The 72,089-nt window shown below is 41.2% G+C and overlaps 2 protein-coding genes across 6 annotated transcripts; both read left to right on the forward strand.

The window, feature by feature from the left end:
* Positions 1-15,539: 15,539 nt before the first annotated feature.
* Positions 15,540-35,285, forward strand: LOC131243773 (pumilio homolog 2-like). Of its 4 annotated transcripts, none has more exons than XM_058243340.1 (10): positions 15,540-15,671; positions 16,638-17,335; positions 20,862-22,405; positions 22,483-22,624; positions 22,717-22,824; positions 23,616-23,828; positions 23,945-24,055; positions 26,801-26,995; positions 31,474-31,729; positions 34,742-35,285. In XM_058243340.1, the coding sequence occupies exons 2-10, from the start codon at positions 16,670-16,672 to the stop codon at positions 34,777-34,779; spliced, it is 3,273 nt and encodes a 1,090-aa protein (XP_058099323.1). In that variant the 5' UTR covers positions 15,540-15,671; positions 16,638-16,669; the 3' UTR covers positions 34,780-35,285. The 4 variants fall into 4 exon arrangements, 3 of the variants coding, with proteins under 3 accessions (XP_058099323.1, XP_058099324.1, XP_058099325.1); XM_058243341.1 differs by having other exon boundaries at positions 16,661-17,335; XR_009170189.1 differs by lacking the exon at positions 15,540-15,671 and having other exon boundaries at positions 15,838-17,335; positions 34,742-34,882; positions 34,964-35,285.
* A 3,091-nt stretch (positions 35,286-38,376) lies between these two features.
* On the forward strand, positions 38,377-49,073 carry LOC131243774 (hsp70 nucleotide exchange factor fes1-like). 2 transcript variants are annotated; one of them, XM_058243344.1, is made up of 6 exons: positions 38,377-38,694; positions 45,311-45,453; positions 45,849-45,899; positions 46,706-46,927; positions 47,790-47,892; positions 48,289-49,073. In XM_058243344.1, the coding sequence occupies exons 1-6, from the start codon at positions 38,609-38,611 to the stop codon at positions 48,833-48,835; spliced, it is 1,152 nt and encodes a 383-aa protein (XP_058099327.1). In that variant the 5' UTR covers positions 38,377-38,608; the 3' UTR covers positions 48,836-49,073. The 2 variants fall into 2 exon arrangements, with proteins under 2 accessions (XP_058099327.1, XP_058099328.1); XM_058243345.1 differs by lacking the exon at positions 45,849-45,899.
* The last annotated feature ends 23,016 nt before the right edge of the window (positions 49,074-72,089 follow it).

Consider the following 72,089-nt stretch of genomic DNA (forward strand, 5'->3'; position numbering starts at 1 on the left):
CAACTTAAAAACTTACGCCACAAAAGTTATGAATCAAGCTGATGTTTGTGTTTTCCCTTCACGAAGATCTATGCGACATTATCATCAGTTTAGATGGCAAATAAATACTACGATGGGCTCACGAAGTTTTTAATAGCAGGTGTTCAATGACCACTGTTCCTGTGGTGTGGTCCAATTGAGATTTGGATCTACTTTATTTTTGGAATCATGCAATGAGCTGGAAAAACTGATGGATGGTGTGGATATAAAACAGATACAGCAAGGTCAGCCCCACGGTCAGGAAAACACGCATTGGGGACGCCTCTCCCGTTAAGTTCCTGTGCTTTAAACCTGGGTGGGGGCACACCGTGATGTTTGTGAGAAATCAACTTTGTCCATCCGTTTTGTGAGCTCATTTTAGAACTTGATACCAAAAGTGAAAAGGAGACAGACTCAAGTGGGCTGCACTAAAAGAAAAGGTGAGTAGGGAAATTTCTACCGTTGAAACTTCCCTTGGTCGAAAGTGATGTTTACATGCCATCCATACTGTTCATAATGTCATTCATCCTGGGATGAACTGAAAACACAAATATTATCCTGATTCAAAACTCCTCTGGCCCCATGAATTTTTCAACCGTGGACGTTCAATCCTCACTTTTTCAGCCCACTTGAGTATTGGATCAGGCTCATGTTTTACTTTAAGTGCTAAAATTAGCTCACAAAGCAGACGGAAGGAGTAGATTTCTCACAAATATCACGGTGGGCCCCACCTAAGTTCCCTGGCAGGAACTTCCCGGAGGACATCCGCGTCCGTACGTGGTGCTTCTCATTAGCGCGTGCTCGATCTAATCTGCGATTCCATAAATAGAGAGCTGCATGTGCTTTCAATAACCCAGAAAAATCTCACCCAACTAGGCGTAGGTATGCAGAGCACATGCCTGTTGGGTTTCGATGTACGTATTGGAGGATGGCTTATAAAACAAACGGCAGTGTGACTTTTCAATGATGTGGACGGGACAGCTTCTTATGGATGAGATGCACATCATTCATCAGGTGGACTACCTGATGTTAGGCCTTGATCCCCAAAATAACGATGATCCTAAACTTTGGTGGGCCTCTACATGGAATTGGTGTAAAATCAAGTGGTGCGGCCCACTTGATATTCAGAATGCATGATCTTGGAGATTACCTTTAGAGCTGTGAGAAGAGATGCGAATGAATTGGGTCCTTACTCTTGCTCCGGTGGTAGACTCTAATGAGTTTCAACATCTGGTGAAGGGTTCGAGTACCCATCAGTGGTGTAATCCCAGTACGGTGTGAGTGTGTGTGGGTATGTAAAATAAAAAATAAAAAAAGATACGAATGAATTAGATTAGATAGCATATAATTACCACAGTGGACCATACAAAACTAACGGTGAGTGTTTCATTTCAACTCTTTCTCTTGGTGTGGCCTACTTGAGTTTTGAATTAACCCAATTTCTCTCTTCCAATCTGAAGAACATAGAACCAATTGGATGCAGCCCGGTCTCATCTAGGTTGGTGCAGCCTTTATTGTGGGGCCTACCTTGATTTATTTATTTTATATCCACACTATCCATCTATTGTTTCATACCATTCGAGGACATGAGCTCAAAAATGAATAAGATTCACCTTCGAGGTTGACCATACTATATATAGGAAACATGGTGATTAGATGCTCTACTACTAAAAACTTCCTAAGTCCCAATGTGATGTTTTGGTAGTGTTTATTTGCCATCTAACTTTTTGATAAGGTCACATAAACATTAATGAAGGAATATATATATATATTATAACATAATCCAAAATTTTTGTGGCCCCTTAATGATTAATCATCACCGTTTCTTAAAAATGATCTAACAAAACGGATGAACGGTATGGACATGGAATATACACATCACTGTGGACCTCAATGTAAGGGTTGCGGAGCCTTTGGCGAGGCCAGGTTTTTCTTTTTTTTTGGTTAGCTTGTTAGTACAAATTCCATTGTCCCCACAAGCTTCAGTGTTAGCCACCCCCACTAGGGAATTAATACCAAGACTATAGCGTTGAAACGAGGTATCTTCATTCAGCCTACTATTTTGAGCTATGGATCAAGGTGTAAGAGTGAAGCCAGGCTGCCTGCACTCTTGAAAAACATAAACTAGCACAAATGATGGACGGCATGAATCTGATTCACAATCTCACCAATTGGAGCTCTGTAATTGGTAAGACTAGGGCTACGCGCCCGTATGGTTCTTCCGATGATGACCTTCCACTGACAATAACACCTAGGGAATTTAACAAAAAATTATAATATTGAATTTACATGGTGGTACCTTTTCAAAAAGCTATTTTATTATTTCACATAATTATGATTCCACTGCAATCCATTACATTTTTTTAATTGTTGGTTGGGTTGCTGTGTAAGCAAATGAGTCGGCCGCTTGGGTGACCCCATTATGATGTTTAAGTAAAATCCAGCCTGACCACCAGGTCTAACACCTCATGTTAGACCAAAGGCTAAAAAATCAGTCGCATTAGTGATTAAAGTAGACCACATGATTTGAAATAGTGTACAAGGATACGATGGCCTTTTAAATTATTTCCCTTGATACGGCGTACCTGAGTCATAGGTGGGCCTTAGTTTTAGGACAACCTAAAATTTGGTGTGGTGTCTAATAGTTAGAGTCTATTTCATATAATTATCACGATTTTTTGTGCAAAAATCAAGTATGCATGTCTCTCTCCCAACTGCTCTATTTAATGTGGCCCACTTCAATTGTAAGTCAACCTGATTTTTTGGCGATGAGCCTAAACTTGGATTGCCCTTCTAATGTTTGGAGTTGATTTCACATGCAAATCAAAGTGAGCCCCGCAAAAAATTAAGTCCACCATTCTTTGCAATTATATATATATATATATATATATATATATATATATATATATATATATATATATATATATATATATATATATATATATATATATATATATATGTAAGATCCGCCCTTACCATTAGATATTTTGCTCCACATTAGGCCTGCATATTAACCCCCCCAAAAAAAAAAGGGTTGACTTGTAATTGTAGCGGTCCACATCAAATGAGGCAGTTGAGAGAGACATCTACCTTAATTTTTGTAAGGCCAACTGTGTAAATTATATGAAATCCACTCTAGCCATTAGATTCCACACGAAAATTCTAACCCATGAACCGAATATTATACCCATTTGTGATTTATGTGGGCTAAACTAACAAAAATAATTTGGAGGGTGAGTGTTGCCCTGCACACCTGTTTTCAATCATGTGATCTACTTGAATCCCAGATGGAGATGTTGTTTGGGACCTTGGCCTAACATGTGCTGAGGCACTTGGTGGTAGGAGTGGATTTTAAATGCCAAGCTAATGACACATTTGCTTACACGCCATCCAAGTGTTTGAAGGCAATGGAATGATAATTATGTTCATTAATGAGGGACCAGGACGGATTAGGTGAGACCCAGCGTCACCAAAGATGGTGCAACCCTTATTATAGGGCCCACCTTGATGTATGTATTTTTAACCTATGTTGTCCAACCATTCTCCAAGATCATTTTAGGGCATTATCCTAAAAATGAAGCATATCCAATTATCCCGTGGATCACACCATAGGAAACAATGGTCATTGAACGCCCTACTATTAAAAACTCCTTAGGGTGCACCTTAATGTTTCCACGGTATTTATTTACCATCAATACCTTGATAAGGTCATATGAACCAAACAAAGTGAAAAACAAATATCTACTTGATCCAAAACTTGCATGTCCTATTAATAGTCTATCACCATTGTTTCCTATGCTATGGTCCTCCTTATAATTGGACCTGCCTTTTTTTTGAATAATTCCTTAAAAGTATCTAGAAAAATGGATGAACAGCGTCGACCAATATCTAGATGCCGGAGTGGATCCGAGATACCACTTCCTTATGAATTTATCTTGAATTGGGGTCTTTTGGCCCGACGCAATCACATACTTAACAAGCAATGCATTTATTAAATTCAAAGTAGATTCAACTACAGAAATGCTCTGATATGATCAATTTTTCATCCTTGATCTATGCCCCATGGTAAGGGCAACACTATCTTGGATGAACCCAGGCTCTCACATCATCTGCTCTCATTTATTAGGTAGCTTTTTGAAAACCTTTAAAAAAAAAATACTATAAATTTTATATTACTGTATAGTTTTTTTTTTTTTAACATTTCCTGCCATCTACAAGTGTTATGCCAGGGAATTACATGACATATTGACAATACACATGGATTTCCATTTCTTTTGTGTGAAGCCCATAGTTTTGTAATCCAGACCATTGGTCTATTAAGTCCCACTGTGGATTGACTCATGAACAGAAAATCTTCTAAACTGTAAAATTACAAAAACCAATTATTAGGGCATTTTCGAGTTGAATGTGGACAATTGCTGTTTTTCTCTTCATAACTATGGTCGAAAGGTTGAGATTGTTTTATCCAGAATATTATCTAGACATAATCCGTCCATGGTCGGACACAACATAGTAATGGTTTAGATCCCCAAACCATGTGTGGCATACCTTGCAAAAGTATCTGGTGCAAAGAATAACGAGTCATGATCCAACGAGCCAAGTGCATTGAAACCTTACCATGCATACAGTTGCATTTGGACTTCTTGGCATTCACATCACATATCTGGACTATTTCATTATGTCCAACACCCTCTACTTCCACTAATTTTCAAATGCCACAGCAATGGGGTAACCCTATGCATACACGACTGTCCTATCTTCCAAAAACAATCTCATACATTCATTTTTACATGTTGCTGATTGATTGGATGGTTTTGATGACAGTCGTAATGATTTCTTCGAGACAGCCTAAGGAAGAGTGAACTAGAACTATTGAACGGTCCAGGTAAGTGATGCGGATACCAAGACGTCTAACCATATTTTAATACACAATAAGCTTTGAGGTGAATTTAGAGCCGTACACGAATTGAACCGAGTCAATCTGGGCACAGCTCAGCTATTAGCCTAACTGGCCAGCTTAGCTTGGTTCAGCCAGCAGCTCTGTCAAATTCAAGCTGATTTCAAGCCGGCATTTTTTCAAATATATGTGGGGGCATTTTCAAATTTTCATAGAATGCAAAACATTAGTAACAACGTACGAGAATTTCATCAAACACTAGGCAAGAAAGATCAAAATCAAGATTTAAGGACAATTTTATAATGTGAAGTTTGTTTTTAATAATAATTTATTTTATATCCATTTCTTCCTCGCTACCAGCTAATCTTACGAAAAATGTATATACACCAAACAACACGTCATTGGGTCACTTCATAAAACACTTGGCAAGCAACAACAATATCAAAGTAACTAACTCATCAAGTCAATTCAAGTTGAGGTCCAATTCAAGTCAAGTCTAGCTCAAGCAAGCTCAAACTCAATTTAATTTTTTGGAGCTCAAAATATCCGAGTCAAGTTAGCTAAACGACATAATTCAGTTCTTCTACAGTTCTAAGTGACTTGTAATGTTATATAGACCACCGTTTAGACATGTAAGCCTTTGATCGACGGATGAAAAGAATGGCTAGTGTTCAAATAAAAGAAGAATCAGCTAGCAGTCAAATAAAGAAATTGAAGGTTAATAAATCAAGCTTAGGTTTGTTTTCCTTTCATCCAAGTCTGTTTAACCTTATTAACAGCTAAATAAATATTATGATGGATTGTAGAAAGTTTTTAATGGTGAGCTTTCAACGACCACTGTTTCATGTGGTGTGGTCCATCTGAAACTTGTATCCGAATCATTTCTAGATATTGACTTAAAAATTAGCTCGAAAAACAGATGGATAGCGTGGATATGAAATACATACATCGAGGTGGGCCACACGTTCTGGGGTCACAGCCAAGTCTCGCTCGTTTAAGTTAGGATATATTTAAATAGAACGTAATAGGAGACCTCATGTTCTTTATTCCGGCCAAGGATCAAACAGCTAGCAGCCATGATTCCTTGCTTTTCTAGACACGGCTTACACACGAGGTGGCCCACCCCAAAAACAATTCTCATCACCATACACGTTTACCATGTGATGACGTGCACGTTAGCAACATCCTATGTAGCGTTTGATCCTTGACCTCTACACCGTCCACGCGCTGGATTAGACCTAATCGTCCACGTTCCTCGAGAATACAGAAAAGTGTAAATACGCATCAACGAAATCAAACATTTTCCAGTGGACCAAGCACGATGGACCGCGTTTCCAAAAAAAAGGACTGTTAGTAGATATCAACCGTTTGATTAATTGCTTGCAAAGGTTAAAAATCAATGGTCCATATTCAACCGTCCCAGACGGTCACGATGATTCGATATTTTAATATCGCTTTCATTGTAAATTCGATGAGATTTTTCCCACTATGGATCGGCCACTTTAGATCTCACCCGATGAACTGTATGGATATCTCATCCATCTATTTAGGTATATGAATGGCTGACACTAAGTTCGGCACTCGTGATGGACAACTGAAGATAAATGTCTAGATGTTATATAAGAGAAAATCCTTGGAGTGTGCTAATTGGTACGCACGCACTAAGACTTTGGACTTGGAGCATACAAGCGACTCAAATTGGACCGTCCAAACGTAAGACAACCATTTTTTTTAATTTTTTTAAAAGGATAACTGGAAACATGTTAAAGAGAAAAACATACAAAAAGAAAGAAGGCTACTACTGAGATAGCAGAGGACCAAGCAACCTAAAAATGACAGATCATAACCATTGAGAATATTTACAAACCTTGCCCATTCAAAAATTGGCATTTTAGCTCTAGAGCTAACCGTTTGAGGCGAAGCAGAAATGTTGTTGAAGCATTTATTGTTTCTTTCTTCCTAGACTGCCCACCAAATCGTAAGAATAGACAATCTTGCTTGCCTATATTTCACTCTATGCCGCCCATTAGAAAATTAATTAAAGAATTATGATTGCACCAATTGACTTTAAATCGATAGCAAAAATTTGCCCAAATGTAGGATACAAAGGGGCAGTGAATTAAGAGATGGTCCACAGATTCCTCATCATTCATGCAACAAAGACAACCACTTTAGATGGATAAAAAATTAAAATCTACAGTAATTTGGTTACTTAACTAGCAGATCGGTGGACATTTATTGGACGGTAGATCAAGGAAGTAGTCGATGGTCTGGATTAAGAAAAACAAGTGTCTGCCGAACGGATTTTGGATAATGATCTATCTACGGTGGGTCCCAAAATACAGGAAAGTTGAAATCGAGATAGTGCATTGCACGTGTAGAAGAGTGGCTGCTATCAACTATCGTACTCTATCGGTATATATATCAAATAATTCTACATCGAACACGTGGCCCGGCATGTAAGTGCAATGTCCTAGATTTTCACTGTTTTGGATTTTCAAAAATCCTTGATTTAAAAAAAAAATGTAATTAACTTATATTATTACTACTTACTGACCATTAATACTCAATGTTAGTTTATATATGGGTGATACCAGTAAAGAACCGCACAAGTTTAATTGATCAACCGTAGGAAGCCAACGAATCCGCCTGATCACTTAAACACCGAATTTAGCCACATGATTTGCTCACACAAAGCCTAAATCTAACCGACCTACCACTGATTAATTAAGATAATCATAACTAAATTAAATGATTTACTCGAAACCGAGTTAGATAAAATCTTGATTAATAAACCAAATTAACCCCATTACTCTTTTAGCCTAAAACCAACGGTTTAGAGTAATGATGATCAAATCTTCACTTTCACTAATTATAAATAAGTCATACTATGAACATAGTTAATTCAAACCCTAATCATTACTCACGAGAAATCTCAATAAATAATTCATTTTAGAAATGTCTCGATTTTCCGAACAAGCTCTACACCACTCGTTAGTGGGTCACTAGTTCCGAAATTATAGAATAATATCCGTCTCACTAGGCTCGATGTCCATCGCGGGAGTCGGACCTGGGTAGTGTCCAAAATAGCTCAACTTGGGCCGAAAGCTAAGTGCTTACAACGCGTGAATCCCCCAAGCCGAAATCTGAAACTTAAGTAAAATAGACATTCTGATATTTCATGAAGTTATGGCTTTCGGACCGTCAATCCACAACCAAAATTGGAGTACTGATTAATGATATTTTTCTACTCATATCCGTATAGCTGCGGCCCCGATCGACCATCGGTGACTGTTAAACAGACTTCTATTCATATCTGTTGATTGATACATCCAAATGGCGGGCCGATCATATCCATACGTAGATCATCATTAGGGATAACTATCTTACGGTGTATATCAACTTGTACACCCCATAATGGGCCCTAAAGGTTAGAAAAACCCTCCCACATGGCTAGTATAGTAAAAACCCAACCATTAAGGCCATTTACATCAAATCTGACACTATATAAGGGCTTCATCTGGGCACCCCATCTTCCCATACGAATTTGCATTTTCAAATGAGAGAAAGAGAGAAAGAAGAAGAGAAGAGAGAATAGGGTGGGGAAGCTTCAGTGCTTCCCTTCATCGGTTTCCTTTAATTAAAGCCCTAGCATCGATCACTTTCCTCCGCCGAATCCACCCCATTTGCGATTTGGAGGTAAGAAACAAAACCTACTTCTCAACCTAGATTTTTCTAGAATGAATTGTATGAATCTTACCTAATTACTTTGAAATTAGTATAGAAATCATTTTCCCCAATTTTTTAACCCAAGGAGCACCATGAGTTGGGCGAAACGTCACAAGGTGCGGACCATTATCCCTAGGTGGCCAAGTACCAATTTTGAATGCTAGAGTGATGTGCATGAATGATTTGAGGAAAAACCTAGCTAGAAACCTACATATTAGGTCCACCAACATTCATACAACTATAAATTGCTATTTGTTTGGTTTTTAACATGTTTGAGCATGAAATTGGAGTTGCATAATCATCTCATATTTGATTCTTGCATGATTTTTCTTATAACATGTATGATTGTATTATTTCTTGTTGTATTATTGTACTATGAGTGATGTGTTGTCCTTGGTCTCTTCAGTAATCCAACACCACACGCACACACGTCTACTCATGCTATTAAGAGTAGTTGCATTTATATTAACAACCTGAAACTTCATGCTCGATGTATTGTGTGCATGATTTCACTTGTGCTAGAAGATAAACTCTTAATTGTTGAAGTGATATTAAATACAACCCATTTTTTAGGTTAGTTAGGAACTGAGAATTGTGAGGGTGGACCCGTTGGTTGGATCGCCCTGTGACCAGACTGATTAATTTGGGCGGATACGAATGGGCGATAGTAGTGAGACTACATGGGTTGCTTACACTCGATGTTGTGCATTACGTGCTCGCCTAAACTTAAACAGTCTAGTCCACCGACCATGCTTGTTAACTATGTTCGCTCACGCCTGTCTGGAACCTTGAACACCCCTCGCCCATTGACACCCACTGACAACAACTACAAACTGATCTACAGTCTCGTGAGCAGGGCATGGTGGAATGAGACACTATGTCCGAGCTGTTGGCCTATGCTGGGGTGACGAGCCTCCCCGTAGTGACCGCGAGAGATCCCGCTTCCCAGCATTCCTCACGTGCTTGCAATTAGGGGTGGGGACTCCGATGAGGTCAAGGATCACGGGGTCTTGGCCTCGCACGTTGAGGGGTCTTAGCCTCGCAAAATGGATAAGGGCATTGATATCATCGGGGTGTACCAATTTTCCTAACCTGCTGGATGAACGGAATTAACTAAATACTCGGTTAACATTATTCATGCATCGCATTAGATAAGATTTGACGACTTGGCAATTGAGGTCGTAATGAGGGAGTGTTAGTCATGTACAATCGTTAGACAAAGTCGCTCGAGTGAGTGTTGTGGGTGAGGTCATGCATCATACATAACTCATGCATACGCATTAACAAAGACTAGTTAGTGATTTATGAATTTATGTTTTTCATTAAATTTATCATGGAATTGTTATTTCATGTAACTTATGACTAATGACACCCACTGAGTTAGCTACTCACTCCCGCTATAGGATGGTGTTTTAAAACACCAACCAGACCCTTTACTAGACGCAGGTGAGGCGGAGCTTGACGAGCTGAGCGAGGCGAGCATAGATGAGGAAGATGAGCTTCCCTACTTTCAGACTTTCGGTGAATCCTTTTAGTCTGAGTTCGGGTTATTGCGGGGTATGGGCCAAGGCTCTAGTCACTTTAGGGCATGTATGGGTGGGACTAGTTCCCTATTTAGATGATCTGAGATTTGTGGTTTGGATATTTTTATATTTAGTGACACTTTGATACTTCTTTATGACTTATTTATACTTCATGCCTTACTAAACTCTCCATTGTTTATGAGATCATCTAAATGTAATTAAAATTTGAAACCCATTAGGGTACCCATGACACCTGGGAATTCAGGAGCCGAGTTCCTACACGGCTCCTGAAAACTCGGGATGTTACAGTAAAAGATCTGTATTCTTCTTCTTCATCTATTAGACCACGGTATCAGGTGGCCCATACCTCTAAAATCACAGTGGTCAAATTTTTGTCCATTTGAATGTTAGTAGTCGGTCTGCCAATTTTCTGAATGTCCATCTCTAATCTAATCAATGGCTAGGATCCTTCAATCGTCTTTTTTGGATCCAACAGACGTGGGAGCGGATTAGGTGAGGCATGGCCAACGCCATAGTGGGTGAGGTTCTAACCGTTGGGCCCATCGAGTTATATATCTGTGCCATTCATCCGTTTTGCCAAATCATTTTAGGTATGATTTTAAAAATGAAGCAGATCCAAGCCTCGTTAAAAATTTATTGAGGCCACAAAAGTTTTGAATTAAGCTGCTATTTTTGTATTTCCTTCATTTAGGTTTGTGTGACCTTATTAATACGGTGGATGGCAAATAAATATTACAGTGGGCCATAGTAAGATTTTTAATGATGGGCGTTCAATTGCTTTTCTTTTCCTAAGTGTGGTCCACTTGAGATTTGGATTTGCGTCATTTTTGGGATCATGGCCTGAAATGAAATGTAAAAATGGATGAACAGTGTGGATAAACAACGTGTAGATCTAGGTGGGCCCCACGGTCAGGATCTTACCCCCCTATGTCATCCCTGCATCACCTAATTCGCATGCCAACAGACGCATGGGGGCAGCATACAATGGGGACACGGATTGTGCAGAGCAGAACGCCGCACCTTGTGCGTGTATGATTGGAAAGGCTATGTGGCCCCACTATGGTGTCTATATTCTATCCACTTAGCCCATTCATTTTTACAAATCATTTTAGGAAATGAGTTCAAAATGAGGTATATCCAAAGCTCAATTGTACCACATCATAGGAAGCAGTGAGGATAGAGATGCCCACCGTTGAAACCTTCCCGGGCCACTCCAATGTTTATTTGTTATCCAATTTATTCATAAGCTCACATAGACCTAGATGGGTGGAAAAAATAAATAAAAAAATCCAAAGGGTTGTGGCTCCAAGATTTTTCAATGGTATCCCTACTATTTCTTGTGGCGTGGTCCATTTGAGCTTTAGACGTATGTCATTTTTGGGCTCACAAATACACTACATAAATAAAACACATACAACATGATGAGACCCATGAGAAAAAAATATAAAACACATACATCATGATGGGACCCACGAAACTTTTCTCTGTAGACATAGTACTAACATTGGTGTTGTTTTCTACCCTAGGCAATTCAAGTATGCATCGAGGGACATGAATTGTGCATCAAGTTAACTTACTGAGCTTGATTGTGCAATGAGTAACTCATCACGTGAGTAAACTCTATGGGGCCATCGTGATGTATGGATTTTATAAGATTGTCTATCAATTTTTTCTAGCTCATTTTAAGGTATGGATCCAAAATTAAATTATATCCAAAGCTCAAGTGGACCACACCATAGGAATCAATGGAAATAATGACATCCACTATTAAAACCTCCTTAAGATACAACGTAATGTTTATTTGTCATTCAACCTGTTGATGAGGTCATTTGTCATTTAACTTATTCACATGAGCCCATGGATGTGAGGAAAACACGAATATCAACTTCATCCAAAACTTCTGTAGCCACCCAAGAAGTTTGCAACAGTGGATATCATTAACCCCACTTTATTCCATGGTGTGGTCCACCTGAGCTTTAGATATACTTCAAATTTGGGGTCGTGCCTTAAATGAGATGGGAAAACTTGCAGGTGGCATGAATAATGACACATATATTATAGTGGACTCAATATAGTTTACTCACCACAATGAGTTACTACACAATCTAGGAAAATCCTGCTGTCGGAAGTTACAAGGGGGCCCATCAAGATGTCTATGAAAAATCCATTGTACCATCACTTGGGCCTATGCTAGGACATGATCTTAAGAATTATCTCAATCTAAAACTCAAGACAGATTAAGATTTGATCTACGAAGATCAACGATCTATCCAACCATCGAATACAAGAAATTAGGTGATTTGCGAAGGGGATGGTTAATCTTTTAGTTAAAGGTTTTTTTTTATTTTTAGGAAGGACTTTTTATTATGGAGGTGATGGCTTGTATCGTTTAACAACAATGCAATATACTCGAACACAAAAAAATAAAAATAAAGCTAGGTGCCAATTTTATTGAATTAATTAATAATTTAGTACAATCGGCAAGTAAATAAATAAAAAAGCAGAGAATAAAGGTTACTAATGGTAGTCATTGGCCAAGGAAACTGTTGATGATTGACAATCTATGAACCTTGGCCATCATGAGATGGTCACAATTTTACCAATTAGTCGTGGCCTAATTAAATTGCTAAAAGTAAAAACTTAGGGTGAGTTAGAACACGAGATTAAATGCTATGGAATTGCATTGGGTCAAATGAACCTCATTATTGCCCGATGATTATATATTTGAAAATTCTATGGCATTTTGACTATCCAATCCTACATTTGGAATCAAAATATTCCTTCAGAAAAACATTGTAGTATAAAAGACCTACATTTGGTGAACTATGGAATTGTAATCAATAGACCAAATTTCACAACTGAATTTATCACCCATATGCATATGCAACTTGATTTGTCATTTGTAGAGGGTGCACATTAATGGACTGTGTATAAAACACAGGCATCAACATGGCACCCATGATCCCGTCGTAACTCTTGTTGGGATTAGACATGATATGTGGATTAGTCTAATCATTTATATCGTTTATAGATGGCGGATGAAATATACATTGGACCAAATGCAATTTCATACCACCCCATCCCACCTAATCCTACATTACAAGCATGGTCATAGGAATTTAATATTCAATAAGGGGGCCGAGGACGAGTTAAACTATATAAAAGAAGTGGATGGAAACTAAACTATGCCGAGACATTGCTAATCAATCTAAACTTGTTGTAGCATTGTAATTGAGAGAAGTAGATATGCTAAACTAAACTAAAGTAAATTAAGATAAACATATGTAAGGTTAAAAAGATAGGTGTATTTAAATTACTAAGGACTTGAAGCTTTTCATCCGGAGCTATTTTTATAGAATTGAATATGTGATAGTTTTGTGTCTAATCTTCTTAACTCATAGAATTAATCGACCTAAGCAACTAGTAGCATTGGTCCATTGTGAATTTAATTCGGGATCAAGCTTAAGACCTTTAAAAAAATAGGCTAACTTCTACATAACGGGGCCAATTATATTCTTGATTCAAAAGATTATTTATTTTCTTTGAATGAGCACAACTAATTAGATCGCATCTGTTAATATAATTCACCACCCTACTATTCAGCTTATTCGTGCATCTTTACTAAAAGTTTTATATACGGTATATTCAGGCATTCTCCTCTAGTCTTGTATCAGTGGCAGAATAATCATTTCGACGCTTTTGGTTGTGCATATGTTAGACTCATGTGACACGTGTCATTGATGAAGACGACTCTTAATCCTTATGATCTCCTTCTGCCAATCTATGAATATCTCATTCTAATCTTATAAATGATGGTCCAAACATATGGAGGCTTCTCATCCGTTGGATCTGGCTATTATAGACGAGGTGTAAATAAAAAGAATAATGGTCCATCTGGATTAGGTCCAAAATTCGGACGGTGTAATTTAAGTTCAGATGTTGCAGCGTCACGCTCTACCCAAGCATAACGTAACTCGCGGCTTTTTCTTCCAATTTTAAGGCATTAACTCATCAACAATGGTCATTTTCGTCATTTTAATTACATTAAACTGCCTTACTTCCTAACCATACATTCAAGACACGTGGCAGACGCACAAACAAATCTAAACTGCCTAGGTGTCGGCCTCCAATAGCGACATGAGAGCACGAGCAAAAACATCATAATCGGATCGAAATCCTCCACACAGAAACGGATTGGCTACTCCCCCTGCCACCAGCCAGGTGGCTGGTGGTCGGTGTTTTGTGGGCACCACCATGATGTTTGTGTTTCATCGATTCCGTTCATCCATTTTCACCGATCATCTTATGGCTTGATTCCAAAAATGAGAGGGATACAAATCTAAGGTGAACCACACTACAGGAAAACAATACTGATTGGATATCCACCATTAAAATCCTCCTAAGGTCCACTGTAATGTTTCTTTGACATCCAATCCGTTGATTAGGTCACACAGTCCCATATGAAGGAAACAAAAAAAATATCAGATTGATCTAAAACTTTTATGGCCTCCGAAATTTTTTTTAATGGTCAACGTTTATTCAACATTTTTTTCCTGTCATGTGGTCCACTTGAGATTTTAATATATCTAACTTTTGGTCTCATAGCAGAAAATGATCCAGAAAAATAGATGAACGGAATGGATGAAACGTATATATCATGGTGGGGCCCACAGAGCACCGATGGCAGGGGGAGTAGCCAATCCGTTTCCCCTCCACACTGCCTCTCTGGGACCCACCGTACTGCAAATGTAAAAAAGCATCTGTCCATCAGGTGCGCTGCTCAATGCTAGCCCTGATGCCTAAACATTCATCTTAATCCACAAATCATGTGGGCCACGCCACAGGGAAAAATGGTGATACGTGAACCATTGGTTCGTGTGTGGGGCCACCATTGCCTGTATATCACATCAAACCGGTTCGTCAGGTGCGAAGATACAAAAATACGCCTGAGCCAAAACTCATGTGGGCCACAACGCGTGAGCTTAGTGATGGGATTTTTCTCATTGGTGTGGTCCATGTGAGTTTTGAATAGCGCTGATGTTTCTCACGTACGGTGAACATACGTGTTATCACCTGATAGACGGTTTGGATTTCACATATACAACGTAGTTGGCCCAAAGAGATTGGGTGTTTTATGCGCTACGTGAATAGGTTCGGTACATCGTATTCATTCAACATCAGTCGTCTACCCTTTGGACCAAGTTGCACTACCCTTTTGGACAATCAAAGAACAAACTAATTTTTCGGTGGTCCTGCGGACCACGGCACTCATTGGCTGCCCAAACAACCACTGCAGTGGGGCCCACATCTCCAACCAATAGAAGCCCGCTTTTCACTGCCCCACAATCTACTCGTTTTAAAACAGCATCTAACCCCGCGATAAAACCCTAAAAAGTCTTCCTGCTGAAAGAACAAATGGCCGCCGGATCAGTCTAGTCCGTTCATTTTACGATCCTACGGTCAGGATCTTCCCCGCCGTGCAGGTTATCATCCCTCTTCTCATCTCACTGCTCTCTTTTCTCTTCTTGCATCTTTCCCCCAAACCCCAACAGCTCTTGTCTGAAAATGGTGGAAAGAATCTCCGGCTGTCCGATTCTCAACATAGTCTGAACTCGATTGAAGATATCTCGCTGCCCCCGACTCGTTTCTGACTCGATAGGCCAATCTTTTAAAATCGTAGCTTTAAACCCCCAAGATCGGATTTTTCCATCGAGAATTGAAGAAACAGCATTCCAGTAGCTGGAGCTGATGTTTTCTAGGTTTTTTCTAGGGTTCTGCTTTTGAGGATATTCTAGGGTTTCGTTTTACGTGTTTTCGATCAGATAACGACGAAAGATTGGCTTTTTTGAACTTTGGAAGCGTATTTCCGTAGAAAAATCGAAGAGACAGCAATACAGAAGCTCAAGCAACGTTTTTCTCCTTTTCTGCTTATTTCTAGGGTTTTTAGGGTTTGTGCAGTTATTAGTATTTTCTAGGGTTGCTGGTTTTCGGTTGCATACCGATCCGAATCGCAGGAAGATTGGCTCTAGTTGTAGGATTTTTTCGGGTTTTCGTTTTTAGGTTTTAGATTGGAAAACGATCTGATTCGCAGTTGTTATGTGAAATAGGATTTCGGTGGTGGAATCAGTGTAATAGGATCATATAAGTTCGAAGTTGTAGTTTTTCTATCTTTCTCGAGTTTCTCTCCGGTGTCCGCCTTTTATTTTTTATTTTTAGGTTTTCAGTCATAAAACAATCCGGATCGTATATGTAATGTTGAAAGATTGAAAATTTCCATCTTAGGAAGTGTGGTTCTGCTCTGCCTGCGGTTTTTTATTTTTATTTTTCATTTTTCTAGGGTTTTTTGCTTTAAGGCCTGATCTAGGGTTTATGTTATCAAGTTTTTATCAGTAAAATGATCTGAATGAGATGGAACAATGACTGATTCAGTTTTTTCTAGAAGCTGCCAGGTTTCCCTTTTTCTATGTTTTAGGGTTTTCGAATGGTCACTGAGAGTCCTTTGAAGATGTTATCGGAGATGGGAATGCGGACAATGCTTGGAAGCAATGATGGATCTTATGGTGAAGATTTGGGGACGGAGCTGGAATTGTTGCTCCAAGAGCAACGGCGACAAGAGGCAAGCGACCGCGAGCGGGAGCTGAATCTCTACAGGAGTGGTTCTGCTCCACCAACTGTTGAAGGATCTTTAACTGCTGTTGGAAGTCTGTTTGGCCATGGCAGTGGTGATGCTGTGGCTGACTTCCCTGGAAGTAAAAACAGCAGCACCAATGGATTCTTGTCAGAAGAAGAGCTGCGGTCCGATCCGGCCTATTTGTCTTACTACTATGCCCATGTGAAACTGAACCCTCGGCTCCCACCACCGGTATTGTCAAAGGAAGACATGCGGTTTGCACAGCGATTGCAGGCCGGGGGGACGGCGTACGGAGGGATAGGAGATAGGAGGAAGGTGAATCGTGTGGAGGATGGGGGCAGCAAGTCGCTGTTCTCATTGCAACCAGGATTTAATTCGCAGAAAGATGAATCTGAGATCGAGTCAAGGAAACCGCAGAGATCATCGGAGTGGTTAGAGAGGGGGGGCGATGGGTTAATTGGTTTGTCAGGGTTGGGACTTGGGAGCAGACAGAAGAGCCTTGCTGACATCTTTCAGGTGATTTTTGTTGACATCTTTCTTTTTCTATATCTATCTATCTACACCTACACCCACATGCATGCCTTGTGAATTTCTTTTGTTGATTTTAGTGCAATGGAAGATATATCGGGTTGTCAAAGTGTTAGTTTTGTCATTGAACTATTGTTATCTTGCGGGCTTGGAAGAAAAGCTTTTGTTTCTTGCTTCTTCTTGTTTTTCGGTGGTGGCAGAGAAGAAGTTGAATTTGTATCCGGCTTTCTAAAATTATGCATTACATTAAGAATCTCATTCCTTAAACTTTGTTTCTGTTGATATGTCAATATTTGCTTCATTTGCTTCCTTGGTCAGAATGTTGATTTTTTCTAACTTAAAAATTGGGCACAACATTGCACAACATTTGTTTGAAAGATTGAAGGGCATTGCTTTTTGACAAGTGAGGAAGATTCATTTGCAAATAAACTTGGTACATTGGCAAGATTGCATAGTTGGGTGCCTTTATCTTTGGTTTGTAATACTAGAATATCTAGATACGTTACGTATGCCTTTATTTGATTCCCTTCAATATACTTTGCCCTTAAGTCTTAGCTCCAACCCTGTTATTTTTCTGTTGTTGACCTTAATTTCCCTCTGCTAGCCAGAAGCCTACAAATTTATCACCAGCCATCATTCCATTGAATCCCTTTCTTTTTGCAGCCAGTCCATTTTCTTCTATTAACCCATCCAGCATTTTTGCTTCTTTGTTATCTATTCTGTGATTTCAACTGACACTCACTTCCACTAAGGGTGCAACTTGGGCGGGGCGGGGCGGGTCGGGTCGGGTCGGGTTGATGGTCAACCTGAGCTCAATTCAACCTCAAGAGGACCCAGCGCACAACTTGATCTGACCCAATCCTGAAGTTCCCAACAGCCCGACCTCAAGAGGACCCAACCCACAAACTGACCCGACCATCCTGAAGTTCCCAACCAATCCCAACCTGAATTCTTCTATACCCAACCCTAAACTGACCCAACCCAAATACATGTGATTATTCCAACCTGACATAACCTGTCCTTAATTTGCTCAACCCGAGCCCAACTTGATTTTAAATCAGGTTGGATTTTTCCAACCCCAACCCGACCTGAAGACCCTAAGAACCTGACCCAACCTGACCTGAACTTAGGTTGGGTCGGTTGGTCAGGTTGATCCAAACCCAAGTTTTTTTTTTTTGAGAGGCAAAGAATTCTATGAAAAAGACCTGGAGGGAAAAGAATGCAAAGAAAAGGAAAAAGCAGGAAAAAGGGGAACCAAAAGACAAAACACCCTTTAACCAGGATCCCATTCCCTACCAAACAGAAAAACCTCAGACACAGCTACCACGGAAGAGCCGCTGATATTCTGAAAACAGTGTCCGAAAACAGTGGTTATTCCACTCCCCATAGAGTCCAAAAGACAGCAAGCAAGGTTGATCTCCACCTAGCTTGATGCTTACAATTGGCATGCCTACATGCTAAGATGATATCAGCTCATCTATAGACTCTGACATAACCCAGTGAACATTATAGAACTCGAAAATGCTGCTCCATATCCCTCAAGCAGATGGACAGGCAACAAAGAGGTGGTAGATTGACTCTGCATCCGCCTTGCATGGCAAGCAGATGTTGATGTCGGGGAGTGTCATTCCCTGCTTGCAAAGCTTATTCTGCTTGCAAAGATTATCAATGGTGAGGACTGTTGTGGTCCACCAGCCACATGAAAGCAGTCACTGTTGGTGGGGCTCCACAGGACCACACTATACAGTAGGAGTTGAGAGATTCCACATGGGGTCTTGGGCGAATAAAATTGTGCAGGCACTTTACAGTAAAAGAGCCTGACTTATCTCTCAACCATTGAGGAGAATCTGAAGCTTCTGGGTCCAGCACTATGCCCTGGAGGCGAGTTTGGAGCTGAGAGAACTCTTCCATTTCTGTGTCATTTAAATTGCATCTACACGATGGGATCCAAACTCCATTCAAGCTAGCCCCAGAGAGGCAACTTTCCACTGATATATTATCTGTGGGACATAGGGCTGCCAGATTAGGGAAAGAAGATCTGAGCGCACTATCCCCCATCCACTGGTTGTCCCAGAAACTGATTGAATCCCCTCTCCCCAATAGAAAACCCAATGCCATCCCCCACCGTATGCTCCATCTGCATGATCGGTTTCCATATGTGGGAAGCTCTGTAAAGTGAAGAGAGCCCGGATCTCCAACTTCAAGATACGATCCCATATTTGCCTCTTATAATGACACGCCAAAGGTATTGCCTTTGAATGCCAACCTCCATATCCACTTTCCCAAAAGGGTTGAGTTGACATCCTCCAATATCCTAATTCCCGCTCCACTCGAGAACAGTCTGCACACCTCATTTCAGTGAAGAAGATGAAACTTGTTATTGGATGCCGCATCTTGCGATAGAAAGTCTCTCCTCAAAATTTCTATCTTTGATAGGACACCAATGGGGCACTTGAGCAAGGATAAGAAATAAAGTGGGAGATTCGAAAGGGCTAATCTACCTCCACGGGCAGATGCCTGCAAGACCAAGGAGATAGCTTCCATTCCATCCTTTCTAACATCTTGTCCCAAAGGTGTTTAGGAGGCTTACGTATACAAGGAGGCAGCCCCAAGTAATTTGTCGGAAAAATCCAGCCCGACAGCTGAAGACCAAAGCCAGCCCCAACGTGCCAACTTTCGAGAGATGGGCCCCTGGAAGTTCACACTTGATGTTCACCTTCAACCCAGATGCAACTTCAAAACACGTTACTATCTTATAGAGATTATCTACCATGAGATAATTCGCCTCGCAAAAAATTAACATATCATTTGCGAATTGGAGGTGAGACACTTGAGATGGAACATTCTCCACCTTGAATCCTTGAAAAAAGCCCTGATTCCTGACCCCTAGATAGCATTTGGCTTGGAGCTTCCAAAAGGATGAGGAAGAGGAAGGGGGAGAGTGGGTCTCCTTGTATGAGGCCTCTAGATGTAGCCTTAAATTCTCTTCCTCAATGTCTCAAAGTGCGTATCCAAGTTGTAGCCTTAAATTCTACAATTCCACCAGCTTCCATCATCCCCCCGCCCTACAGGCGATTGTGCCCAATTCTCATCCTCAATGTCTCAAAGTGCGTATCCAAGAAAGGGCGATGGTTATTGGGAATCTAAGATACCATTTCTATAGAAGTGCTAGATGAGGGGATTGACCTAAGTAAAGTGGGTAAGACTCAGATAATTGTAGGCAAGATGTACTTCTGGTCTTGTCTTTTTGGCTGTTGTTCCTTTTTAGAAGACGCAAGGAGATTGAGGGAATGGAAATTCTCCACTTTGTTCCCGTCGCGGGTGTTGATTTCACAAAAAATTTCCCCAGTTGACATCTTCTTCTAGCCTTCATGAGTTCTCAAATTGTTCAAGGTGCTTTCGTTATTCTTATCAAGTGTAATTCCATGATTCTGTACTAATGCACATTGACCATCTTTTGTATGCCATAGATTTTATTGTTCTTTTTGTGAAGCAAGGCTGGTTTTAATTGCAGGATGATCTGGGGCACCAAACCCCAATCACAGGGCATCCATCTCGTCCAGCAAGTCGCAATACCTTCGATGATGGTGTCGAAACATTTAGTTCTGCTGAAGCTCAGCTTTCTCATTTACATCACGAAATGACGTCTGGTGCAAATGTTCAAAGTATGGCTGGGGTCCAAAGTATTGGAGTGTCTGCTTCTAATGCTTTTGCATCTGCGTTAGGCACATCTCTATCGAGAAGTGCCACTCCTGATCCTCAGCTTGTTGCTAGGGCTCCTAGTCCTCGTCTTCCACCTGTGGGAGAGAGGTATAGTGCTACAGACAAGAATGGTATCAATGGTTCAAGCTCATTTAGTGCCTCAACTAGTATCACCGAATCTGCAGATCTAGTAGCTGCTTTATCAGGCGTGAACCTGTCAGCAAATGGTGGGATGGATGAAGAAAATAATTTGCAGTCACAGATTCAACATGAAATTGATGATCACCGTAATTTCCTTTTTGATCTGCAAGGTGTTCAGAACCACATTAAGCAACATTCATACCTGAAAAAATCTGGATCAGGGCATTCGCATCTGCCTTCTATTCCTCAGCCAGTGAAACCATCATATCCTGATTTTAGCAAAAGCAACGGAGCTTTCATGGACCAAAACCATTCTTCATTCATGGTTGAAGGGCAAGCCGACTTTCACAAGCCCACTGTTTCTTCTGTTAACTCGTATGTAAAGGAACCTACGCCTGTTGGTACTGGTTCAGGAGGTTCTCATTATCAGAATGTAGACAACATAAATGCAGCATTTGCAAGCTATGGTCTGGGTGGGTATTCCATCAGTCCAGCGTTGCCATCCATGATGGCCAATCATCTCGGCACTGGAAATTTGCCTCCTTTGTTTGAAAATGCTGCTGCAGCATCTGCTATTGCGGCCCCTGGAATGGACACTAGAGCACTGGGAGGAGGGTTGCCTACAGGAATTAATTTAACTGGAGCAACAGAAGTGCAAAATCTCAATAGAATGGGCAATCATGCAGCAGCAGCAGCTCTTCAGGTGCCCCTCATGGATCCATTGTATGTTCAGTACTTGAGATCGGCTGAATATGCAGCTCAGGCGGCAGCTGGCTTTAATGATCCTTCTATGGATAGGAACTATGTGGGCAGTTCTTATGCAGACTTACTTCAAAAAGCTTACCTTGGGGCTCTGCTTTCACCACAGAAATCACAGTATGGTTTACCCTATCTCAATAAATCCAGTGCTTTGAATCATGGTTACTTTGGAAATCCTACTTTTGGTCTTGGCATGTCATATCCAGGAAGCCCCCTGTCTAGTCCTGTCATTCCTGCATCTCCTTTACCTGGTAGTCCTATTAGGCACAATGAACGGAACATACGCTTTCCTTCCGGTATGAGAAACTTAGCTGGAGGTGTCATGGGTTCTTGGCATCCAGATGCTGGTGGTAATTTGGATGAAGGTTTTGCTTCGTCGCTGCTGGAGGAATTTAAAAGCAATAAGACCAAATGTTTTGAACTATCCGAGATTGCTGGTCATGTTGTTGAGTTCAGGTACATACTGCTTCAAATTTTTTCTATCATTTCCAAGCATATAACAACTGAAACTGTTTAAACCTTTCTGTGATCAGTGCTGACCAGTATGGGAGCCGGTTCATTCAGCAAAAACTTGAAACTGCCACAATGGAAGAGAAAAACATGGTTTTTGAAGAAATCTTTCCTCAAGCTCTTACCTTGATGACTGATGTGTTTGGAAATTATGTTATCCAGAAGGTATCTTACTTCTTTATTATTGGATTCAGGAGAACGATTTCCTCCTTTTTTTCTCGAGTTCTACCTGTAGTTAGTAATTTGTTTGTCTTTAGTTTTTCGAGCATGGAAGTGCAACCCAGAGACGAGAACTGGCCAATCAGCTCACTGGGCATGTATTGACACTTAGCCTTCAAATGTATGGCTGTCGAGTGATCCAGAAGGTAACTTTCATTCACCAAAACGCTAGCTTAGTTGTCTAGGATTTCTATGCTTCCTTGATGTGTAATATGGACGAATATCATTTAGGAACTATTACCATGGAATTTGAAATGGTTTAGTTGTGCTGGTAATGTGGGTTTCAAGATTGTTATTTGTTATTATGTATCTAGTTTCATATCTGATCTCCAACATTAGGAAATTTAAGCTGCAGGGGTGCTTGAATTGTTTTCCTTCCTTGGAACCATTGAAATGATGCTAGAAACTAGTAGCATATATCTAGTCTTTGTGAACTGGTCCATTTATGCATTATATTTCTCTTTGGTGAGTTAGAGGTAGGAACTGGAAGTGTGACTTCACATTGGTAGTTAAAACTAAGAAAGGAAAGTTTTGTATTGTTCTTGTGGGAAAATGCTTTTGCTATATTCTTCTTTATGGGCAGTATTTATTTATTTTATTACAGGGAAAGGCCTGTGCTTTTTTTTTTTTTCCTGCTCTGTAGGCACTGAATACCCCTGCAATTGTAAAGGATGCCACCATTGTGTTGCCATCACTTACGCGAGTTAGATCATACCAGGATCAGCATCCGTACTGTACTTCCAATCGAAAACCACATTGTTTTTTTTTTTTTTCTTTCTTTTTTCCATCATACCCTATTTCATTGATGTTTATCAAGTGTTCTCTGTGACCATATTTGGACTAAACACTGATATGATGTTTTTGTTTTCTTAGTAAAAAGAGTATTACTCAAGTTTCTGGGTTTTATTTGAGTCCGTGTTTGAACTGACTGTCACAGGCAATAGAAGTTGTTGATTTGGACCAGCAGACTAAAATGGTTCAAGAGCTTGATGGTCATGTCATGCGGTGTGTACGTGATCAAAATGGGAACCATGTCATCCAAAAGTGTATTGAATGCATCCCTCAAGATGCAATTCATTTTATCATATCCTCATTCTATGACCAAGTTGTGACGTTGTCCACCCATCCATATGGCTGTCGTGTCATACAGGTGCTTCATGCCCTCATTTTCCTATAATTTTCTGTTTCCATGTGTTTGAAACTGAAGGGACTTGATCGGATAAAAAAACTTAAAATACTTGCATTGGTTTTCAATTCTTGACGCAGAGAGTGTTGGAGCACTGTGATGATCCAAAAACCCAGCGTATCATGATGGATGAGATTTTGCAATGCGTTTGCATGTTGGCGCAGGACCAGTATGGAAACTATGTTATTCAGGTTTGGGATCTTTTCTTTTTTATACTTAAATTCTACTGGTCCCAAAGGTACTCATTTAGGCAAGCTACTATGTGACTTGAATATTGACACATTTGTCTGTGTTACATGGGGTTTCAAACATGGTAGTTTGTACAATAATATTATCCTTCTGTAGAGTGGAATGGTGGAACAAGATTCATGTAGCCGATCCCAATTAATTGGGATAAAGCTTAGATTATGATGATGATTGGATTTTAATACCATGTTGTTAGTATTTTCTGTGTGAAGAATTATGTGGTACCTTATGGTCCTTATGGAACGAGTGTAACATTTGCACATTCAACAATAGATGTGTCTCCAGTGAGGATTTGGTGAATATTAGGATACTTGCTCAGGGGTGTCTTGGACGATCCCTTGTTATTATCTTCTGTGACCCCTTTCTTGTATCCTCTTATGATTGGTTTTAGTAAATTCCTGTTACTGTAAAAAAAAAAAAAGAATTCTGGACATGCATGTCGATGCCTGTGCTTGTTCTCACAACACAATTCTTATGAAGTGCAGTCCTTTTTGCTTCGCCGACACACACACAGATATGTGGAAATTTAGCTATCCATATTGTAATTGTCTTGTCATCATCATCTAAGCTGTATCCCAAGTAACTGTGTGCGTACCACTAATCATTTAAGGGCGTGCTTGATTTGTTGTATTTAGCTGTAATTTGACAGAATTCAACATTTATTGCTTACAATGGTCAATTCCAAGAGCTGTTAGATGTAAGATGTTGACATATACACCTATTGGGTAGGTCCTGACTCAGAAAATGAGGCGGACTATGTGTCCTCCACCATGATGTGTTTTATCCATGCCGTCCATTCATTTTGCCAGATCATTTTAGGGCATGAGCCCAAAATAAGGCAGATCCAAAACTTCTGTAGCTCCCAACAAGTTTTCAGTGGTAGGCGTACAATCTCCACTGTTTTCTGTGGTGTGGTCCACTTGAGCTTTAGATCTGCTTCGTTTTTGGGCTCATGTCCTAAAATGATCTGAAAAAAATCAATAGATGGCATGGATGTAACACACACATCATGGTGGGGTCCACAGAATTTTGGCTTTGACGGGGTTGAGTTGGGCCCAATATTCAAGGTGAAATTTCGCACCTATTCCAAACAGGTGTGGAAATAAATTATCATGTATTTACCTCTAATTCATGGTAATTATGGCAAATCAATAGGCCCTAGGGGTTTTGCTAACATCCCCACCAAGGTTTTCCATATCTGTTATGATACGGCTGTCAATGCCGATACGTATAGGTAATGACTGTGACCGTTATACGATATGGGGGTGCAACGGGACAATTGGTTTTAATGGCCATTTCTTTTCTCTATGCAAATATATATATATATATATATATATATATATATATTCCACTTTCTCATTTCAAAAACTTTCATATATCATTCTACGGCAGATTTGGACCACTCGTACCATAGTCTTTAGGATTAGAATAGTCGATTGAAGTGATTTGGGCGAATAAAAGCTCCTAACGCATTTTTTTTGAAATTTTTTTTTATATTTTATTTTAAAAGTGGCATATATGCATTTTTTTTTTTTTTCTTCTGATTTTTATTTCTAGTGCTTGATTGTGATGTGTAAACATTAGAGATATATAACCATGTTCATAAATTCACTAGACAACCCAATACGACACTACTCTCACCAAAGAGTGGACCATTACGCTATCATAAACTTGATAAAAAAAAGGAATACAAATTTGGAATGTTTACATTATTCTAGATTTTCTAGATATTTTTTTCAGATATTCTTGGGAAAAAAAATATGAACCGTTGTGGGGGTCGTTACACCCTCGTATAAGCTGTTATAACTGATACCTGTATTGGTAATGATGGTGACTGTTATGTCCAACATTATCAATATGGAATACCTTGGTCCCCACCCCCAAAACTTCCGAATGACTTGGGACGCCCAATCATCAATCAAGATGGTCATTTAATGGTACCATTGGGATTAAGCCACGGTGCAAAAATTACTTTGATCGGATGATCCTAACCCTTTGGATGGGGTCAATTTGTTTTTTTTTTTTTGGAAAGGTGATATTTTATTAGAACAGAAGGAGAGAAAAAACAAAAAGCAACGGACCAAAAAAGAAACCTAAAAAAACTACAAAAACCAAGAGAAAGGAAATCAAAAAACATGCAAAATAAAGAGTACAACAACACCAGTCCCACGACTGAATGGGGCCAATTTGTTACAACTGTCCTTTGTTTAAGACCCATAGATCAGATGGTTAGAATATTCAAACCAGAGTGCCACTTTGGAATCATAAATAACACAGAGTGGGATCTTTCTAGTAGATGTTTCAAGATGATGATTGGACCTATTTTGTTTCTCTACTGTATCTTGACTACCCATTTTCCATGCTATTGACCGGATGCTTAGGATAATCTTATTGGCGTGATTGTTGGACCATGGTATGAATGAATGAATGGTTTGGATCAATGATAACACCTCACGTGCCATTTAAAAGCTTGGGGGATGTTGCTAGCGTCTCCAAGGTGGGGACGTTAGCAAGTCATTCCCATGTTCATGTTCCCTCTCTGGTCCTGCTTTTGGCTTTCTTATGTGTCACACTGTCATCTTTACAGTTTCCTGTTTTTTGAAGAATTATTGATTACTGTATAATGGATGTTTCTTTGGTTTATGTCTCGTGGACATCTTAATTCTGATTGTCACTTTGACTGGTGACAGCATGTACTGGAGCGTGGAAAATCACACGAACGTTCTTCTATAATCAAGAAATTAGCTGGACAGATAGTTCAGATGAGCCAACAGAAATTTGCATCAAATGTTGTTGAGAAGTGTTTAACTTTTGGCGGTCCTATGGAACGTCAGATTTTGGTAAATGAGATGCTTGGCTCCACTGATGAAAATGAGCCTCTTCAGGTTTGTCATCTGTGCCTTTTATAATATGTTTGACATTATTTAATTATATGCACATCTTCTCTTGGCATCCATTGGTGGAGTTTAAGTCACCTGGAACTGTTGCATGACTAGCTATGGATATTCTCGTTTATAAGGAAAATCTTGTTCTGCTCACTTTGCAATACATTTTTTTTTTTAAAAAAAACCTTTTTTCTTTACAGAATATCTCTGCCATAACTATTGTTTTATCTGCGTGCACACACTTTGCCAATATATGGAGTACAATGATCTTGATTATCGTCTCACACACTGTGCTCAACCCTGCCCTTCTTGAATTTTGTTAGTCATTTGTGCCATTGATTGGATGCTAATGCTAAAGATAAATTTCTGATATGTTCTACCATGTCTCTCTTGGACACAGCTTCACATGCTGGTGTTGAAGATGAACCTAGGGAATGAGGCATGGGTACCCGGGGAAACCTGAATTATAACCCATATGTCATATGTCCTCGAATACTAAAAGATAATATTGGATAATCTTGCATCATCACTAGTCATTCCATGAAGATTACACTGACTGATGTAACTTGCACATTTCCATTGGAGAAAAGCCAATGCATGGACCAATAGGCTTCAAGACTAGGCCTTTTGCATTTAATAAGGAACTGTAAAAGAGGCTATACATATGTGGCTTATGGGTGGAACTATTATGCACGATTTCGATAACTTAATTAAGTGAACGTGGGTTCATTTGTTTCCATGAGATTGAAATTCTATCCAGAGGTATCACTTCTAAATCCCTTAGATGAGACTCCTTACAGTTGTTTCTTGGTGGTGAGTCTCCAACGTTCTCTCCCTTCTTCTATTCTATTCTATTCTATTCTATTCTATTTTCTTCTGCAAATGAAGACTTTATCAGTTTGTAGCCATTTGAGGAGAGGTTATCATCGCAGTGGTACATGTGCTTTAATATTGAATTAGGTTCTATTTCATTAAGTTTGCTACATGATTACATCAGTTGTCTCCATATAGTCCAAAAGGATATAGAGGTAAGACAAGGACTTTTTGGATAAAATAAGAGCTGGGTGGATGAGATTGAGATTTGTCTTCTGCATGACCATCAAATGCCACTGAAATTCATATGCTCTTTTGAAAGAGCTAGCAATCAGTGTTGTTGAAGGCGAACCAGGCGGTGGTTGCCTAGGCGCATGCCTAAGGCATTTCAACCACCCCTGGCCTAGGCAGGGCGTTGTCCTTAGGTGCGGCTGCGGTGCACCAGCCACCAACAAAGTGATGTGAGGTACTCTTATGGTTAACTCAAGGGTATTTTGGCACCCATTGATGGTGGAAAGACTTTAGGGGCATATAAATCCCTATTGGCCCCTGGACACTTTTTTCCCCTTTTGGTTCAAATCTTTGATATATGAGAAATATATCTACTTGCAAATTTCTTAGATCTGTCGCAAACTCATGAGATGTTCTTTTTAATTCCTTCCTTTCGTTAGTGTGTTAAGATACAATGGACTTTTTGAAAGAGAACATGACTTTATTTTGTTAATCCCAAATTTAATGATGATGATGAGTGATTTATATCTTTTTTTTTTTTTTTGAAAGGCATGAATGATTAATATCTTGTTTAACAGTTTTAAAAAAATCTTGTTAAAGTAATATGAATCTGTTTTGATTGAGGGAGTTGGGAATTGGATTTTAAACTCTAAACAACTTTCTGAAACATTAGCAGCTTTAGCTTTCAATTAATGATTACTAGTTTACTAGTTTGATGAAGGTTTGATTATTGATTAGTTGATTGCTATCTTTCAAAATGAAATGATTAGTCGATTGCTAGTACGGTAAATAGATGGTTTGGTGCAAACTTGCTTTCGCTTAATTACGTTAGTTTTTACTCTTGGTTTTCTGTCAAAAGTTATTCAATTTGATTGATGTAATGGGAAGAAATTGTGGATTCATTTGAATGTTTGAGTAGATTGAAGTTTGGAAGTGGTTAACAACTATTCTTATTAAATATTTTTTTTTCGAGAGGGGTTCTGACGATCTATCTGTCGAAAATACATGATAACTTTCCAATTGGTTTCATTTCACCATTTTGAAATTAATTTTAGAGCTAAAACTATTAGGAAATTCAATAGGGTATCTAGTATGATATAAAATTTATTAAAATAAAAATTGTACAATGGATTGTCTCAGTATGCGCCTAGGTGTTTTGGGAATTCCAGGGATGCTTTCGCCTTGTGTCTGCCTACCACATTTAACAACACTGTTTACATGATCAATGTTTCACCAGTTATGCTATATGGGGCAGAGTTAGGAGGTGGCATGACCAAAGTATGAGAAGTTAAAGACTAGGATGTTGAGATGGATGTGTGGTAAGACTGGGAAGGATAGAATTAAGAATGAGGTATTCTGAACTGGCTTAAGAGTAGAGCCCCGGCAGGGTATAAAATGATGGAGAGCTGTGTGAGAGGATTTGGTCATATACTGTGAAATAGGAGATGTCCTCAGTAATGCAACTACAATCCGGGGGAAACTATTTGCAATAAAATCCAAAACTGTGTACCAGATTTGCAGGAGAAATATATCATTTTAATATCTTTAAGAAAAGAACATCATGAGAAGGGAAAATAAAACAAAAGGGCTGTGGGAAGATCCTGGCAATCTACTAGTCAAACTAAGTCCTTTATAGGGACTTTTGCATACAAGTGACCGAATGAACACACAAGGGTTTGAAGGCTTGTTCAGTTATTGTGGATAGTGACTTGGATAGGAATGATAAGTGAAACAGGTTTCCTAAAGCTGATCGCAAATAACTGGGAGTCTGGGACAAGGCTGTAATGATAATTTACAATCTTGCCGATGGTGATGCATGCCTTGAAATGACTGGGCGTGTGATCTGACTTGCATTTCGTTCAGAGATTTGAGCATAGGAACTGTTAGGAAGTTCCTGTGCAGTTTTGTCAGAACCGTGGCAGGTGGCAAATTTTAAGGTCTATGTTACCTTCTCTTTAGATTGATCATTGCCTCCTCAAAGACTAGTCCTGGCATGTATGAGACCACATGTTTCAATGTGCAATATAACCTGCCACGCCTGTTATGTGTTTTCTGCTAACATCTGAATTAAAGTAGGAAACTGGTTCTCCAAGTTTAAATGTGGACATAGGTTGTAATATGAGGAAGATCAGCTTCTCCAGACCAAGTGTGTAAAGGTAGCACCTGGCTTCAGTACTTTGGTTAATTGAGACAAGATTCTACACAATCTGGTAGAATGGACTCGAGGAAGCATAAAAGAACTGTCCACAGGTACTTTTCCTATCCTGAAAAGGTGAAGCTTAAAAGGAGAGCTAAAGTTGTATTAGGCACTGAAGAAATGTGAGTTCAGGAGAAGCTGTTTTATGGAGCCTTCAGAAAACAAATAAAACTCTTCCTTGTGAGGTCTGCACCACTTTAATGTTATATGCATGGTAGAATAACTGAAAAAAGAAAAGAAAAAAGGGGGGGGGGGGGGGAGGGAGATGAAATTTTTGGGTGGCTAAGAGAGCCTTTAAAATAATGCAGTCTAGAGAACTCCAAGACTCATGGTTCAACTTTACTGAAATAATGCATATTATTTTTTGATTCTTGTATGTGAGGTTTGCTAAAAGCTTACCAATGCATGTTTCATAATGTGATTTTTTAAATTCTTGTATGTGAGGTTTTCTAAAAGCTTACTAATGCATGTTTCATAAGAACTGAAGAGGTCCAGTTATGATCATGATAGGAAGGGTAGCATTCATCTTATAGAAGTGGAAACATTTATCGTTTCAATGACAGTGTCTTACCAAAGATTGCCAAACTTAGAAATGTAGGAGGCTTCTGTCCCTATTTCAGCACTGATGGTTGACTCGAACGTCGATTACAAAAGTCCAAAATTGAGGAAGAGAACATTGGTTACTGAAAGTTGAGTTTGCGGTTTGCACACTAATGAGGATGTTACACCCTGAAACTTTTGTCAAGGGGTTCAGAAACATCAGCAACAGAATTTAGCTGGTCATGAGCTTTTAAAAATCTTCTCATTTCTCAGGCACCCTACACACACACACACACACACACACCCCATTCAGTTCTGATCTTTTCATGAGCAACATCAGAGTGACATAAACAACAAAAAGAGGTAAAAAATGATAGAGGTGATAGAGGGAAGTAGTGGTTGCTGCTAGAGATTGGTATATAGTGGCAGATGCTACAATTGTTTCCTTGAAGTTCCTGCTCCACAAGCCAAATTTCCTGTGCAAGATCTGTCAGCTAACCTGGAAATTCTGTTGTCTCATCTTTTTAGTGAGTGGCATGCATAAGTCGACTATAGGAGTTTTGCCATCTTAAACTCCACCCTTTGCTCATGCTAGCATCTCCCATAAATTAATTTTTGCATTTCTTCCATGTTCCTATTTGTTCCCTTGTATTTTCAGTACCTGTCAGCTCACTTGTTTCTATACATATCATTTTAGGCAATGATGAAAGATCAATTTGCAAACTACCTGTATTTTCAATACCTGTTGGCTCACTTGTTTCCATACATATCATGTCAGGCAATGATGAAAGATCAATTCGCAAACTATGTTGTACAGAAAGTCCTGGAGACTTGTGATGACCAGCAACGTGAGCTGATCCTTTCACGAATAAAAGTCCACCTGAATGCGCTGAAGAAGTACACCTATGGAAAGCATATAGTGGCACGTGTAGAAAAGCTTGTTGCAGCTGGAGGTACCTATCTTCTCTGTCCATTTCATACACCCAAACAGTCTCTCATGACTGGTATTCTTCCATCCATTTACCAGGAGAATACTCCTTATTTAGGAGTAAAGGGCAAGTTGGATATGTGCAATGTTTTCAGTATTGGTATTGACGTATGTATGGCCCTTGGGATAGGGAAACATATTGGGTATCACATGGGAAATATCAGATGTTTGCGTGACGTGTCACTGTTTTTGGGAAATATTGGGAACTTGGTTGCATGGGAAATATCGGATGTATTGCGTAACGTGTCACTATTTTTGCGAAACATTGGGAAATTGGTCACATGGGAAATATCGGATGTATTGCGTAACGTGTCACTGTTTTTGGGTAACATTGAGAAATTTGTCGAATTTTTTAATGAAACTTCAAGGGATGTTAAAAAAGACATTATTACACACTTCGAACTCAAAAGATAACAAAATTCAAGTACACACAACAAGCTTTCTTTGTATGGGTATTAAACTATGCACTGTCACTACTATTTGTATAAATCATATCACTTATCAGCATATTCAATGTGCTAAATACCGACAACTGAATATGTCCTAAAATATATGGTGCATTTGTTTTTTTTTTTTTTTAAATAAATAAACAAGTGTGGCTGATGTTAAGGTCAGTATACACATAAATACAAAATATTAGGCGTGCATAGCATATGGTCGATCAAATTGTTTTCCAATAAAGTTATTTTTAATTATTTTTCAATATTTTTTAATTAAAAATATATTTTTTTAAAAATTCAAAAAGTTTTGCCAATCTGTAGATCAACCTGCAAGCACTCTAATATTATTTTTTCAACCTCTAATTGCAAGTTAAATGAGTGAAATGGAGGAAATTATAGATTCCCCCAATTTCCACCAATTTTTCCAAATTCGAAAATTGAAGGTCAAAACCTTAATTGTGCATGCAAAATTTATGCAGGAACATGTGATGGCCTGACCCTATATGCATGTATCATATGGATGATGAGATTTAAGTAAATAAATTAATCAACCAATTATTTTTTTAATAAAAGGTTAGGCAAATCTCAACACAGAGATGAGATTATTTCGTTAGGATCATAACCCTTATCATAAAATCACATAAACAGTAAAAATGGAAGGACCTAGGGATATGAAGATATCACAGATTTAGCATAAGTCAGTCCATAGTCAAGTTTAGATTTGATTCTACTGACTAGTCATTCCTCTTTTCCATTTAAGTCAAAAGGGAATATTCAGAAGAATGAAAGGGATGAAGAAGGGATGATTCGAGATGAAGAAACTACGGGTCCTTTGTCATCAAAAGAAAAGAAAACAGATTTCGTACATTTTCCTGCACCTCAAAGATCTGGAAAAGAAACCTAAAACTGGGGTGGAATTCTCAACACCCAAGGGTCGATCCTGAAATCATAACCTCTTTATAAAAGAGGAAGAAAAGATACGAATTTATATTCATTCAATAATAATAAAATAGGGTTTCTCATAATGTATATATAAGCCATGGAAAAAGTAAAAGTGCAGTAAAGTCCCTGAAAACAAGAAAAATAATAAAAAGAGGAAAAAAAATAAAAAAATTGCACTAAAGCCCCTAAAAACAAGTAAAAGATAAAAAGTGCTTAAAATTGAAACACTTGCACGATAGGGTGTGAAATTCGCCCCATGGGCGGTTTTTGCTGCTCCTGCACTCGTAACGTGTCAAAAAATGGTCTGGCGGACCCGACGTTCATCCACATCAACTCCTCTGCTCCAGTACTCTGTCGGCGATGTCCCATTCTTTGGTACACTTTAAAGGATGCACCACTGATGTCTTCATAAAAAATCATGTACAATTATGAATTATAAACTTCATTCCATTGATTTCAAGGAATTTAAACTTGAAACTGTTCAAATTTGTAAAAACTCACCAGTTTGGGTTCCGATAATGCATGCTCTTCAATCTTGATTTCCACCACCAAATCTCCTTTGCTCTCTAAACAATCGAAAAGGAGTGGTCAAAATTTCCTTAGGAATGTAATAAAAGCACAAAATTTTCGCCAAAGGGAGCTGACATGCTTAAGGTATTGTCGATACATTTCAATACATTGCGTACATAGTGATACATAGCGATACGCTGCAATATATTGACCAACGCTTGAAAGTTTCCCAACTAAAGCCCAATGTCGTATCTGTACTGGTGATACTGATAATACTGGCCAATAATAAAAATGTTTTAAATGGTATTACATGTCTGCTAAGATTGGGGTCTTTTGTAAATAACTTGTATCAATAGGGTAGCAATTTAGCAATCTTAGGCATTTAGGTACTCACAGAGGGTCTCAAGTTGCCAGCTAATGGGTAGGGGTATTCAGGGAGAACTCATATAACCATAAACAAGGTACAAAAGTATTGCTTAATGTCAATTATGGAGTACATCACATCAAAATTTTCAGGGAAGTTAGTTTGACCGCCAAAGTGTTGGCGTGGTATCTGGTATATCATTTGGAGTTATGGGTCTCCTGCTCATCAGCAAAGGAACAGTTTGCTGATTTGCAGGATTGCATGTGTGAGGCCATGGTTCACCAGAGGAGTTTTAGGGGCCTGCACATGAGCATACACACATCTGGATTCTGAACATTTGAGACCATGCGTATAGTATTCAAACTGCTTGATAGGCCCCACAGGGGTTTGAGGATTGCCCAGAAATCAAGAGAAGGAAATTTTCTAACCCTTCGATTGTTGGTCCGTCCTTGATCTATCGCAGGACCTATCAGATCAATGGTTTGGATCACTAAACCTGCATCTGAGCAGGACCCTATAATTCCTTGGTTCAGTGATGAAACTGCTGATTGGATGAGCCACAATATGGAAATGTCTGAGATAGATACACACACACACACACACACACATTTGCTGATGATCAAGATGTTGTAATTCTTAGTTTTGCTCCACACATCCTTGTCCTTTTCCTCTAAATTTACATATACTTTCCTACAATTCTAACGACATATTTTTCTTGCAGAACGTAGGATCGGAGTCCAGTCTGCTTACCTGTCTTAGATGGCTGTCTTAGATGGCATAGGAAAGAAAGTTGTTGTACAGCTAACCGAGCCGGTGTGAGCTCCCTTTCTCTCTTTATGTATCTCTCTATCTATTCGGACAGGTACAAGCTGTTTGGAAATAAAGCAATTGCTTGTACTGAAAATTGTACATTGTGTAGTTTGAGGATAATACTTGAAATCAGGTAAAAGGCTTTGAGGCTCAGATGGTGAATGCACCTGATTGATGCCCATGCGGAGGAGATAAAAAGTGTTTGTACAAGTTCCTGAGGGTGTGTAAAAAAGAAGAAAAAAGGAGGTAGTGAATATGTTAACGTGACTGTATAAATATCACCATGTCGAGAGCCGTTGGTTGTTTAGGTAAAAGCTTGAATTTTTCCCCTTTCCTTTATGGGATTTTGATTATTTTAGTTCCTGAAATACATTTTTACAATGTGGCCCACACCCTTGTTTGAGGACACATGTTTTTGTTTCAATCTCTATCAATTTCTGCATGCTTCGTTCCAAGGCCTGTTTTACAAGTTTTACTGTTTTAGTTCTATGCTGCATTTACTGTAGTTCAAGTACGTTCCTTTTTCTTTTTTCATGGTACCAAATGAGTAGGTGTGTTGTGGCTATATAATTCATCTTCAACAGGAGTGGGGGCCATGGTGAAAATGATCTGGCCTTTAAGTGTGGCTGGTCCACTCATCTGGCGGATCGGATTTGTAAAATGACTGATCCCATGTTGTGAATTTACCAACCCGTTTCAGGAATGTTCCATGGCAGTCCTCATCCAATGAGTAGTTGAGGTCCCTGATATGTGTATTCCTGTCGGCATCCATGTAGTTAGGCACCTTCCATTTCACTCATTTTCCAGTCATGTTCCAGTTTTATGAGCCTGCCCATAGCTATGATTCTTATTTCTTCTATGCATAATTGCATATTCAACCCTGGTTTCATGCATGTAAGTCGATGGTAGATGTGTTTTTGCATCTGTGTGGCGTGTGTAGGGTTGTTTCGTACATGATGGTCCCACCAAATATTCACTTTGGAAGCTGACCCAAGTAGAAATGTCTGCGTTCGTAGTGTAATGCAAGGGCGTGATTGGTGATGAGTCTAACAAGCTGCACATGGTGACCCTCGTTGGTCCTGGTCTACTGGTTTTTGGAACCGTTGGGTGGGATACGGGTCATCGTTAAGGTCTTCTGAAATCAGAAATGTGAATGCCACTCTGGTGGTCTTCCATCGCTAGACCATTAACAAGGCACTGGTTGGGAGTGGATCATCCATACCATTACAATCAGCTGGAGTTTAGTCTGCAGGTGCCCACTGGAAAACGCCAACGCTGTAGTCCCTTAAATTTTTTTTTTTTTTTTTAATTTATTAAAATAGAATTTTTTGATACTCTGGCCGAGTATGATGATGCAAAAAAGCAACTCATTGTTGCCAGTGCGATGCCAGTACTGACCTCTTGACTTGGTGGCTCTAGTTTAAATAGGACCGTTATATTATTTTTATTTTTTACCGTACAATAGATGTCCACCATCAGATATTCAAATTACCAAACAAGTGTAATTTTGGTTTATGATGCATCCGAAATCGGACCAATAATTGTCCGTGTATCATCCATTTTATTACTTTTATGACATGCAATTTCTAACCTAAATTTTAGTTGTCCGTGTATCATCCATCACACCTTGCCGTAGTATTGAAGTTCCTGCAATGGCGTGTATTTTCTCGAGTATGGCCGTGATCCTTCATGCTCGTGAACCTTCCCTAGATTGTTCCAGGGGATTGACTATCCATCAGCACCAGAACAGCCCATGGTCAGGTGATTTTCGTGTATGTCATTCGAAGCCCCCTAAGCATCAGCCTCACTGTAGATCGATTGAATGATCATGGCATCTGGTACTGAAATGGTCCTGTAACATTTGATAATAATGACTGACCCGTGATGGGGCACGTGGGACGTGAAGTGCCTCATTTTTTATTCTCGGGCAGATCATAGCTCTCCTCTAAGTGGGCCAGACAAGCAAGCTCAATGTAGGCTGCAGGTTTTGCTTTTCTCCCACATGGGCCGCATGATAAAAAAAATCCTTTTACCTGCCCAATGTCAGCTACATTGAGACGTGGTCGGCAGATGAGCCTAACTTTCGTCCTCGATAAATCCACACACGGGGGTACGTAAGGAACGGCTAGGATGTTCACCTTTGGCTCGTGTGGTGGCGAGTGAAACTTAACCAGTCGTGCGCAGCGGATCGGAAGCCGTGGGGGCGAACCGTGTGCGATGTCCGCTTCATCCATCAGTTTCGTTCATGTTAGGACGTTAGTCCAACATAAGTACAGGTTTAAAACTCTTCGAGTGGACCACACCACTGAAACCATACTCATCGTTCGAGAATAAGTTTTGAGACACTATTTGAATTTTGGATATGCAATCCTGAGGTCATTTTCATCTATGAGCTGGCACAATAGATGGTTAGAATGGATTTCACGTATGCATCACAATTCACAATGGCCCAGATAAAGCTTTTTGTTGCACGGGCTATCCATGATAGGCGATCGGTAAATTCGTTGGCAACTTAGAAATTGTAGAGTAGGCAGATATGTATTTTTATCCATATGCCGTCCATAGTAGAGAGCCCATTGGATGAACAGTCCTGATTGTCACATCTCCCTCTTACGTTTGTCGTGTTAAGGCTGAAATGACCTGGTCAGCGGTTCCCTTAATGAAAGGCTAGGATCTTCCAATAGATCTGATTTTTCATCCATCTACAGGCAAAGAGATTCAACCATCACTTACAGCTTCATTTGAATTCAGAGGATTTTGAGTGCTTGTCAGTTGTTTTTCATGATGTGGCCCACCTAAAGATTGGATTTGCTCAGTACCTAGGGCAACATAATCATGGCGGGGCTCATTTGATGGGTGAGTTGGATGGAAGGTGGGCCACGGGTATAAGCGGGTGGTATGCGAGGTGAAATCCTGTAGAATGCGTAGGGACCTCATCTATGTTCTACCATCACTATTTGGGCGCGGCTCGGTGAATCCCTGACTGTGGGTCCTACCTTGATGTATGTGCTTTCCATCCACGCCGTCCATCCGTTTTGACAGCTCAATTTAGGTCATCATCCAAAAAATGAAGCAGATTTAAATATCAGTTGGACCACACCATAGGAAACACTGATGATTGAATACCCACCATTAAAAACTTCTTGGGAGGCTACTGGAATGTTTATTTGCCATCCAACCTGTTGATAAGGTCACAAAGACCTGGATGAAGTGATCACACAAATATCAGCTTGATGCAAACTTTGGTGCCCAACAAGAAAATTTTAATGGTCAATCGCTACTCTTCCTTTGGTATGGTCCACCTGAGATCTGGATCTGCTTCATTTTTGGAATCATGCCATAAAATGAACTGTCAAAACGAATGGACCGCGTGGATGCAAGGTATATACATAAGGGTGGGCTCTACACTCAGGGATCCACGGAAGCCGCGCCCTCAATATTGTTTGATTAGTGGACCTAAGCCCAGGATTTGGACGGCCATATTGCATGACACATGTACAACGTTGGAACGCATGCTTACGTGTCTGAACTCCGCGGCGCATCGCATCGACTCTCCAGACGATCCACGGCTCGACCAGAACCCTCGAGACGTCTCTAGAAGCACCTGTCTCTCTCTCTGATATATGCTGCTCGGTGAGTGTGTTGGAAAGACTTTCTTCGTTCCAAATCTCCGACGCGTCTGTTTCAAAACCACATCTCCTCTTCATCTTCTTCCTTTTCTAGGGTTTTCTCTGTCTCCTTTTTCTCCTCTTACAGTAGATTAGAAATCGACCAAAAAATGGCGAGCGAGGGACCGAAGTGGGATGGATTGTTGAAGTGGAGCCTCTCTCATTCAGACGGCAGCCGTCCCTCTCGAAATCTCAGGTACACAGTCTCTCTCTCTCTCTCTCTCTCATGTTAGGGTTTCGCTTTTTTCCTGATGGATTTGGCTTTTCTTCTCTCTTCTAATTTTGATTTTGCTCAATTGAAGTAATTCGAACGTGAAATTTTTATTAAGGATCTCAAATTTGGGATTATTGGTTCTGTCAATTCGATGTTGTAACCTGTAATGGATGAACGGTCTGGATCATCAAATCGCCTTGAAGTTGGAGAGCCTTTCTATAGCTAACTTCTTTAATAATCTTATGTAATTGGAATGGTGGACCACTTAATCTGGGATTATTGGTTCTGTCGATTGGATGCTGTAACCTGTAATGGATGAACGGTCTGGATCATTGAATTTGTTTGAAGGTGAAGAGCCTTTCTGTAGCTAACTTCTTTAATAATCTTATATTATCGGGTGAACCGCATATTCCAAGAGCAATTCCCGCTTCCATTTGGAATATCTCAGTATCGTGTTTGATGGATCTGTCCATGCAGCTTGACTCGAGCATGCTCTGCTTGTATGCGATCCACGTACCATATAATTCCAAATTAATTATGTGAATTGGAGAGATGGCTAAGAACAGAAAATGCAAGTTAGAGAAATGCAACTAGATCAAGGAAGAAACTAAGTGCAATGAAGATCAGTGTTCGAATCACACGAGAAAGGATGCAATGACCGTGAGCAAGCTTAACAGTCCTCTAGTCTGATACCATGCTTGCTACCCATTTTAGCTTGGGCCAAACTTGTCTCAGAAGCAAATCGGGCTAGTTGGTCCTTGGGCCATCTAGCCATTGCCACCCCTAGAGGTAGTCCACCCTTTTACTAAAGGAGTGTCTAATATGTGCTTCATTGTTGGTGTGCTTCTATCGTAACTGTATTCTTTGTTCTTATTAATTGAGTTTGTCATTTTTCAGATTGAAAAATGGCAAGTAATATTTGTCTAGTCTACTGCTTTTTGTTTGTTCTATAATATGTTCTAGAATAATGGATTTGATCATTATCTTCTTAAGTTGTCAGGGTTGGCAATAGGTGGCCCTCTAGCTACCTACTAGCTATGTTGATGACACCTCTGACAAAACAATCTAAATAATTGAAACATTGTTTAGATTTTGTAATATAGGATGCGTTTGGATTCTTTATTGAATTGCTTACTATTAATCTATTCATCATCATCTTAACCTTGTTGTAATTTGTTGTTGGTATTGAAATGGTAGATTCTGCTGCTGGACATCAACCTTCAAAAACTCCATTTTGTTAAAAAATAGTTGCTTTTTTCGAAAATCGAACTCTACTGGGAAAGAAAAATCCATAGGAATACTGCAAATCATGAACTTTACAATATAATTATTGAAAACTGATAACTATGTTGATTTAGAAACTGTTTATGTTGATTTAGAAACTGTTCTGATTGTCTTTCAAAAGATTTCAGAGCGTCAAAGCTTATTCATAATGGAAAGTTTACCAATATCAACTGATTTTTACGACTTGACTGAAATTTATGTATTCACACTTACAGTCTTGGTTCCAGAAAACAATACCTTTTGAACTCACCATTCTATTCACCATGCCTTTAAAAGAATTGAAAAAAAGAAGATCACAATTTTCATATAGAGAACTGATCTCCTGGTTGTAGGTTAACCTACTATCTCCAGTATTCTCAAGGGAAAAAGTGGAAACAAAAAATAGAAGGCATACAAAAAATTGTCTCCCCATAAGTTCATTTTTAGGTGACTAATTCTCTTTAAAATAAAGAGCCACATGATTTCTGTACATGCCTTGTTTACTAGCCCACACTATTAAAGACATGTATGATGGTGCCATTTCTAGAGTGAGAATAACACATTGGGTGACGAATGAGTTTCCAATAACATTGGGTCTTCATCAGGGTCAACATTAAGTGTACCCTTTTGCACTTCACATAGATGAAACAACTGCTAGTGTCCAGGATGAGGCCCCTTTGTGACTGTTCTCTGTGGGTGATGTAATTTTGGTCCATGACACTATGGTGCATGTTGTTTGTAGATGAGGTGGTGATGGTCCGCAACATTAGGGTGCATGTTGTTTGCAGATGATTGGTCCATCAGACTAGAGAAAGGGTTAAGTGCTAAAATGGAGGGTTGGAGGAAGGCTTCGGAGTCTATAGGCTTATTTGCAGAATCAAGACAAATTATTTGTAATGCAACTTTAGTAAGCAACACTATAGCTGCATACCATTAAAAAGAAGAGCAATCATGGCAGTGATGCTTTAGTTATAATCAACTTTTTTTTTTTTTTTTTGGGGAAAGGTGATGAATTTATTAGAAAGGGCCAAAGCCAAAAAATTACAAAGAAAACTGAGAAAAAAAGGGAAAAAAAGAACTACCACCCACAATTTTTAAAACTAAAGCCCGTTCCATAACATTCGATTTAGGCTTTCTAAAAACCTCCGCTGCTTTCCCACTTTGATTGCTAAAACAGCAGCTGTTCCTCTCCTCCCAAATAAACCAAATACTAGTTAGCATCTTGAGCCTCCAAATCGCCCTTCCAACTTTTCCAACTCCATACCATGCTAAAATAAAACTCCCACTTGAGCCTGACATTACCCACAAGACCCAAATAACTCAAAAAAGCTTTCCCAATTTCTTTAGCAAAAGAGCACTGAATGAATAGATGATCCTCTGACTCCGCATTCTTCCAACACATCGGACAATTGTTCAGAAGCACCATCTTCCCCTTTTGAAGGTTATCGATGGTGAGCACCTTGTTCCATCCTACTAGCCAAGGGCAACAACCTTGGGGGGCACACCATAATGCCACATGTGAGAAGTATACCGCACGCTCCTTTCTGTCACTGGACCGATAACTAACTTATAGATGCCTACATGGAGCTGATAGAGAACCGGCCGGATCTCTCTTTCACCCACACCATAATGTCCCTTCCATTCACCGAAGGCACCATTGTGCTCGGCCACTCCAAAAGCCTCAAGAATTCTTGTCTCCTCATCCAATAGACTCCTTCAGCAAGGAGCCCAAATCACCTCCTTCCTCGACACAGAAGAGCATTGAACAACCGAAATGTCCACCTCTCTAGAGATTCCTCAATGCAATGTTTTTTGTTACCTTAGCTCTATTATTCAAAGAGATGCAAGAAAGATGAGAATTTTTTCAATAGAACTAGATCTAGGTGGATAGACTGAAGAAAAGAAAAGAAAAGAAAAGGCCATCCTATATGGGATAAGAGTGTTTTGTGGTTTGAAAATGAGCAAAGATTTGAGTCTTGCGAAGATGAGGGTGTTGAGAGGATCTGTTAGAAGACTCGGCAGTATGAAATTGAGAATGAGATCATCCTTAGCAGCCCAACAGTTCCAATAAGAGATGAAATGATGGAGAGTAGGTTGAGATGGTTTTGTCATATGCAACAAAGTTTAAAGATGGCTCAGAATGGTTAGGATTAAGTGTGTATGGAAAGAGGATGAGAGGCTTGCTTAAGTTGACTTGGACTAAGTTGGGGAGAAAGACACGAAGGCTTGTCAAATATTGAGGATAGGGCTGTAGGATTGTTTGTGGAAGTAGGATTTATAGAGCTGATCCAAATGGGGGGATAAGGCTATCCTGGTGATGATGACGACGGACTTGTTTATGGGCCCGATGAAAATGTAACGAGTATTCTCGGCTTCATAACGAATGTATTGTGTCATGGTGCACAAAGAGCCTTCCTTCTCAACTTTTGACACTTTCTCGGAAGGTGCTCAAGAAACTCATGAAGAGATGTCCATAGCACTGTGATAAATATTGTCGAGATTTTTAAAATCTCGTGATATTCGTGGAAAATTCATAAATGATTATTTTGAGAATGTCATGAGAATTTCAAAATATTGTTCATTTTTTTATTTTTTCAGGAAATTATTGCGTTCTTTATGAGCTTAATATTTAAGTTTTAATTAATTCTATCCTTCAAAAAAGTTTTAATTAATTCTTTTTTTCATATCTTGTGAAATTATTATGATTTTTTACTTTATAACAAATGTTTTCCTAATATTTATTTTCAGTGATATATTCCAATAATATCACAAGAAAAATGTCAAAAACTGAAAATCTCTTGAGAAATTCCCATGCCGGTAAAATTGCCGAGAAGGAGATTTGTCACTATGATCCATAGAATGTGTTGTACTGATGATGCACGATGTGTGATCTAGGCTGGATATGATGTAAAGAGATTATCGACGGATTGAAGAGAAATTCGAACTATAAGATATACTAACCTACCACAAATCTAAGAAATCAAATAAACAATAAAATTCAGATTTCAATCTAAATCACAATCCCACAATAAACTAAACCATATAAAACACAAAGTTTCAAAGGATTAATAGAAGGTAGAAGTTCCCCCTTTAGCATAGGTTTAGGTCTAATCAGTGTTTGAAGTATCGGGATCATTACAAGTTTCGTTGGCCAGAGATACGGAAACAATATCGATATCGCTGATAACCGGAAATGCGGGGAAACATGGGGAAAACAGTGGAATTTTTAGCGAAACTTCAAGAGATGTTAAAATGTACATATTTGCATATTTAGAAATAAAAAATTACAAAAAAAATGCATACATAACAAGTTTCCGTTTAATGGGGCCTTAAAAGCATGTGTTATTGTAAGAAATTAGTCCAACCATCCCGGCCTATTTAACTATCCAACCTTCCATCCAAACATCCATCGATATTGCAAAATGTCAATAACACGTGATATTTCACAAAGAAATCATCAACAATTGGAAAGGAAACGGAAGATTGTGGTCTAAATATCGTGCATGTTGTGATATTGATGACATCAAGATATTATCAATATTATCAATGACAAATTGAACACTACATACAACCATGTGCCCATGAAAAAAAATTAAAATAAAAAAATTTCTAATAAACAATATTTTGATGATATCAATTTGTTGCCGATATTATTAAAATATCGTCAACACACTTATGATACAAGCATTACCTAGAATTTATATAGTCAAAAATATTGGTGATATTGATGCATTGGTAATACAAGCGACACCTAGAATTTACATAGTTGAAATTATTGGCGATTACATTAGCGATATTGATACGTTAGCGATACTTAGTGATACGTTGCTAATACCTGGAATTTCTGATACTACCAGCGTTATTGGTATCGCTACCGATGTTAATGGTATTGCTGAGTTGGAGATAAAGATAATATTGGAGATAATTCGAACATTGGGTCTAATTCAAAGGGGCTGATTTAGTCCTTCTAGGGTTAAGGATATGAGAATCTAGGAATTAGGGCTTTGGTAAGATTTGATGATCTAAGATTTTATATGGAATTGAGAATAAGGGTTTTAGGCTAGGGTTTATGGGATAGGAAAATGGATTGAAGAAAGGGAAGAAAACGGATAGAAGGGGCTGGCCGTACGGTTGTACGTTTCTGTCCGTACGTGTAGGGTTTGATGGTGATGGGTTGGGTTGAATGAGGAATAAGAAAGGATGGGTTTTGGGTAGCAGGTTTAGGTTTAGAAGGAAAGAGTAAAGGGATTTACGGTTTTGAGAAGAAAAGAAGGATTTGAGAAGAAGATGAGAAGGACGAGAAAATATATTTTCGAAGGGTAACAAAGAGGATAGATTGGGCTTCACACCATCAATATCCATTCACAAGAGATTTTCTATCTTAAAACAAGGAGAATTTTTTTTTCTTCCAAAACATTCACTAATGGGCTAGGGCTGGATGTCCAAGTTTTCTATAGTATCAAAAGGGACTTTTTACAAAAACGGCGCTATCGGATGAAAATCCTCACATTAAGACGCTCAATGAAAGAAAACTTGTTCCCAACTCTCTAATCTCAACTAAATATCAAAATAAATCCAACATGAATAATCAATTAAATAAAAGAAAAAAAAAATCTAAACATTCTAAAGTCTGTGATTAATGTGAGGATCACAATGATCCAACCGTCCGATCAAAACGTCCTCAAGATCCAATTGTCCGATTGACATGTCCTCGCAATCAAACGGTCCAAACTCGATAAGAAACCTGCATGCATCTTCCTAGTATAGGGTCTTCGAAGATGCGTGATCATGCATGTGGGGTCTACAATGTGGCTCACCTGGGTCCATGTAGTGATCATCAAGGCAAAGTGAAACTGGAGTTGATCTCGTCCTCCTCTGGCATACTCTGTAAGGTGCTCGGATGTCCTCATCAACTAATGGGCGAGGGCATCATAGATCTTCCTTGTGCACAAATTAACGGGCGAGGGCATCATTGATCTTCCTTGCACACAAATTAACAAAAGTAAAATTATATCTCTTAAAGTATTAATTAAAGAAACTATTTAAGTCCATCCCTTAGGAACTAGGATCATATGCAGTGTCCTTCTCCAAATTGAGTTGTGCTTCTTACATGTTTTCAACAATCAGATTAGTTGCAGTTTGGACTTCAAAGAGACGTAAGTTCAATTTGAGGGCTTCTTCGTGATTATCAATCAGTTTAGGCTTGCGAAATTCAATTCACTTGTGCATCTGAGTGTAGTCTTAGAAAATTAATTACAGGACACGAAGTGATTAGCTTTTGGAAAGTATTGAGCTGTTACACTGATTGCTGTGTTTATTTCTTTTCTATTTACAGTGAGGAGGATCGGAAATGGTTCATGGAAGCCATGCAAGCCCAAACTGTAGATGTTGTTAAGCGGATGAAGGAGATCACTCTTGTTATGCAAACTCCAGAACAAGTCTTGGAGGCTCAGGGTGTCACTTCAGCAGATCTCGAAGGTAAGTTCATGTAGAACTGGAGTGATGCACTGCTCTTTTCTTTCTTCGTGTGTATATATATATATATATATTTCCAATCTTTCTGGTGTTCAATCATTTACTTTCTTTTTTGGAAGATAGCGTTCAATCACTAAGGGCCGGTTTGGATCCTACCAAATGAGTTACTTTTTCTACTTACAACAGTAGATAAGTAACTTATTTGAGATAAGTTTGGTTTATGATCAATTATAAGTAGTTTTTTTTTTTTTTTTTTTAAATTATTATTTAAAGTTACTCAATCACTTCAGTTTAATAAATAGGAATCAAGATAAGCCACGTAAGGCATAAGTAGCTTATCTTAAGTAACTTACTATCCAAATGCCCCCTTACTGACATATGGATCTATTATTTTGCAGATATGTTGGATGAGCTACAAGAGCATGTCGAATCCATTGACATGGCAAATGGCAAGTTTTTCCTTTCTTTCCTCCTTTGTCTTGTGTGTTCTGTTTCATTTCGATAAGTTGCTTTTTTCTCTCTTTATGTTGTTTCTTTCCCGTAGAATTGGGAATGGAAATGAGCAATCTATATTGTCAGCTCCTTGCCTTCTTTCTGGCAAGCGTCATGTACTATGTGTCTGCGTCAAGAAAATATTCTGTCCAGATTCTGCAAGATTGCAGCACTTACCTTGATGCAGCATGGCTATGAAGAATGTCAATTTTCAGATGCTGAATGCTGTTTTGCAAGCATGATATGCCTTTTAATAGTTGAAAAATATGCACATATGCAGTTTGTAAACATCTTCCAGGAAAAAGGGGAAAAAAAAGGAAAAAAAAAAGAAGCATTTTGTAGAATGCTTGCAATAGAGCTCCCATGAAGTTCCAAACTTTTGGGAACCCGAATCTTGGCACCGTTCATCTTTCCTGTACTCATGCATAGCTTCTTCCTTTTCGAAATCTCCCAACTCTCTGTATTTCTTGTTTTCCTTTTCACACATAATGAGTTACGGTGTATAAGCTGAACTTCAGTGCAATCTCTCAGCCTTGAGTTTTCAACTCTGGGATGCCCTCAATATTGTGCTTACTTTTTTGTTGTTGTTGTTGTTGTTTTGGATTTCCTTTAATGACTGATTGGCGGAGCATGCAAATTTCACTAATGAATGAATATCCTCAGTTAGAAATGGGATGAGATATTTATGCATTATGATGAAAGCCTATCTGTTGATGACTATCACTTATTTCCCTTTGGATTTTTCTATATATGTATGCAACAGACCTCTATTCAATTGGTGGCTTGGTCCCTCTCCTTGGCTACCTGAAAAGCTCCCACGCCGGCATTCGAGCGAAGGCTGCAGAGGTTGTAACCACCATTGTGCAAAACAATCCCCGGAGTCAGCAGCTCGTTATGGAAGCAAACGGCCTAGAACCTCTCCTGTCTAACTTCACATCAGATTCTGACGTAACTGTCCGGACCAAAGCACTTGGTGCCATATCCTGTAAGTAGATGGCTTTTGGTTGATTTAATTGCTACTCTTATGGACCTAAAATATATGTATTTGCATGAGATGCCCAGTCAAAAGAAATTGTACCTTTTTTGTTTGATCCAGCAACGATACAGGTGGGGTCCACTTTTCAGTCAGGATGACCCTGCACCAATGGTTTTCATATTTTTGATGGTAAAAAAAAAAGGTTTTGGTTTTTCTGATGGGGGCATAGTTCAAAAACCCAAAAACTTGACTCAATTGGTGTTCAGTGGGTTGGATTGACTCAAAAACTTGACTTGGTGTTAATGATTATAATATTAAAAGTAATTTGGTTTATAATATCGATTTAAAGTTTTTTCTTTTCATTCCTATTAGTAATATAAAATACTAAAATAAGCAACAAATCATGTGTGGCGCAATGTTGTCAAGGCTTTCATCTCCTCTTGCTTCAGGTTATACCCCCTTCACAAATCGAGTGACTCCGGATTGAGTCACTGCCGAGTCGTGTAAAGTCAACTGAGTATTCTGGTTGACTCAAAGAGTCTTTCCAGTTGGAACGAGTTTGTCTCAGGACTGAGCTTCCTGATGACTCAGCTCAAAAATCTCGTTGAGGTGAGTTGACTTGGCTGAGATCCGAGTCGAGTCATGGAGTTTTAGAACTATGGATGAGGAGATACTAGAGCCCACCATATGAACAATTTGGATTGGTAAGAGGTGGAGCCCCATGTCTACAGTTTGGTTAGCCAAGCAAAATTGTATGCTGCTGCTTAAGAAAGATGTGTGCTAGCAAATGCTTTTGGTGCCACGTGCTGCTTGCCAACTCTGAAGGGAGCTCTGTTTGACTGACGCTTTTAGCAATGTGTGTGACTTTCAGCTTTGATTCGCCACAACAAACCGGGAATTGCGGCATTTCGTTTGGCAAATGGTTATGCTGCACTGAGGGATGCTTTAGGTTCTAAAAATGTTAGATTTCAAAGGTACTAGTTCCAATGATTCTCATATCATCTGTGAATTTTGCGTGGATGAACCTCAATGCATGTGCCACATGTATTGACATGAAGTGTGTGGGACATCCGGTCCCTGCATCAGATAGGCCCCACCGTTGACGTGTACTTGGAAGAATTGGACTTGTTAATTCTCCATGCGCTCACGTGTTAATTGGATGGAGGACAACGTCAACTATTTTCCTACATATTCCATCCATCTCTTGAGTTGATTGGCTTGATTTATTGGCCAGGCCCATCTACATGGTGGGGACCCACCTGATGCACGAATCTGATGTGCCCCATCCTTCTCTTTATTGTTCATGGCTGTGATCTCCATGGAGTTACCACCCATGATGATTTTATACTTAAACCTTGTTCATTTTGCAGGAAGGCCCTTAATCTGATACAATACCTACTGCACGAAAACAATTCGGATTGCAGCGTTGCTGTGGAGCTTGGGTTCCCCCGCATCATGATGCATCTGGCCTCCAGTGATGATACAGAGGTGCGAGAAGCTGCCCTGCGGGGCCTTCTCGAGCTCACTCGAGACAAGGCAGCTGGGACCAGCAGCCTAAACAACGAAGATGAGAAGCTGAGGCAGATCCTTCAGGGCCGGATCAACGATATCAGCTTGATGGGCCCTGAGGATCTCGGGGCTGCCAGGGAGGAGTGGCAGCTGGTGGACTCACTCTGGAATGCATGCTATGATGAGCCGTCTTCTCTACGGGAGAAGGGTCTTCTTGCTCTTCCTGGAGAAGATGCGCTCCCACCTGATGTTGCAAGCAAGATTTTCGAACCCCCGCTGAGGGCTTTCGCCCCAAACCCATCCTCCAGTAAAAAATCTAGCAGTGAAAAGAAAGAGACTCCTCTGCTTCTGGGTCTGGGACCTTCACCTGGGGAATCTCAAGCTCAAGGCAATCCAAACGCAAGCTAGCGGAGTGCAGAATTCTCAAGCATGCAGCTGCTACATTTGGCAAAGGGAAGTAGAATGTATCTCAGACCATTTCAGGTAAAGGATATATGATATAGATGGCCTGATTTGGATTTCCGTTTTTTTATGGAAAAGTGATTTGGATTTCCTTGTTTTTTAAACTGCCTTTGTAGGTAGTTGTAGCCCATGTAAAATATTTCAGTTTTCAAAGTATACTTTTTCGAAGATGGCGGATTTATTAGCTTTTCTCTTCTTCTCATTCTATTTTCGAAACCAGGAGCTTTGGTAGCCCAAGGGTCGTTTGACAGCTTGCATTTCGGGCCTTTTAATCCCAGGCCAAAATCTTGTGTTTGCTCCCTGGAATTAGGTGGAGCTGGATTTGAGTCCCTCAAGAAGGACACTTCCCAATTCACCTTTGAAAGCTAGGCTGTGAAATGGGGAAGCGGGTTGGCTGGTGTACCACACACCAGCTATATAGCTGCTGTAGATACGTGTCGTATGAAGAGGAAAAACAAATTTCATGTTAATCCAAAACTTATGTGACCCCCCAAAAGGGTTTCAATGGTAGACGTTCAATCCCCCGCTGCTTTTTGCATTGTGGTCCACTTTATCTTTAGATCTGTCTTATTTTTCCTCGCAAGCCTTACGACCAGCTCGCCAAATGGATGGACGGTTTGGATATAACACATACCTCATGATGGGACCCATAGAACCTGCTGACGTCAATACAGGAGCTATATATAGCTGGTGTGTGGTACGCCAGCCAATCCGCTTCCGTGAAATGGGAGTACTTTCATTCCCTCTCCAGTAGTCATAGTACTACGGAACTCACCGGGGTTACTTTCTCAAACCTAGAGCCATGTGAATAGAACTTCCATAAGAGTCCCCCCCAAGGTGGGCCACACCATGGAACACCCCCAACATTAGTTTTGTGCAATCCATTCACCTGATGTGTCTCGATAGTATGAAAGAAACACCCAAAATGCGTATATTGATAGGATGGAAGAATTACACCATAACCCAAAAGTAGCTGAATTCTGAGGTGTCTTCTTAAGGATGTAACAATTATCCAAGAATCAGAGTATTCCAAAACGCAGGTTGGCCATACCTTCGTGTAATTATTTTGGAAAAAAGAAGAAAGAAAGTGGTATGACAGCGTGGGTTTTGTCATGTATGTTAAGTCGATTCTCCTATGTTGGTGGAAGTAAAACCTTTAGGTGCCCAAGTTTATTCCATTTCAAATCTCTCTATCTATCTGTATACATACATACAGTTATGCCTGTCATGATTGTTATTGCCCAATAACCAACTTAGTCCTGAGGTAGGAATAAATTGGTTATTCCTAAGTTATTGCCCACTAACTTTGTTTAGTAAGCATCGTGCTAAAAGTAACTTATGTGCCAAAAGATACTTGTATTAATAAGTAATTATTTTTTAGCTTTTTTAAATTGTGACTTTCTACTTCTCTAGCACAGTCCATGTCAAAGGAGGTCCCAGCGGTGGACTGTCCACATTGAAAGTGAAACCCATAGGTGATGGACAGTCCAAATAAAAGGTGGGCCCTACATGATGGATGGTAATATGGGGCTCACATATGGTTGGTCCACATCAAAGGTCAGCCTATAATGATAAAAAGGCCATATCCAAAGCGGGCTGGTATGATGGACGACCCACTTCAAAGGTGGGGCCTACATGATAGACGGTCCACATCAAAGGTGGGCTCCACATGACGGGCTGTGGACATTGAAGCTGGACCCACATGATGGATGACCCATATTGAAGTGGCCCCCCGTGATGGACAGTCTACATCAAAGGTGAATGATGAATCACCCACATCCAAGGCGAGCCCTGCATGATGGGCAACCCACATTGAAGGTGGGGCCCACATGGACGGTCCACATCAAAATATGGCTCCACATGATGGGCAACTAATAATGGTGGGCTGCACATAATTGATGATCCACATCAAGATGGTCCCCACATGGTGGACAATTCTCATCAAGGTAGGCCCCACATGATGGACAGTCCACATCAAAGGTCAACCCTAATGATGAGTGGCCCATATCCAAGACAGGCCTTGCAAGATAGACGGCTCATATTAGATGTGGGGCCCACATGATGGACAGTCCACATTAAGGCGGGCTCCACATAGTGGACATTGAAGGTGGGCCCCACATGATGGACAATAGCATTGATGGTGGACCCCACAAGATGGACGACCAACATCAAAGGTGGGCCTTACATAATGAATGGTGCACATTAAAGGTCGGACATAATGATGACTGGGTCACATCCAAGATGAGCCCCGTATGATGTGGGGCTCACATAATGAATGGTCCATATCAAATGTTGGCCCCACATGATGGATGGTGGATGTGAGAAGGACTAAACAAACTTGAGGGATAATTATGTTGGTTAGCAAACGTATCTTATCTAAAGTAACTTACGATCCAAATGCCCCCTAAAAGATACCGTTGAGGTTTTTAAATCACCTGTCAGTTGAATTATACGTTTTTGTCTTCATAATCATTCACTATTTCTATAACCTCATCTCTACCCCCCAATTAACCTTGTAGCCAAGAGAAACCATGAAATACACACACACACACACACACACACACTATGAGGTCGATCTCAGGGTAAGCTTCCATGGGGTTGAGCTTTGTGGGTCCCATTGTGATGTCGGACGGACATCCATTTCATCAATCAGATGCACCCTTTTACGGTGGTCCATGGAACTAAAAATCAGGCCAATCCATGACTTGGGTGGCCACACCACTGATATTAGTTGAGAATGGATGCTTACCAATTATAAGGTCCAGTGAGATGTGGTTTAGACATCCAGTCCATCCATTGTGTGTCCCACTTGGACGAGGGGTCGCACCAAATTTCTGGCCATTCCAAAACTCAGGTGGGCCCACCAAATGCTTTTAGATGGGGCAGCCCACCTGAGTTTAGATACAGATGATTTTTTCACATCCCATAACTGGAGGGGACTTATCAAATCCACAGCACTGATGCCCATCACACATCATGGTGGGACCCACAGCTTACCATTTCCCACAGCTTACACATCATGGTGGGACCCACATCATGAAATACACACACATGCGCGCACACACACACACACACACTATGAGGTCGATCTCAGGGTAAGCTTCCATGGGGTTGAGCTTTGTGGGTCCCATTGTGATGTCAGATGGACATCCATTTCATCAATCAGATGCACCCTTTTACGGTGGTCCATGGAACTAAAAATCAGGCCAATCCATGACTTGGGTGGCCACACCACTGATATTAGTTGAGAATGGATGCTTACCAATTATAAGGTCCAGTAAGATGTGGTTTAGACATCCAGTCCATCCACTGTGTGTCCCACTTGGATGAGGGGTCACACCAAATTTCTGGCCATTCCAAAACTCAGGTGGGCCCCACCAAATGCTTTTAGATGGGGCAGCCCACCTAAGTTTAGATACAGATGATTTTTTCACATCCCATAACTGGAGGGGACTTATCAAATCCACAGCGTAGATGCTCATCATACATCATGGTGGGACCCACAGCTTACCATTCCCCCCCCCCTTCTCTCTCTCTCTCTATATATATATATATATATATATATATATATATATAGAGAGAGAGAGAGAGAGAGAGAGAGAGAGAGAGAGAGAGAGAGAGAGAGAGAGAGAGAGAGAGAGAGAGATGGGCTAGATTTGTGAACCACATCTAAATAAGTCCAATAAATGATTATGAATATTTTAATGGGAGGGTAACTATGTGGTCCACCCAAGTTATGGATTGACTTGATTTTTAAGCCTTTGTCCCAACCCGGAATGATGCATCTGACTGATGGCATAGATGTTGGACACACATCACGATGGGGCCCATACAGTTCCACCTCATGGGAAGTTTTATATATATGAAATGTTACCATGAGGTCGACCTATTGTAACGACCTTGGAAATTTTTGTGCTAATCTTTCCTTAAGTAGTTGTTTTTGGGGTAATTAGCGCTTTACTTGATTGCTTGTGAAATTCGCATCAATCACTTTAAATTGTATCTGCATGGCTCTAAACGTGCAGATTAGTGAGCGCTACGTTACTCTGAAATCTGGGATCCATCGCTAAATCCAGTTGTTCTGGGGAATTTTTAGAAGATCTGGATCGGACCTAGACCGCGCATCGAAAGTCCGATGGCGATGATCTTAGGCTGTTGCGGTCACTGAGTTGGGCTTGATCTTCACCTCAAAAATCAAGTCGATCTGATGTTCTGGGTCGATTTGATTGAGTTCGGAGTGAAGAGTGTGAGAACGGTTGGAATTTAATAAGCTTTTTATGAAATCTGAGTCGTGTCGCTTGCGCGACGATTTTAAGCTATCTGACCGTTGGATTCTGACCCAATTTCACCCTCTGATCAGGATGGTTGGCCCAGGCATATCCTAGTGCTTGTGGACCTGATCGAGTTTCCGTGACCGTTGAATTGAGTGTGGTCCGCCACGGCTGATCTGAAGAGCCGGTCGGTACGAAAACTCAGCCTGACCTAGATCCATGGTCAGTGAGCTTAAGTCCGACCTTTCGTGGTTATAGGCCCACCAGAAGTGCTTCGTTGGATCGAGAAAGGCGTACTTTGGTTATTACCTAAGTATACCTTGACCCTGGGGTTATTTCCATCATTTTAAGGCCTATATATAGTCCTTAAACCCTAGCTCTCATTTCCATACGAATTTTCTCTAACCCTAGCTTGGAGAGAGAGTGGAAAAGAGAGAGTTAGTGAGAGAGATTGGTTGGTGAATCATCTTGATTCTTCCTTGTTCTTCTTCACCTTTGAACCTTTGCTTTGAATCGTTCCTCTGACGATTCTGAGTTCCTTTGGGGTAAGTTAACCTAACCCTAACCTGTGTTAGAGCTTAGATTAGACTTGGTGTTGTTGTATCTCATTTCTATCCTTATTTTAGGGTATTCTTGCGCCGTTGACGAAGACAACTCGTCTAAATCAGTTCGGCTATTCTTTCCTCGCTTAAGGTGCGGACTTTAAGTGTATAGGTTATGGTTTTCAAGGCTTTCAATCCCAGTTAGTGATTTATTCTTGTTATGGATGAGATTTCACATGTCAAATGTTATGTTTACATTGCTTTCCTGATATGCATGTGCTATATTGAGATTTGTGTATTCTAAGTGTATTTATAAAGTACCGTATACGTATAAAATACGCACTTATGTTTGCCATGATTATTGGTCATGTATGTATGCTAGATGCATGTATGACAACTCCTTGATAAAAGGAATTGTCTAAGTGCATGTATTTCAACATGCGTCATGTATGTTGTTCCATGTTTGCTAAGTGTTTGTAGAAATGCATGAATGACCTAAGTGTAACTGATTACACTAAATGCAGGCGTTGAGAAGTGATTCTCAATACTTCTATGGATGCGCATGATTTCCCTTATGCATTTACATTCCAAGTTATTTAAATTCAAGCATCTCCTATGCTTACATTTATGTTAAGTTGATATTATTCAGATGTATATGTAACATGATTTGAGTTATTGTTCCATTACTGTTTTACATTCCATATGAATATCTGTAGTAGTGTAGGATATTTGGGACTATGCCTTAGTCCAAGAAATCGGTAATTGACCCTATATTCGTGGTTGAGATTGCTTTCGCCACGTAGGACGTATTAAACGAACCCGAGCCGTATTAGAGTTGGCGGCAGTGGTTTGGCCACGCGGAGTGTTTGCGCACTCTATGTCGTTCAATTCAACGTGCGCTCGTGCTAGTCGAGTTCGTCAACTAACCCGATTGTCCAGTGTATGTTAACCATGTATGGACGCTACTGCTTGAATCTAGGGTACCGAACTTACCAATGAAATCCTATTAACTATGGTACTCGATCCGCTAAGACTCATGAGCCGGACATGGTGGTATGGGACACCGTGGTCGAGCCGTCGGCCTACGCTGGGGTGACGAGCCTCCCGTAGTGACCAAAGGAGCAACTAAACTCGTGAGCCGATTATGGTGGTATGGGACACTATATTCGTCTTTGTCGGCCTACATTGATTGGTGGAGCCCTTTGTAGTGACCTCGAGCATACCGGATACCGCAAGGAGGTGACGAGCCGATCGTGGTAGTAAGGGCATGAAAGGCGTGCATTGATTGGTGGCGAGCCCTTTGCTACGACCTCAACTATATGATCGTATGAGATGTCTAGGATTGACGACCCTAGTATGGATCACGGTTTGGATGGTGATATGAGGAAGGTATCTTAGCTTCCCAATCCAGCTGTATGAATTGGACAAATCCCAACTTGGTAATCATATCCATGCACAGCATTTGCATGTGCTTTGTAGATGTGGCGCAATTTGAGGCGATGTCATGCGTAACGTAAGATGAAGACGCTGAGGGTGTACGCGTGAGGGCACGCATCATATTGCATTCATACCGCATTAACAAGAGTACTTAGGATTTATTTAATTGTCCGGCTTTATCATTACTGTTTGATTGAACTGATAACATGTTAACCAGTGCCTTATTGTTCCACCGAGTTGATCACTCACTCCCACGTTTCTGGGGCGGTGTTTCACACCCACCAGACTCTGTCTTAGGCCCCGATGTTGCAGATGTGGATGCGACCTCTGAGGCGAGGGAGCTGGATGACGACGAGGTGCCTTCTCCTATATGCAGTTTTGAGACGGGTTCTAGCGAGCCTCGGTGTGATGTGCGGGATCTATGGGATTACTATTTTGGGAACCGAAATGATGTAACTTGTACTTATAAATTTTGATAAATAACACTTTTACACGATCTCGGTTGTATATGTAATTCGGGGACTTACACTTGTACACATATTTTACTATAAGTCTTCCGCTTGCTTTATTCACATATCCCTGAATATCTGCCTTTTGGCTTAATCTATCCCATGTTTATGTGCTAATACACAACATACATCATTCATTAATTATGTTGCATAAGTGATGTTTTGGAACTCGGAGCCGAGTTATGCTCGACCCCGAATTTCGGGGCGTTACAAGTTGGTATCGAGCATGATCTGGATTAAACCGAACTGGGTTATGGTCACACACCGCACGTTGTCACCACTATAGTGTAATTGGGTGCGGTCTATCATCGCTTTGTGTTTGTGCTCCGTAGTTTCTATCGGCGAAAGTTTCCTGAAAACCTTTACCGAGATCGGTCCCCTTACCTGATCACACACAGCGACCCGAAACCTGTTCTAGACCCTCTATTAATGAGTGTAGATGGTCTACCTTCCCATTATTCAGTTTTAAACCTTCCAGAAATCGCTGATTTCTGTCAGAATGACCCGATAAGCTTCAAATTACACAAGGGGCCAATCGGGGCATTTTCTGTGGGACCCAGGGGGGGAACCACATCATTTGGACCAAGGAGGACCAGGAGGACCTCGCCAAATCGGCGAGGCATCGCCGATATGTCCAGAGACCGGCGATGCCATCGCCGGCGGTCGGCGGGCCAGGCGGGCCGGGCCGACGCGGGCCGATCGTCCATGAGGCTTGTGTGGCCCACCCCTCCACGGTTTTCATTTTAAAACCCTTCCTTTCATCTATTTCCTTCACAAAACCCTCTTCCAAGCTCTCCTTTTCTTCAACAACCTCTCCAAACTCTCTCAAATCTCTCCCAAATCTTCATCTTCCTTCCATTTTCGTGCAAACCCATCACCCCATTCTCAAATCTTCCATCCCATTGCTGATTTCTCCATCTTTCCCTCTCATTTGAGCCCTTTCATTCCCTTTTTGGCTCATAGTGGTGTGGAAGCTTCACCATCTTCCTATTTCTCTCTTTCTCTCATTTCTCATGGCCCTCTTTGAGATTGTGACGGCCATCTTTTCCATTTCTTCCCTTCTTCCCTTGATGGGGAAGAAGAGAGCGCCCGTGGATGAAGCCGGGCCGAGCCGCCCAACCCGTGCACGGAGGCCGAGAGGTGCCGCCCTAGCACGTCCGCCACACGTGAATTCCAGACGAAGCGAGACCTCGATCCTTGAGCTCCCGTTAGTAGGACCTTATTGGCGGAATTGTCACATGGAGTCTATGAAGGCCGTAAAGTCCTTTTTGAGGCTCATGTTGATCCGCGGCTCTTTGGTGAGTTCTTCTTGTTGGAGAGCCTAGAAGGGGCTGGTTGGGGTCCCTTGTTTGAAGGCAAGTATCGCGCGAATGCTAGCACTGTTCGGGCTTTTTATGCCAACATTCTGGAGCCTTTGCTGGATTCAAGATTCCCTGGGGTAGCGGTCGAGTTGGAATTGTCAATGTTGCTTTGATATCCCGACTCAAGGTGCCACTTGGGGAAGTGCATGCCAGCAAGAATGTGGACAATGTGCGCGAGAAGGATCGTCGCACCCGATCCTTGTGTGGTCGTCGGTTGAATAGCCGAATAGGAGTCTTTGGCTTCTCACATGACGGACGACTTCCGTTGCTTCACCACATCTTTACGTTCAATGTGTATCCGGTGGAGCAACCGCGGATGCGCCCGATGGTCGATTTTCTATATCGGTGGGGGGGATGCGAAGTTGTGTGTGCCGACGTCCGTCCCGCCCGATTATTCTCATCGCTCGTTCGAGTAGACGGACCGAGTCTCTTCCCTTTGGCCGCCTCATTTGCAAGATTGCACATGAGTTTGGCTATAGGCTTGGAGCCGAGAAGCCGGTTCGTCATCTCAACTTGAGGACCCTTGGATGGAGGTTGGTTCTCGGCTTGCCTCCGAGGGTGGGGGTCCGAGAGTGATGATGAGAGTTATTTAAGGTGGTGCGAGTCTCGAGGAAGAAGCGAGCAAGACGAGGAAGAGAGTGGGGCACGATTCGAGTGATCGCTCTCCTCCGTGGTGCGGAGCAGGCGCGGGAGGGAGATGCCCGGCTTACACGGCTTGAAGAAGGGCAAGCCGCTTTACGCCGAGATGGTGGATCTTCGAGGCTTGGTTAAGCACAAGTTCAAGAAGATGTCCCGGACTTTGAAGTCTATCCTGTGTTGCTTGCCGGATAAGGGTGCTCCGCCTCCGTCCCCTGACTCCGAGTATCGTTGGGGCCGTCTTTGCTTTGTTTGGTGTTTCTTTCTGTGTGTAGCCGTTGTTGGCTTGTAGTTGGAGTTGTTGTAGTGTGGTAGCGGTTAGTGGTTGTAGTAGTTGTGGTTGTTTGTAGTGTTAGATGTTGTTGTTTTCATGCTTTCCTAGTCGTGATTCATGTATTCTGCACTACTTGTATTGCGACGATTTTGATTAATGGAATGCATGTGGTTTGTTTTGGTGTTGTGCTGTTGTGTTGTTGTTGTGTGGATGGATTATGTGACTTAGAATTGCATCCTTTGATTTAATGTAGGGATGCCTCCTAAGGGTTCGAAGGCTTCGGCCCGTCTTTCTCTGATTGAGTCGCTTGCTGGGGTTCCTCCCTTGAGCGATAGCCAGTCGGATCCGCAGGCAGGTCCATCTTGCGTCGGTGTTGGGTCGACACCTATGGCTCCTCCAGTCACACCCTCGGTTCTGAGCCGAGCCATGCACCTTCTTCGCTTCACCTGTTGATAGGTTTGAGCGAGATGATTTGTTAATCTGCGGCAGCCAGCATGCGGCGGCAGGAGCGCAGGAGTTCCTCTCCTCCATGGCTGGCATCTTTGCTCGTAGGGGCGACTCCAACTGTTTCACCTATGCCTCCATCCGGGAGTGCCAGTGTCAGTGCAGTGCCAGCGCCACATTCGAGCGATTCCAGCGCTTGAGACCTCCTACTTTTGCGGGTTCTCACCCCGAGGAGGCCGAGTATTGGATTGACCGCATCTCAAAGATGCTGAGGCCGTCTGCTCTGAGGTCGAGCAGTTGAGCTTGCCACCTTCATGTTTGAGAAGGAGGCCGGTTTGTGGTGGGACAGTGTGCTTCGCTGCGAGGAGGACTTCGTGTGGTCGTGGCGGGCGTTTGAGGGCGCTTCCACGAGAAGTATTTCCTGATCGACAAGAGAAGGAGAGTGAGTTCCTTCGCCTCCCCCAGGGAGGGTTGTCGGTTTCGGAGTATGAGAACCGGTTTTTGAGTTGGGGCGGTATGTTCCTTTGATCCGGTGATCCCGAGAGGATGCGGCGTTTTTGAGGGGCTGCGACCGAGATCCGATCAAGATTTCTTTGTGCAGCATTTCTTCATATGCGGAGCTAGTGAGCATGTCCTTGGGAGCAGGGGGATAGGGCGTCCCGCATGCGAGCACCGATGCCTCTTAGGCCGACCGGACTTTCCGGGTGCACCTTTCCTTGCAAGAGGCCGCGTGTTGATTCTCCTCCTTGGCGTTGGCCGCTCAGCAGATGAGAGCCGATCTGAGATGTTCTTATTGTGGGAAGGTTGGGCACTTGGACCGTTTTTGCTTTTCCTATGCGAGCCGGTGGTTTTACTCCACCGCAGAGGGTTCGCCGTCCGGCCTCCGGTTATTTCTCCTCCTCCTCTTCGATCGCCACTCATCCATCCTTCGGACTGGTTCCGGGCCACCTCGGCCCATGGTTCCTCAAATCGTCCCGGAGCTCGTGTTCATGCGCTTTCGGCAGAAGCGTATGTCTGACTTGGTGCCGAGGTCCTTTGAGGTGACAGCGCATATGGAAGGTATTCCCGTGTCTGTGCTAGTGGATACAGGGTCCACTACTTCTCTTATTTCTTGGCAGTTAGGCGTTTGGGATTGAGATCTATTCCTATGCCTGGAGTGACGCTTACTACCGCTACGGGGATGTCCCCTGCCTTGGGCAAGCGTTGTATGGATTGTTTGGTCGATCCGGGAAGTGGATCGATCCGTGTTGATTTGCTAGTCGCACCGCTTTTTCACTACGATGTTATTATGGGTATGGATTGGCTCACGAGGATGCGAGGAGATTGATTGTGAAGCGAGATCGGTGACGATCCATGGACCGAGGGCGAGATTGTTACTTTCCCGGTTCAGTCAATTACCCTATTCGTATTGATTTTTATTCTTCTCTTTTGGAGAGTAAACTAATTGGTTAGTGGGTTGGGTTTGAAGATGTGTTTGAGTCGATTCTGGATTACCTCCTCGGCGTGAGATTGATTTTGCTATCGATCTTATGCCAGTGCGGCGCCCATTTCTTTACCCACCTATCGGATGCCTCGAGTGAAATGGAGGAGTTGAGGAAGCGGATAGATGGTTTTCTAGAATTGGGTTTTATTCGGCCCGGTGTGTCTCCTGGGAGCAGCTGTTTTGTTTGTGAAGAAGAAGGATGGTTCCTTGCGATTGTGTATTGATTATCGCAGTTGAACTAAAATGTGAAGAATAAGTACCCCTTGCCCGGGATTGATGATCTGTTTGATCGTTGAAGGGGGCCCGGTACTTTTCAAAGGATTGATCTGCGATCGAGGTATCATCGATTCCGCGTCAGGATCGTATAATTCCAGCTTTGGGCACTTCGAGTTCCTTGTGATGTCGTTGGTCTTACACCCCGGCCGTGTTCATGGATCGATGAACAGGGTGTTTGGCCGTTTCTGTTTCGATTCGTCATTGTATTTATTGATGACATCTTGATTTATTCCGGCCGAGCACGAGGAGCACTTAAGAGCGGTTTTGGGTACTCTTAGGGAGCATCGGCTTTTCGCACAGTGTGATTTGGAAAGAGGAAGTCAAGTTCTGGGACATGTGGTGTCCAAGGAAGGTATAGCCGTCGACCTTGCCAAGGTAGGTGCAGTGCACCTGGTTCGATTTTCGAGGTGAGGAGTTTTCTTGGCCTTGCAGGATATTATCGACGCTTTTTAAGACTTCTCGAAGATTGCCGGACCGTTGTCGCAAGGGATTTGAAGTTTGCTTGGAGTGAGCGGGCGGAGTTAGGATTTGAAGGACAAGTTGACGTCCGCCCCGGTGCTAGTTGCCAGGGCAAGGGGTTAAGTATATTATTTATACTGACGCCTCTTGGTCTGGGTTGTGTCCTTATGCGGAAGGACAGGGTGATTGCTTATGCTTCGCGTCAATTAAGGAAACACGAAGAGAATTACCCTACGCACGACCTGGCAGCGGTCATCTTCGCATTAAAGCTTTGGAGACATTACCTTTATGGTGAGGAGTTCGAGCTCTTTTGCGACCACAAGAGCCTTAAGTATATTTTCACGCACGTGACTTGAATATGAGGCAACGCAGATGGATGGAAACATTGAAGGACTTCAAGTTCGATGTTTCTTACCATCCTGGTAAGGCGAACCTTGTGGCGGATGCGTTGAGTCGCAAGAAGGCTTTGGAGTTTGCGGCTCCGCCGATGATAGCAGAGTGGGAGATGTTGGAGTTCGTGCGCGATTTTGAGCGAAGCTTACGGTGGTTGAGCCGTATGAGGTTATCGCACACATTCGTGTACGGCCCGTCATCGACGAGAGGATCGTTGCAGCTCAGGTAGATGATGAGCTTTTGGTGAAGATGAGGCAGCGGGTTGGTACAGATGAGAACTCTGACTGGAGTGTTAGTTCTGATGGGGGCCTACGTTTTCGTGGCCGGTTATGTGTTCTTGACATCCCTGACTTGAGACGTGAGGTTCTCGAGTTAGCCCATAGTTCTAAGCTTGCGATGCATCCAAGTAGCACGAAGATGTATCAGGATATGAGGAGATCATATTGGTGGGATAATATGAAGGTCCAGATTGCTGAATTTGTTTCTCGTTGTCTCACGTGCCAGCAGGTTAAGGCAGAGCATCGCCGACCTCCTGGGTTACTGTAGCCCATGCCCATAGCTGAATGGAAGTGGGATTTCATCTCTATGGATTTTATTTCCGGGTTGCCGAGGACGAGAAAGGGATTTGACTCTATTTGGGTGATCGTCGATCGATTAACGAAGTCGGCGCATTTCTTACCGATCGAGTCACTTACTCGCAGACGAGTTGGCTAGGTTGTATATCAAGGAGATAGTGCGTCGACATGGATCCCCTGGAGATTGTGTCCGATAGAGACACGCGTTTTACATCTATCTTCCGGACTCGTATCCGGAAGCGATGGGTGTGAAATCGAAGTTCAAGCACCGTGTTTCATCCGCAAAAGATGGGCGACGGAGCGCGTGAATCAAGTCCTGGAAGATATGTTGCGAGCTTGTGTTTTGGATTTCAAAGACACTTGGGATGATTGTCTTGATGCAGAGTTCGCGTATAATAATAGTTTCAAGGTGATATCGGGATGGCTCCCTTCGAGGCGTTGTATGGTCGCCGTGCAGAGCACCACATTGTTGGGCGTAAATTGGTGAGCGTAGTTTGCTTGGCCCGAAGTTGGTGCAGGTGACTTGAGAGAAGGTTGACATCATTCGACGTCGACTTCTAGCAGCACAGCATAAGAGTTATGCCGATACGAGGCGTCGACCGCTTGAGTTCGTAGTGGGAGATCATGTTTTTCTCAAGGTCTCTCCTATGAAGGGAGTTTTGCGGTTCGGTAAGAAGGGAAGCCGACGCCGAGATTTATTGGTCCATTTCAAGTTCGGATCGAGTGGGAGCGGTAGCTTACCGCCTTGCTTTGCCCACACCTCTTGCGGGCGTGCATAACGTATTTCATATCTCTATCTGAAGAAGTACGTTCCTGATCCTTCGCATATTATCAGTTGGGAGCAAGTGCAGTTAAGTGAGGATGCCACTTATGTACTGCAACCAACACGTATTCTGGATAGAAAGGAGCAGGTATTGCGTAGCAAGGTTATCCCTCTCGTGAAGGTGTTATGGTCGCATCATGGCGTAGAAGAGGCTACTTGGGAATCTGAAGCTGAGGTCAAGAAGACCTACCCTCTGATCCTCGAGGCTTATATGAAGGTATGAATTTCGAGGACGAAATTTTCTTTAAGGGGGTAGATTGTAACGACCTTGGAAATTTTTGTGCTAATCTTTCCTTAAGTAGTTGTTTTTGGGGTAATTAGCGCTTTACTTGATTGCTTGTGAAATTCGCATCAATCACTTTAAATTGTATCCTGCATGGCTCTAAACGTGCGTAGATTAGTGAGCGCCTACGTTACTCGAAATCGGGATCCATCGCTAAATCCAGTTGTTCGGGGAAATTTTTGGAAGATGGATCGGACCTTGACCGCGCATCGAAAGTCCGATGGCGATGATCTTAGTATTGCGGTCACCGAGTTGGGCTTGATCTTCACCTCAAAATCAAGTCGATCCGATGTTCGGTCGATTTGATTGAGTTCGGAGTGAAGAGTGTGAGAACGGTTGGAATTTAATAAGCTTTTATGAAATTGAGTCGTGTCGCGCGACGATTTTAAGCTATCTCACCGTTGGATTCTCTGACCCAATTTCACCCTCCGATCAGGATGGTTGGCCCATGCATATCCTAGTGCTTGTGGACTTGAGAGAGTTCGTGACCGTTGAATTGAGTGTGGTCCGCCACGGCGATCTGAAGAGCCGGTCGGTACAAAACTCCGACCTAGATCCATGGTCTGAGCTTAAGTCCGACCTTTCGTGGTTATAGGCCCACCGAAGTGCTTCGTTGGATCGAGAAAGGCGTACTTTGGTTATTACCTAAGTATACCTTGACCATAGGGTTATTTCCATCATTTTAAGGCCTATATATAGTCCTTAAACCCTAGCTCTCATTTCCATACGAATTTTCTCTAACCCTAGCTTGGAGAGAGTGGAAAAGAGAGAGTTAGTGAGAGAGATTGGTTGGTGAATCATCTTGATTCTTCCTTGTTCTTCTTCACCTTTGAACCTTTGCTTTGAATCGTTCCTCTGACGATTCTGAGTTCTTTTGGGGTAAGTTAACCTAACCCTAACCCGTGTTAGAGCTTAGATTAGACTTGGTGTTGTTGTATCTCATTTCTATCCTTATTTTAGGGTATTCTTGCGCCGTTGACGAAGACATCTCGTCTAAATCAGTTCGGTTATTCTTTCTTCGATTAAGGTGCGGACTTTAAGTGTATAGGTTATGGTTTTCAAGGCTTTCAATCCCAGTTAGTGATTTATTCTTGTTATGGATGAGATTTCACATGTCAAATGTTATGTTTACATTGCTTTCCGATATGCATGTGCTATATTGAGATTTGTGTATTCTAAGTGTATTTATAAAGTACCGTATACGTATAAAATACGCACTTATGTTTGCCATGATTATTGGTCATGTATGTATGCTAGATGCATGTATGACAACTCCTTGATAAAAGGAATTGTCTAAGTGCATGTATTTCAACATGCGTCATGTATGTTGTTCCATGTATGCTAAGTGTTTGTAGAAATGCATGAATGACCTAAGTGTAATTGATTACACTAATTGTGGGCGTTGAGAAGCGATTCTCAATACTCCTATGGATGCGCATGATTTCCTTATGCATTTACATTCCAAGTTATTTAAATTCAAGCATCTCCTATGCTTACATTTATGTTAAGTTGATATTATTCGATGTATATGTAACATGATTTGAGTTATTGTTCCATTCTTGTTTTACATTCCATATGAATATCCGTAGTAGTGTAGGATATTTGGGACTATGCCTTAGTCCGGAAATCGGTAATTGACCCTATATTCGTGGTTGAGATTGCTTTCGCCACGTAGGACGTATTAGACGAACCCGAGCCGTATTAGAGTTGGCGGCGGTGGTTTGGCCACGCGAGTGTTTGCGCACTCTATGTCGTTCAATTCAACGTGCGCTCGTGCTAGTCGAGTTCGTCAACTAACCCGATTGTCCGTGTATGTTAACCATGTATGGACGCTACTCGCTTGAATCTAGGGTACCGAACTTACCAAGTGAAATCCTAATAACCATGGTACCGATCCGCTAAGACTCATGAGCCTGACATGGTGGTATGGGACACCGTGGTCGAGCCGTCGGCCTACGCTGGGTGACGAGCCTCCCGTAGTGACCAAAGTGAGCAACTAAACTCGTGAGCCGATTATGGTGGTATGGGACACTATATTCGTGCTTGTCGGCCTACATTGATTGGTGACGAGCCCTTTGTAGTGACCTCGAGCATACCGGATACCGCAAGGAGGTGACGAGCCGATCCGTGGTAGTAAGGGCATGAAAGGCGTGCATTGATTGGTGAGACGAGCCCTTTGCTACGACCTCAACTATATGATCGTATGAGATGTCTAGGATTGACGACCCTAGTATGGATCACTGTTTGGATGATGATATGAGGAAGGTATCTTAGCTTCCCAACTCTGATGTATGAATTGGACTAATAACAACTTGGTAATCATATCCATGCACCGCATTTGCATGTGCTTTGTAGATGTGGCGCACTTTGAGGCGATGTCATGCGTAACGTAAGATGAAGACGCCGAGGGTGTACGCGTGAGGGCACGCATCATATTGCATTCATACCGCATTAACAAGAGTACTTAGGATTTATTTAATTGTCCTCGCTTTATCATTACTGTTTGATTGAACGATAACATATTAACCAGTGCCTTATTGTTCCACCGAGTTGATCACTCACTCCCACGCTTTCGGGCGGTGTTTCACACCCACCAGACTGTCTTAGGCCCCGATGTTGCAGATGTGGATGCGACGTCCGAGGCAGAGCGGGCTGGATGACGACGAGGCCGCCTTCTCCTATATGCAGTTTTTGACGGGTTCTAGCGAGCCTCGATCGATGCGCGGGATCTATGGGATTACTATTTTGGGAACTGAAATGATGTAACTTGTACTTATAAATTTTGATAAATAACACTTTTACACGATCTGGTTGTATATGTAATTCAGGGACTTACACTTGTACACATATTTTACTATAAGTCTTCCGCTTGCTTTATTCACATATCCCTGAATCATATCTGCGTTTTGGCTTAATCTATCCCATGTTTATGTGCTAATACAGTCAACATACATCATTCATTAATTATGTTGCATAAGTGATGTTTTGGAACTCGGGAGCTGAGTTATGCTCGACCCCCGAATTTCAGGGCGTTACACCTATGGTAGGTCGATCTGTGTGGGCACCACTGTGAAGTGTGTTGGGCATCCACCCCATCTGTTAGATGCACCATTCCATGGTGGGCCAGAAGCTTAATAATCAGGTTAATCCATGACTTAGGTAGGCCACACCACAGACAATAGTGAAGTGTGTTTCCCTGCCCATTAAAATCAGCATGATTGTTTATAGGGCTTAGTGAGATGCTGTTTAGATATCCAACCCATCCATTGTCTATGTCCCACTCGGATGAGAGGTCACACGAAGTTTCAGTCGTTTCCAAAACACAGGTGGGCCTTACCAAGTGCTTTTAGATGTTTTAGGCATGTTTTCACATGATTTTAGATGGTGTGACCCACCTAAGTTTTATGTTCAGCTGATTTTTGAAATATCCCATAATACAGAGGGGACCCACCAAATGCATGGTGTGGATGTCTAACATGTTTAACGCACATCAGGGTGTGGCCCACACAGCTCAACCTTATGGGAAGATCCCATGAGGCTCTTATTAGGTCGACCTCATGCTAACATGCGGGCTGTGCATCGAGTTAAGTTAGACTAAGTTAGGGTTGACCAAACTCGATTTGGTTTTAAAATAGACTTGACCCGAATTCGATCCAACTTGGTATCAAGTCTAGTATACCTGACATGATCTGAGTTCGGGTCTAGCCTGGACTAATCCAAACTAAATTCAACTCGATACTTGAGTTGGGTCGAACGCAGCAGATATCCATGGGTTGAAATCCGCCTCTCCGTCTGATACACGACATCTCATATTCGAAATGTTAAATATGAGAGAGAGGAATGCTCGCCTACGCACCAGTTCGCAGGATATGACGTATGGTGTAGATTACATACAAGTTTGAGAATGAGTTTCGATCATGTGCACGTCGCAGAGAGAGACACTCTCTTACTCACACCCCTTACGATGCGGGTTTCCTACATAAGCTTTCGCAGAAAGTTACTGTGTTGAGATGCTAGGTGGGGCCCACCATGATGTGTGTGAGAAATCCAACCTATCCATTCATTTTGCGAGATCATTTTAATACATTAGACTAAAATTGGAGTGGATCTAAAACTCTAGTGTTCTCCACGAGAGAAAACAACGGGGATTTAGTGACTATCGTTAAAACATTCATTCGGCCGTAAAAGTTACTTATAAGTCTAAGTTTTGTATGATTTTACTTCATTCAATTGGGAATGACCTTATCAACGGTTTAGATGGCATATAAATATCAAGGTTGAGCCTAGGAAAGTTTCAATAGTAGTAAAGTCTTTCTCCAATTTTCCATCTTATATAATCTACTCAAGTTTTGAAAATACTTCATTTTTGTTATTATATTTTAAGATAATCTCACAAAACAGATAAACAAAATAGATTTCTCAGAGACATAACAGCTAGCCTCAGATAGAATCCAAGCACGCATACTTCCTGTAACCGGCTTAACAGAAAACCCGAGCCTCTCCCCAAATTATCGGACCCGCGTTAGTAGCCACCTAGCGTCCGATAAATTGAAAAGCGTTCCATCGAATCTGAGTCCAGCACAACTCTGGTATGCTTAATATTTATAGTAATAAATATGTTTGACCGAATAAGATCGTTCATTAACACGTGTGACCACGTGTCTGATTGAACTTTAACAGATACCATCCATGTAAAAAAGAAAAAAGAAAAAAGATGGGCCCCATCGTTCTGGACTGACCTTACGTCCACCCACTCCTTCTGGCTAAAAACGAGTAGACCTTTCATCCACCAAACTTTCGGCAGATGTTAACATTCAAGGAGCAACACCCGCATCTTACGGGACTGGAATTCTCTACCACAATTGTTGTATAAATCGCGGGCAATACCCGAGATCTGTGGGGTCCACCGCAATGTGTGTGACATCCACTCCGTTCATCAGTTGTACCACTGCACCTTACATGATAAGAATTATATTGATAAAAAAATGGTGGACCACATCACCGGAAAAAGAAAGAAAGTAAAATGACGCTTGAAACCCTTAAGTTCAATCGATGTGGTCTTCCCGAGTTTTGGGTCAGGCTCATTTTTTGTGTGTATCTTCATCCTGGTGGATCTCACGTTATTAACGGGTTGGATGGTACATGAACAACGCTGGCCCCAAGAAAGGTCTAGGGAAGCCGTTCCCATCCTCACTGTCTCTGTGGTGTGGCCCACTTAAGCTTTTGATCAGACTGATGTTTGCACTCAAACCCTAAAGTGAGGCGATGCAAATGATAGACGGGGTGGATTTTGTACAAACATCAGGGTGGGTGCACAGAGATCAGGTGCTGCACGATCTCCCTACAACGGGTGCTGCAGAGAATTCCTATCCCATCTTGACACATGGGACTTTTCAATTCTGACAGGTGGGGTTTATGGTTCGGTAATTCAGATCGCTGATCCGGTGGACCCCACTGTCGACGGATAATGCCAATGAAATCTCCTAGATTGGATACCCTAGTTGGGACGTTCTTCAGACAAATGAAGATTGCTGCTATGTCTCTCAGGCCACAATTTGAAAAGGTTACCTGTGTCCTATCATGGAGAATTTTGGTATATGGTCCACCCATGGTGCGATGCAACAGATCAACGGTCTAGATTACGGAATCATAGGTCCCACTTGTCGAAATTGAAAATTGGGACGGTAGAGTAATATACGAATCCTCTGCACCCAGGGAACGAACAAGAGAAGCTGGTGATTTGAGGAAGTTGATACGGTAGAGCCGGAAGAACTGTAATATGGTAGATCTATCTTTCCACAGAACACGTGGCAAGGTGATGTATCAATCGGGTCCACCCACGTTGTAATCCTATGGATTGCTTTTCATATATTTTCTGGTACTTTATATTAACGGCAACAGATCAGATGATAGGATTTTATGATAGGAATGATTTTTGAGAAATAATCCATCCATTCTAGGGCCCTTCATATGGACGGACCTGATTTTTACGTTTCATAGCACGTTGGAGAAACGACTCTAGCATAGTACGGTTATTCCTACTCCACCGTATCATCTGCGGAAGCGGGTTGGCTGGCGTACCACACACCAGCTATATAGCTGTTGTAGGTACGTGTCGTGCGAAGACGAGCACTGAGGCTCCGCGAGCTCAAATTGTACGAACGGTTCAAATGAGATCAAAGTTACATGGGATCCACAGTTATGTATTTATTATATCTACACCGTTCATCTATTTTTAGAGATCATTTTAAAGTATTATGCAAAAACCGAATCATATGCAAAGATCAACTGGACTACACCACAAATGGCAGCGGAGATAATGATTTTCACCATTAAAAAATTTATAGGGCCCACCATAACGTTTATTTTCCATCCAATCTGTTCATAAGATCACAAAGATCTGAATGAAGAGGAAAAACAAATTTTATATTGATCCGAAACTTCTGTGACCTGCAAAAGCGTTTCAATGGTAGACGTTGAATCTCCCACTTCTTTTTGTAGTGTGGTCTACATGATAGTTAGATATGTCTTATTTTTCTTCTTGAGCATTAATACTAGCTCGCAAAATTGATGGACAGTTTGGATATAACACATACCTCTTGATAGGACCACATAAATACAGCAGCTATATAGCTGGTGTGAGGTACACCAGCCAATACGCTTCCATCGGGAACGGATTGGCTACTCCCCCTGACACCGGCCCCGTGGCTGATGGTCGGTGCCATGTGGGGCCGCCCATGATGTATGTGTTTCATCTATTCCGTTCATCTATTTTTATATATGATTTTATAGCTTGATCCCAAAAAGAGAGGTATATAATTCTCAGTGGAGCACACCACATGAAAACAATAGTGATTGGATATCCACCATTAAAATCATCCTAAGGCCCAATGTACTGTTTATTTGACATCCAATATGTTGATTAGGTCATACAGGCCTAGATGAAGGTAAAAAACAAAAATTAGTTTGATCCAAAACTTTTATGGCTCCAAAATATTTTTTAATGGTCGAGGCTCATTCAACACTGTTTCCTGTAATGTGGTCCACTTAAGATTGTGATATATCTCATTTTTGTTTTCATAATTTAAAATGACCTGTAAAAATAGATGGACGGAATGGATGAAACACATACATCATGGTAAGGCCCACAGAGCACCGACCATCAGCCATTGGTTGGTGTCAGGGGACTAGCCAATCCGTTTCCGCTTCCATCATCTACCCTAATTATTACACGTTAAACGTGCGCACATGACTTTATCGTACGCCCGTGTAAAAAGAGGCACATCCTCAACAAACTTAGGAAGCATGGAGAGTTTGTGCGCACAGTCTCCCACGGATTACCGACTGTTGGCCCGAATCTATACGCACTTCAAAAACCGAATTTGTAAAATTCAGTTTTGAAAGCTCTAGTGAAATTGTGCGAGACGTGTGCGCACCGACTCTCTGTGTACACAGTACGCACACATTTTTTTTTCCTCATCCGTTACAAAATCACATGACGAACTGACAACTGAAGTCGCGACCTGATACGGAGACGGGTCAAGGAGTTCGAGCGGCGCGGATTCCGTGGATCCCTGACTGTGGGGCCCACTGTGATGTATTTTCCTTACATATACACCGTTCGTCCGTTTTGACATCTCAGTTTAGGACATGGTCCCAAAACCGAAAGAGATCTAAATCTTAGGTGGATCACACGTGGTGATTGATTACCCACCATTAAAAACTTCTTGGGGTCCACCGGGATGTTTATTTTTCATCCAATCTGTTGATAAAATTAAAAAGGCATGGATGAAAGGACCGAATAAATATAAGCCAGATCCAAAACTTTTCTGGCCTACAAGAAGTTTTTAATGGTGGTAACCACTGTTTCATGTAATGTGGTCTACCTTAAATTGGATCTTCTTCATTTGGACCTTAGCTTAAAATGATCTTTAAAATTGAATGGACGGCTTGGATTTAATGCACATACATACCGGTGGGCTCCACAGTCAGGGATCCGCCCGTGCCTAGCTGGTTCCGAGACTCACGAGATGGAGATCACACCCATCATCAACGGGTCTGTTCTAAGATGGGCTGGTCTAATTTCTGAATGGATCCTGCCTTAAGTTAACTGGATTTAGTTAGACCCGAAACAATTATTAAAGATGGCCACGGCAAATCATGTTTGAAAGTTGTTTGTCAAGTCTGTAAAGATGATTGACCGTTGTCCAATCAAATTTTAGCTGATTGTCATCCAATCAAATTTACCTTTTAAGATATGTTCTCTTTGTCGGTTAGCTCTTTTCACTTGGAAGCTGTATTCGAGAAATCGAATTGACTGCTGAGTTACTTAGTATGCTGTTATCATACCGAGTAAACTCGGATGGGATCTACACCGTCCATCCAATTTTCCATCTAATTTAAGGGGCTGAGCCCAAAATTGAAGCATATACAAAGATAAGTAGATCACACCATAGGAAACAGTGGGGATAATGATTTCCACCATTGAAAACTTTCTAGGCCCTGCAGTGATGTTTATTTGTCATCTAACCTGATCATACAGACATGGATGAACGGAAAACACAAATATAATCTTGATGCAAAACTTCTATGGCGCCTGAGAATTTTTCAACGGCAGACATTTAATTGTTATATATGATTCATTTTTGGCTCAGACCCTAAAATTATCTGGTAAAATTGATGAAAGGAGCGGATTAGATACATAAATCATGGTGGACCTCACAGAGTTTACTCAGTACGATAATGTGGTGAGTTACTCACTACGTAATCCGCTTTCGTATTCTGGTTGTTGTCTAAGTAGCCTTTTACACACCTCGGTGATGGCTGTACTCTGATTTTGTTAGCTCTGACACCATTTGTTAAAAACATAATCAACACGCCAAAAGTTTTAGAACTGAAGGAACATGTACAGCTAAGTCATTAAACCCTTGGGATCTTAACATTTTCAGCTCACAATTGCAGGAAAACTATTTTGCAGAAACTAGCTTTTGTAGAGGTGGTATGCAAACAAACACCTAATTCCTTTTGAATATAAAACTTGGATTGGGCTTAGGTCGGATCTAACTGGACCAAATCAGAATTGCAATAGGGTTGCGTATTTAATATCTTGGATTGGGCTTTGGTTAAATCAGGCCTCGGGCCAGATAACAAGGGACACATGGGTCCATGTTCCACTGAATAAAGTCCTAACTCTAGATATTGGCAGTTGAGATATTTTAATAGAGAATTTTTAGACATCTTCCAATCATGGTGGGTGGCAACAGACAACTGGTCTGAGTTACTGACTCGTGGGCTCCATCGGTCAAAATTGAAAACTCGTGCATAGAATATGAATGTGAGCCGCATGAGTAGTGGGGCAGATGATGTGCTAAAAACAGTAGATAATATTAAGAAAAAACAAGAAAAATTAAATAATAAAATAAAGAAAAAACGAA

The sequence above is a fragment of the Magnolia sinica genome, chromosome 4, assembly GCF_029962835.1.
Source record: "Magnolia sinica isolate HGM2019 chromosome 4, MsV1, whole genome shotgun sequence".
In the NCBI taxonomy this organism is placed as follows: domain Eukaryota; kingdom Viridiplantae; phylum Streptophyta; class Magnoliopsida; order Magnoliales; family Magnoliaceae; genus Magnolia; species Magnolia sinica.

What these genes read in the sequence shown, in the direction of transcription:
- LOC131243773 (XM_058243340.1), top strand. Translation starts at nt 16,670, where the DNA reads ATGGTCACTGAGAGTCCTTTGAAGATGTTATCGGAGATGGGAATGCGG. An exon ending in GAAATTATGTTATCCAGAAG is followed by an intron (nt 22,625 to 22,716) that starts GTATCTTACTTC and finishes GTTTGTCTTTAG; the next exon opens with TTTTTCGAGCATGGAAGTGC. An exon ending in GCTGTCGAGTGATCCAGAAG is followed by an intron (nt 22,825 to 23,615) that starts GTAACTTTCATT and finishes TGACTGTCACAG; the next exon opens with GCAATAGAAGTTGTTGATTT.
- LOC131243774 (XM_058243344.1), top strand. Translation starts at nt 38,609, where the DNA reads ATGGCGAGCGAGGGACCGAAGTGGGATGGATTGTTGAAGTGGAGCCTC. An exon ending in AGCACTTGGTGCCATATCCT is followed by an intron (nt 46,928 to 47,789) that starts GTAAGTAGATGG and finishes TGTGACTTTCAG; the next exon opens with CTTTGATTCGCCACAACAAA. An exon ending in AAAAATGTTAGATTTCAAAG is followed by an intron (nt 47,893 to 48,288) that starts GTACTAGTTCCA and finishes TTCATTTTGCAG; the next exon opens with GAAGGCCCTTAATCTGATAC.